The 67709-nt window shown below is 33.4% G+C and overlaps 2 protein-coding genes and 1 long non-coding RNA gene across 3 annotated transcripts; 2 read left to right on the top strand and 1 right to left on the bottom strand.

Moving 5' to 3' along the window:
- Nucleotides 1–2877: 2877 nt before the first annotated feature.
- On the bottom strand, nt 2878–7653 carry LOC133180613 (macrophage mannose receptor 1-like). The gene is made up of 5 exons (XM_061315085.1): nt 7584–7653; nt 5213–5420; nt 4196–4496; nt 3988–4084; nt 2878–3092 (listed from the first exon to the last, which is right to left on the bottom strand). Exons 1-5 carry the CDS (start codon nt 7651–7653, stop codon nt 2878–2880), a joined length of 891 nt encoding a protein of 296 aa, XP_061171069.1.
- A 34844-nt stretch (nt 7654–42497) lies between these two features.
- Nucleotides 42498–44460, top strand: LOC133180836 (uncharacterized). Its single transcript, XR_009720396.1, has 3 exons — nt 42498–42574; nt 43130–43352; nt 44353–44460. It is a non-coding gene; the product is annotated as an uncharacterized LOC133180836 (long non-coding RNA).
- Nucleotides 44461–48124: 3664 nt separating this feature from the next.
- Nucleotides 48125–67283, top strand: LOC133180612 (macrophage mannose receptor 1-like). The gene is made up of 8 exons (XM_061315084.1): nt 48125–48866; nt 51298–51441; nt 59003–59106; nt 59434–59533; nt 61645–61867; nt 65859–66144; nt 66872–66968; nt 67069–67283. Exons 1-8 carry the CDS (start codon nt 48125–48127, stop codon nt 67281–67283), a joined length of 1911 nt encoding a protein of 636 aa, XP_061171068.1.
- The last annotated feature ends 426 nt before the right edge of the window (nt 67284–67709 follow it).

Here is a 67709-nt window from a genome sequence, read left to right as displayed (position 1 = left end):
TGTTCAATAACTAGTCAGAAATTCTTTTTCGTTTCTGAGATATTTGCAAAAGAAGTATTTAGGGGCCGGCCCTTCAACTCCTTAATGGGGACGTTTAGCAAAAAATGAAAGGTTGCATCTTGTTAAGAACATTATTTTGGACATCTTTTGTTCAATATTGCTGATCAAAATATTTCCCACTTTTGAGATATAAAGCGTCAAAGATTTAGCATTCTGGCCCCTTATGGCCCCTAATTATGTAATATATGATGAGAATATCATAATATATAGTTGTAAATTGTTGAAATAAACAATTTTGCTTCAGTAATGCATTACAAAATATTGATTGTTAAAGAGTTATTTTTCAAAGACTTTCGGCCCCTTTCAACCCCTATTATGAGGGGCCAGCCCCTTTTTCTTCATATCACTTTAAAGCTCTCATGATTTTAAACACTTTTTGTTCAACAACTAGTCAGAAATTCTTTTTCGTTTCTGAGATATTTTCAAAAGAAATATTTAGGGGCCGGCCCTTCAACTCCTTAATGGGGACGTTTAGCAAAAAATGAAAGGTTGCATATTGTTTAGAACATTATTTTGAACATCTTTTGTTCAATATTGCTGATCAAAATATTTCCCACTTTTGAGATATAAAGCGTCAAAGATTTAGCATTCTGGCCCCTTATGGCATATGATGTGAATATTGTAATATATAGTTGTAAATTGTTGAAATAAACATTTTTGCTGCAGTAATGCATTACAAAATATTGATCGTTAAAGAGTTATTGATTTAATACTTTTGGCCCCTCTTGGCCCCTTATATGACAAGTCAGCCCCTTTTTCTTGATATCATGATAAAGATCTTGTCATTCTGCACAAATATTATTCAGTATGTTTTAACAAAATAATTATACTTTAAAAGATATGATACAAAATGTCTCAAAAATTCATTCATGATTCGTGTCCTAAATTTCGACCCCTACCGAGCTTCCATACTAGGCACTTCCGGAAAATATCTAAACCCAGGTGCATAATGGCAACATGTCCTCTATCATCACTGAAAATTTCAGCGCTCTAGCTTAAGCCGTCTTTGAGTTCCATCACAGACAAGGAGGTCCTCTGAATTTTAATAAAAGGGCGATAACTTCCGACCGGAAGTGATTTTTCAAATTTTGAAACGCCGGTACAAACTTCAGATGATAAGACATAAACTCTGAAAATTTGAAGTAAATCGATCAATTCATCTCCGAGAAATCTTCTGCACAAAATCGGTAAGGAGAAAAAAAAGAAGAATAATAATAAAAGTGAAAAAGAAACATAAGAATAATAGAAGGGTCTTCCGCTGAAGACGGAAGACCCTAATAATAATAAAGGTAAAAAAGAAACCGAAGAATAATAGAAGGGTCTTCCGCTGAAGACGGAAGACCCTAATAATAAAAGTGAAAAAGAAACAATAGAATAATAGAAGGGTCTTCCGTTGGAGACGGAAGACCCTAATAAAAGTGAAAAAGAAACAATAGAATAATAGAAGGGTCTTCCGTTGGAGACGGAAGACCCTAATAATAATAAAAGTGAAAAAGAAACAATAGAATAATAGAAGGGTCTTCCGTTGGAGACGGAAGACCCTAAAAAAAAGGAAGAATAATAATAAGAAAAGTGAAAAAGAAACAATAGAATAATAGAAGGGTCTTCCGCTGAAGACGGAAGACCCTAATAATAATAAAGGTAAAAAAGAAACCGAAGAATAATAGAAGGGTCTTCCGCTGAAGACGGAAGACCCTAATAAAAGTGAAAAAGAAACAATAGAATAATAGAAGGGTCTTCCGTTGGAGACGAAAGACCCTAATAATAAAAGTGAAAAAGAAACAATAGAATAATAGAAGGGTCTTCCGTTGGAGACGAAAGACCCTAATTATCCTTAGATGGCAACTCAAATAAGAAAGATGAAGTTCATCAAAATGTAGTTCTCACAATTATTTTCCTAACACTTGTAATCTTGGTTTTAAAATCCAAATGTATTTGTTCCAATTCCATGTTGCGCTTACTCTGTTTCTTAATTAAACTATTAGAAATTATTCAGGCATCCAATACGTTCAAACATTTTTATTTTTTTTTTTAAGAGAGGCACATTATATACAAATTTTCAGTGGAATGATTTTTCAGATTATCCGAAAATTTGACTCGGGTTTGAACCATTCCTGAAAATAAAAAAAAATGCACAAGGAAAAGTAAAAAAATTATAAAAACTTTTCAAAAAATATTCTCAGTGTGTCTTCAAAAATTTTTCAAATTAGTTATAAACTGCACACTAAATAGTTCTACTTCTATGAAAATAAAATAATACAGTTACAGAGATCTGTACTCCATACTTTATAATCAATTTAGCATTTAGTCAGGATAAGAAAAAAATATTTGAAAACTTTTTTTAGTTCCTTCTCCCTATTTAAGAAAGCAACAGAAAGTCTTTAACTTCAGTTCTTTGTGGACTCAAATTTTCTTCGAGGTAAATGTTTGGTCTTTTTTTGACAATAAAATGTATAAATCCAAGCTCAGTACAACCATCTGAAAACTATTTTTTTTTTCAATGTAAAAAAATATTGATTTACAGAAGGTTCTTGACATAGAAAATGATTGTTATATGCCATATCAATCCTATCGGATGATATTGATACCAATTATGATTCATCTTAAAAAGATAAAGTTTAGATCACATTGATAAGAAGTACTTATCATAAATACTTAAATAAAAATTAGAGCGTGAATCACGAAGACTATATTTTATATGTTTTGGTATTGCTTTGAATGGAAGGTTGAAAATTTTAAACAGTTTTTTTTTTATATATAAAATAAAGTATGAATTTAAAAAAAAAACTTTTAAAAATCTAACATAGAAGATAAAACTTACGGCATTTCGCAGATAAAGTGGTTAACAACATGACAGTCTTGATCATTCCAGTGATACTGGTAATTATGAAGCAGTTCAAGACAGTTTACATTGTGATGAAAATCGCTAGGCTTTCCAGGATACCAATCCGAATACATCACTGGCTTTTGTGACGTAATCCATTTCCAATCGCCCTCTGTAACAATGTCTGTTCCACCAACCCAAAAGTCAACTAAGGTTAAAAAAACAAGCAGAATCAGAATACGCATTAGGTTTCTGTAAATATGAGTTCAAGTTTTCCCAGGAAATATTGAGATTTTTTAATGACATATTTATCTAAAATTGTGGATTAATAACATATAAATAATTTAACATAACTATTCTACTTAATAACAATATCTCCTACTTTCTAATAATACATTCTGTTTTTATGAATAACCTCCCATTTAATTTATTTACTTCCTTGTCTGCTGATGTTCAAAATTGCTGCTATTGAAAATACCCCCCCCCCCCTTATTTTAGCTATGTATAAGGTTGTTAAATCTGGTATTAATTTTCAAAAATCAAGTATTTCCCTATCAACTGGTACTGTGTGGTGCAAAATGTAAAAAAAAAATGGAATTCAGTTAAGAGAGGGGATTTATAGACCTAGTTAAGAAACATCACATATCAAAGAAGGCTTGGATATTTGCTAGTGAAAGTAACACTAAATGTAGAAAAATAGGGTTTCATTCCTAGCCCTACCAGTTCTTTCCCTTTGCCGAATTCCTAAATTTCCAATATTTTGTCCCACGTGAATCAGAAGTAGATAGTGGAATACTCAGTGTTTCAGAAGTATCGCAGTTTTTTTTTATAATAGATATATACCATAGGCTTTATTTTTTCCAAAGGCACTTTTTTTTACATAAGCAATTGACCAGAAGTCTACAAAGAAAATGGTAAATTATTCATGAAAACTGGATAGAAAATAAGAAAGTAGCAAATTTTGTTATTTGAAAAACAAAACTTTTTTTCAAAGTGTAAATACTTTACTCAATTTTCACGAAAAAATGCTCAATAATTTCCGGGACCAATATACGTATTGCAGAAAGATAACTTTTGTAGTCTTTAAAGCCTTTATCACTTACCAGGTCTTCCAATGTTAAGCAAATGTTGTCTTATAAAATTATTTTCCATTTCCGTTTCTATAGATGCCAAAGATGCGCCAAAGAGTGAACAAAAGTGCTGAAAATCGATGTTATTTGAGAGAATTAAAAGACATACAATAATCTTGGGCCATATTGGTTGCAAAACAACGACTCTTTGAATGAGTAATTCCTGGAAAAAAATATTTACCCCCGATTCAACCCAGTCGTATGTGATGTCTTTTGCGAAAAGATAGCAGCTGGTATCGAACCTTATCCAATCGCTTTGACAACTCGTATGCTGAGAGTTTTGTGGGCTGTGTGGCAGTGTGACCATCTGTAGGTGTTTTGTGGTTGGTGGGACGGGCGTGGTCGTGGTGGTAGTAGAAGTTGTGGTGCTTGTGGTTGTTGCAGTAGTTGGTGGTACATAAGGCTTATCAGTAACGATCTGCCAGGTGAACCATAATTTTGTTGTGGTCGGTACTACTGGTACATAAGGCCCGTGAATGTATCTGAAATCAAGCATTACCAACACATTATCCATCAAATTTATCTTTAATTTTATACCCACGGGGATTCCCTTGTTCTTGTTACTAGATAAATGACCAATTCGGTATAAAAATAAGGAACTTTCTATTTTAATTAAAAGTAAGTCAACATTCGACCTACGGACAGATTGTATTTGCCAACACGGTTATTGATACATGATTGCGCTCTGGTTTGTGAAATTCTACAGTTTACAATTCCTATGAGACTGAATCGTTTTCAAAGACAAACAAAATAAAAGGTATTCTGAAATGAAAACCGAAGATAAAAATATTGCTTAGATTGAATCATAGAATTCGAGGAATGTTCAATGGTTAAAATTTCCTTTTCCAATTGGGCTCTGTTACTCTGTAATGAGTCTTGAAAAAAAGTCAAAACTTAAGAATGTCAGTTACAAAATCAAGGAACCATCAATAAATGCAGCTCAAATATATATAAATAAAACATCACATTTATAAGTGAATTTTTTATTGATTGCTTTTGAAAATACTTCTCTGCTAACAAGCGAATATCATAATTTGTCGATATTTTAAGTTACTATTTTTTGACAATTGTTTCTAGGTTAACGTAAAAACAATAATACAGGAATATCCAATAGAAAAAAGTATTTATAACCAATAATTTATTTTCGACCGTTTCATACAGGGAGAATAAAAAATGGACATTGATATGTTACACCTACGGTTGCTCACAGATGAAATAGTTATGTTCGTAGCACGCTTCGTCATTCCATTGGTAATTGTCATGGTGATACATTTCAATACAACTTTCTTCACTGTATCTGTCGTTCGGCTCCCCACTTCCCCAGTTAGTATAGTATTGTAGAGAGGTATGTGAAGAATCCCACATCCAAGTACCCCTTAATTTCCTGCCGCCAATCCAGAAATCTCCTGTAAGCGCAATGTTTTAACATTTATTTTTTCCAAGACACTGAATAAAATTATAAAGCAATTCATTTGTACTCAAAGATGGAAAATTTGATAAGAATAGCAGATCTATTTAAAAGTATGTATTTGAATTTAAAAAATCATATTCTGAAAAAGGATGTCATGTTGACTACTCTGCGTTGATTATTCTTTTTTTTTTTTTAACTCTTAGGCCAGTGACTCAATAAAATAAATGCTGCATGACAATATGCTGTTTTAAGTGTCAAATATTTTTGAACTCACTATGGTAAATCATATACGGTACCAATTTTATTGCACCAGATGTGCATTTCAACAAATCATGTCTCTTCAGTGATGCTAATGCCGAAACTTCGAAATCCGAAAAATTTGAATGAAAAAACTTTGAAAAGCTAATAAATGGGGTGCCAAAGACTAGAGCCAAATACGTTGAAGGATCAGAGATAATCCTTAATTGTGAAATAAATTTCTCAATTTTACCACAGCAATAACATATATATCCGCATTTTCAAGCTAGTACCGAAGTAGGTAGCCACTGGGCTGAAAAGACCCTCGGGGACTAACAGTCCACCAGCAGAGGCCTCGACTCAGGGGTCATAATGTAAATCTTACATATTCAGTACCAATTTTGATGCACAAGATACGCATTTCAGCAAATTATATCTCTTCAGTAATGCTAATGCCGAAACCTCTGAATTCCGAAAAAAATAAATAATATAAAATTTAAAGAGCTAAAAAAAAAATGGGGAGCCAAATATGTCAAAGGATCAGAGCTATCTACGAGGGATATAATCCTTAATTTTAAAATAAATTTCAAGCTAGTACCGATTTTTTTTTAAACATTATTATTATAATATCAATATAGAATATTTTCATAAACAACATGTAAGTCCTCAATATTTAATGATAATAAAGTAAAAAAATATGACGATATTTAGCAGTTATCGATCTAATAAATCGAGTAAAAAATACAAATTGTAAGAAGAACAAATAATACCCCTTAAAATGCTGACGCTGAGACGAGGTTCATCATTTCAAATACATGTACATAATAATTTCTTATAATAAATTATTTTACGATAATTGCAAATTTGAGGATCTAGAGCTACCCACAACTTAAACGAGTACATTTTAATCACAGTGCTATACATTAAATACATTCATGTATCTTACTATCGTGTCCATAGTAATGAACATGTTGATTCAAAAAACGGTCTTCTGCTGCGTTGCCAATCTCTGTTAGTGCGGAATTGTGGGAGAGGCAGTATTGCTGCAACAGGTAAATTTTATTTTGTTAAATCTGAATTATTTGGAAGCATCTTATAAATTAAGGACAACTGCTCATAAACTTTTTTTAGAATTAAGAAACTCAGAATTAAAAAAAAATAGATTAAGTTCTCTTCAGAATTGTTCCTTTAATAATATTAATTTCTTGATGTCAGCTAACATGGAGAGTACACGACGGTTGGACGTAAAATGTTTTAAATAATTGCAAAAGTGAAAAAAAAAAATCAATGTTGCTATGCCTTGTGAAAAACACAGGTACCGGTAAAGTTATTTCATAAATATGTAATCCTTAGCCGATCAGGCGCTAAGAATCTGGCAACACATAAGTTTTCCCTACAAATTTCCTGAAAATAATTGCACCATCAGTTTCAACAATGATATAGAGCGTGTACTTCTATGTATTTTTTGATCGGAAGGTCGTGAGTTCGAATCTCGGCAGCGACTGACCTAAGTCGAATAAAAATAGATAGCAACTCTTCCTTCGCCATGCGCTCGGCACTTTTAAGTTGCGGGTCCTTCGGAAGAGACCTTAAAAACCGAGGTCCCTTGTCACGGCAGGCGTTGACACGATAATGATCCCTCACTGCTCAATGGCCTTAAGTGCCGAGTAAAGGTCTAAATTTGAAGCCTTTAACCGGTATATGGTGACGTCTCGATATGATTGAAAAATTCTCAAATGGGACGAAAAACAATATACAATCAATCAATCGGTCTCTGTAATTTTTAAATCATCTGATTTCCAAAAAAAAGTTTTTATTGCACTGTTTATGAGTATGAAATATTTCCAATCATTTCTCCTTTCCTGATTGGTGTCAATTTTTAATCTCTAAAATGCCTAATTAAAACTAACTAACTACTTACTCTTGCCCCGCTCCAATCGGACCTTGTATGTGTAACAAACAGGTAACAACTGAATCCGTAGCTTAGCCATCCTCCCGGGCAGGTTAATACACCTATATTTACAGGTGAATACAACCGTAAAACGCTTACCTTGATAAGCTGACGAGCGGTAGCAACGAACAAGGGACAATATACTTAAAGGAAAATGATCAAAGTCAATATCTTCACTTAATTTTAATTACAATTTCTGCATGAGAAAAATAAAAGAAATTAGATGCTGTCATGAGACAGTAATACCCGCACTAAGGTGTTTGCCTCTAAATGCACACTCCTTCATATTGGGCTTACCAAGGAAAAAGTCCAAACAATTCTATAATTTACACAGTACATGTATTCGTCAAATCGAGCATAAAATGCTCAGGTGACCATGTGACCCATGAACCTCTTATACGCATTTCATATACTTAATTCATTACCAGTCTGAAATAACAGAATTTAATTAATGATGTAAATTAGGTTTTGATAAAGGGGGGGGGGAGATATAAATTTTTGGCCCATAATTGGAACTTTTCAAATTTATTTTCTCAACAACAAATAATATTATTTTAGTACAAAGCGTTTTTGATGAATTTATCAAAATGTGCAAACTTTTTTTAGTATTTGATTAGGCAAAAACCTCCTTGAAAAGCCATACCCAATCAATTTTTCACCCCCCCCCCCCCCAACACACACACAATTTGCCTGTTTTTGGAAATAGGCCTAGATGGCAAAGTTATGTTAAAACATCGTTTGTTATGATAATTTAAAATTTGTTCTTGTACTGTACATGTATGTGAACACCTTTTTCAAAATTTCTACATCACATTGGGCTTGCGTCACCCTACCAGTACTATTACTAGTTTTACCATTATCATTTTTGATTGCACATGCCATGTGACATGGTGTGGTGCAGTGTTACATGTATATCAGTGGAAATTAATTCATTTTGTGTTTTAATTGGATTATATTTCATGAAGTTGACAGGACCTATGACAGTCGGTAAGTACAAGTTTAAGTATAGATGGGGGTAAAATAAACCGAAATGCAAATGGTTAGGTTAAAGTTTAAAAAGGATCAAAAATCATCGGCAATCTCCTATGCAGAGTTGTCGTTCGTTTCTCTCTCAGACACTGAATGTATGAGCCGATGGTAGAGAGTGGATCATCGGATGCCACAATAGACGAATTTCACATTCTGAAGAGTTATCTCCCGTTCTCGACATTACATTCAGTTACAGGCACAGATCCGGGAATTTTTTTCCGGGGGGAGGGGGGGGGGATGTCCACACCTCAGTCAAAAAAAATTCCAGCCCAGAATTTCCTGAGGAGCAAAAAAAAAACAAAAAACAAACGAACAAACAAAATAAAAACAATGATGGTGCCAGGTGGGGTCCATGTTTTTAAAGGGGGAGGGCATTTAAAGTCATTTTTTATTTGCTTCTGTAAATCAGTATATAGTCCTATTTAAATAACTCTGCAAATTCCAGGGGGGGGGGGGGGTCCAATCTCCCTAGCCGCTCCCTGTCCCTGAAATGACAAATGATCATGTGACTCCTAAATAGTAGAAAACTTTTCCGTTTGACTATACATAATTTTGTTTCTTGTGTTATTATGTTATGTACATCTAATGGTTTAAGGTTATGAACCCCTGGAGGTCATCCCCACTCTCTTAATGAACTGGAAATGTTCATAATATGACTACATCAAATTAAATAAAAGTGCATCAATGATAAGATTACTTGACATTTCATTCATGAATTTGGGTCAACCCATGTACCCTCCTAGAATTAGGAATGAAAATCATTCAAAGAGATGGACCATTAAACTATTTGTATATATTCACATTTATTTTTATGTCAAACCAAAGTATTAGACTAATTTGCATACATGAACAAAGAGGGGTCGGGGGAAGGGGAAGGGGCAAGGGGAAGGAGTTATCTCTTTACATCTTAATTGTTGAAAACTCCTAAAATGAATGTTAACTTCAAATCCGACTTGTACGTCTTCATTATTTTTAAGTGGTGGTGTCTCCGTATGAGTGAAAAATTCCCAAGAGGGACATTTAACAACAAACAAACATTAATGACTTAAAAAACACAATATACATGTACATGTTTATTAGTCAACAGATATACTTCTGATCATATCTCTAGTTCTCCCTTGAATCAGAAATGATGATATAAATATTTTAAAAATGATTAAGAGTTGAAAAGGTTGTGCATTTTAAAATTCACTAAGCTCTGTGGTTGAATTAGCTACACCAGTTTAGCTTATTTTGCTACTCAAAGCACCTTGATTAACTATTTTTAATCATACTGTTTTCTGAAATGTGAAGTTTTTTCAACATGGGTACAAGTCATACCTTTTCAGATTCTGAAAACAATGCATGAAAAAAAAAACTGCTTTTCAAATACTGTAACTCTTTCCAAGTACTTGTGATCATCAGTTTTTAGCTCACTTGAGTTTTTCTGGTTTTCTGATCACATTTTGTTTGTCATCCATCTGTCCGCCTGTAAACTTTTCACATTTTTGTCTTCTTCACTAGAACCGCTGGGCCAATTTCGTTCAACCCTGCCACAAAGCATCTTCGGGTAAAGGGGATTCAAGTTTGTTCAAGTGAAGGGTCACACCCTCTTTCAAGGGGGGATAATCAAGAATTAGTGAAAATTTGGTGGTATCATTTTAAAAAAGTCTTATCAAGAACCACTGACTGAGCCCAAAAAGTTGAACCTTTCTTTACATAGACTTAGTGTAGATTCAAATTTGTTAAAATTATGACCCACTGGGGTAGGGTGGGGCCACATATGGGGATCCAATGATTTACATAGAAAAATGCAGGGGATTTTTTCCATCATAAATCTTCTTCTCATGAACAGCAAGGGCATTATTGTCGTCCGTTTTCGCAAAAGGGACCTAGGGGACATTAAATCTCATTTGTCTGTCAGTCTGTCCATTTGTCAGTCTGTCCGTCTGTCACAATAAATTTAACCTTGGTCATAACTTCTGAATAATAAGAGATAGGGCTTTCATATTTCACATGTACATTACTTACAAGAACTTTCTAAACATACCATGATTTTTTAACCCATGACCTTGACCTTGAAGTTTGACCTACTTTTCAAAAAATTTAACATTATTTTAAATGATCATTTTGAAAGAGAAAAGATAGGGCGTTCATATTATGCATGTATATTACCTGTGATAAGACCTTTCTAAATATATCATGACTTTTGACATTGACCTTGAAGTTTAACCTACTTTTCAAAAATGTTATATTTCCTTATAACTTTTGACTGAGAAGAGATAGGACTTTTATATTTGACAGGTACATTACCTGTAACAAGATGTTTCCAAGCATGCTATGATTTTTTTACCCCTTGACCTTGATGTTTTACCTAATTTTCAAAAATTTTAACTTTGGTGATTACTTTGAATGACATATGATAGGGCGTGCATATTTGAAACAATATGTCATAAGTAATGGCATCCCATCCACTAGGACACGGAAAGCAGGGGACCAAAATTCTTTGAATTTGCTTGTTAGTCATTTTGATATGGAAACATCCTCATATAGTGTAGATTCAAGTTTTTTTATGCCCTGCCATGAATATGGCCGAGGCATATAGTGTTTGTCATGTCCGACTTCAATAAAACGTAATATGCTGATACATACTGATGTAAGCTTTTCAACTGCATCAAAATTTTTGACCTTGAATTTTCCTTTAACCTTGACCTTTCTTTTCTTAAATTAGTGTCTAAATCAGTTTTGAATAAACAATTCAAGATATATTTATCAAACTTTATATGCTGATATATACTGCTGAGAGATATCAATTGCATCAACTTTTTTGACCTTGACTTTTCCTTTGACCTTGACCTCACTTTTTTAAATTAGTGTTTATCTACATTTTAAATAAACCATTTCTGATATTTTTGTTGAACTTCTATGCTAATAGTAAATACATACTGATATAAGTGTTTCAACTGCATCAACATTTTGACCTCAACCTTTCTGTTGACCTTGACCTCTCTTTTCTCAAAAAAGCTCAGTTTTAAATAAATCATTCAAGATATTTTTATCAAACCTAATATGCTGATATGTATTAGTGAGAGCTCTTCCACTGCATCAAAAACTTTTCACCTTGCACTTTCCTGTGACCTTGACCTCCTTTCTCTTTAATTTGTATTTTGCTTAGTTTTAAAGAAACAATCTAAGATATTTTTATGTAAGCATGCACTTATAGATAATTTGGTGAGAATTTATCATCTATATCCATTTTTTTAAGATTTTAGTTTCAATTTTAAAGAAACTGTTCAAGATATTCTCATCAAACTTCATACACTCATACAAATTTTCATGTTGCATTAGTAATATACATTCGGCGGGGCATTTATGTCCTATGGACATATTTCTAGTTTTCAAATCATGACCTCCGAGGATAAGGTCAGGCCACAATAAGGGATCAAAGTTTTATAGAGATTTAAAAGGAAAAAATATCTTCAAAATTCTTCTTTTTAAGAACAACAAAAGCATGATTAATATGGAAACATTCCCAAGAAGTGTAGATTCAAGTTTGTACAAATCATGACCCCATGGGTTAGGGAGGGGCCATTTTTTTCCTGCCCCTATTTGCTATCCACATGGAAATGCAAATTTTAAAACCATTTTACACATCCACAGGACAAAATCAATCATCTTCCAAATGATCATGATTTAAGGCTAGTGCATAAAATATAAGGGAAGTTCTGGGAACCAGGATGTTTAAACATGTTAAATATTTTTTAAAAAAAAAATGACCCCCATTTGACCCCCAGGGGGAAAATAAGAATTCCGAAACCTTACTGCACATCTATAGGACACCACCAACCATCTCCCAAAAGATGATTAGGCTACTGTGTAAAATGTAAGAGGAGTTCAGGGAACCAGGCGCTTTTTGCATAAAAAACGTTATTTTTCAACCCCTATTTGACCCCATCGTGAAAATGAAAATTCCGAAACCTTACTGCACATCTACATGACACCACCAACCATCTCTCAAAAGACAATTAGGCTACTGTGTAAAATGTAAGAGGAGTTCAGGGAACCAGGCGCTTTTTGCATAAAAACATCATTTTTCGACCCCCATTTGACCCCCAGGGTGAAAATGAAAATTCCCAAACCTTACTGCACATCAACATGACACCACCAACCATCTCCAAAAAGACGATTAGGCTACTGTGTAAAATGTAAGAGGAGTTCAGGGAACCAGGGGCTTTTTGCATAAAAAACGTCATTTTCGACCCTCATTTGACCCCCATGGTGAAAATGAAAATTCCGAAACCTTACTGCACATCTATAGGACACCACCAACCATCTCCCAAAAGATGATTAGGCTACTGTGTAAAATGTAAGAGGAGTTCTGGGAACCAGGGGCTTTTTGCATAAAAAACGTTATTTTTCAACCCCTATTTGACCCCATCGTGAAAATGAAAATTCCAAAACCTTACTGCACATCTACAGGACACCACCAACCACCTCCCAAAAGATGATTAGGCTACTGTGTAAAATGTAAGAGGAGTTCAGGGAACCAGGGGCTTTTTGCATAAAAAACGTCATTTTTCGACCCCCATTTGACCCCCAGGGTGAACATGAAAATTCCGAAACTTTACTGCACATCTACATGACACCACCAAACACCTCCCAAAAGATGATTAGGCTACTGTGTAAAATGTAAGAGGAGTTTGAGAAATAAGAGTGTGACAGACGGACGGACGGACAGACATGAGTAACAACAATATACCCGAACTTTCTTTAGAAAGTGCGGGTATAATAAACGTAATAAACATATTTGGATGAATACTTTGCCTTAAACAAAGGGAAGAGTACGTACATGAGCCTTACTTGATGTAGGATTCCATACATAGAAAACGGATTTATTAAACAATTTATAAAGAATCAACAAAAAATGGATACATATTTGGACATATTTTGGTTGCAAATGATGTAAATAAAATATTTCTAAAATATAAAGAAATTGTAAATTTTCTATGACCTTCAAAGTTCCACCCTTCTACAACCATTCATAAACCTTGAGAGTTTGATTTTATTCATTTTTACCTGTATAAACATGGCTTTAGATATTATTTTCAAAAAATTTTATGAAAGTACATGTATGTATATATCCTTAATAAATGCACATTTTAAAAGAAAATATATCGCTACCAAACAAAAGGGCAGTCAAAATATATGATGAATTTTGAAACTTTATTTTCATTTTACTTTCACGAATAAAATTTCATGTTCAAATAAGTTATTTCTCATTTTTAAAACATGAGTAATGCCATTAAATGTTAATTTACATATGCAGCACTGTTAAGGCTGCATAAAGGAGGCGTGGCCTAATTCATACGGGAAATCCTTACTGTAACATTTGCAAAAATATCAAATCTTCATAATATCATAAAATGAAATAATTTGCGATTTTAAACTCTATAATAGTACTAAGCGTACCACTACATTTATTTTCGATAAGTCATTGATCGCAATGCATTGTCGAAATAACGTCATCATGATAAGATTTGACTCATTTTATGTGCATTGCCTGGCGGATCAAATGATTTTTCACAGTCAAGAAATACATTTTATAATTTAACAGAATATTGTTTACAGACGTTTATTAGACGATTAGTTCCTATGTATAACATTAATTAAACGCTTTAATTAAGTCTTTATTGAGAACGAGAATTGGATTTATTATCCCGTGTTTTGTGTGAAGGAATGACACTTCTATTACTGAAGTGCCTTGATAAATCGCCCTAGCGCAAGGGTGTACACTCAATAGATCTTGATAATTTTTTTAAAGATAGATAGAAGAAGTGTTCCTTAACTTGAAAAGTGCTGCTGTTTTCGTGAAATCGAGAACGTTACTTGATAAACACGTAAAACACTTGTTAGATGTAAAGGTAACGTATTTTTCAGGTGGACCCAATTACTTGAAATTTAAAATACTAAAATGCGAACTCTAGTAAAAGCAGCAGCACTTTACATAAAACAAAAGCAGTATAGAAGCAATTCATGAATTCAAATTTTACTTTGAATAAGGATATGCACTTGCGATACTGAATTTGTTTATGACCTCCAAGCTGTACACATTATATGCATATACCACGTGACTGTCAAATAAGGTGACCAAGCTAAATTCACTACAAAGTGGGGTTAGCTATGTTATTTCAATTAATAATACTGTCTAGTTATACAATAATAGCAATACAGAAACAAAGTTAGTTTAAAAGGCTATCTATTTGTGCATTCCTCTACGCTGTTGATTTCTTCATAGTATGTACTATTTGTGAAATAAGTACCATTACCATTCAAATATCTTTCATATGACATCTGCTGTCAAATAAAAGAGACTTGGTATTATTGACAACCTGCGCATAACTTTTGAATAGTAAAAAAAATGGAAAGAAATCCAGTAAAAAGGTACATGTAGTTCAATTGCAAAAAAGGGTTCCTGTGAAAGCTTTATTTCTAACATAAATAAATAAATGAGAGCTGTTATTCGGTCACAGAGAGGAGCATCTAAGAACATGAAAGTAAGTTTTCAATAATAAAAAAAAAAATACTGTATGTGTACTTTTAAAGCGGGCTTCATATTTTAGCGGTTTTTGCGCGGACAACGATTGGCTTATTCATGATTACCGCTAAAAAATTGGACCTGTGTCCAGCTAATACATGATTTCGCCAACAATTCCATACCCTGTGATTACGCAAAATTTTGAATACACCAGTGTATGTGCAGTATCAAAACGTAGATAGAATTGCAAAATTACGCATATCTTATGTTTGTATGTTTAGTAGCAATACATTCATTTAAAAAACGTGCATTCAATTAGTAAACAAAAGCTATCAATATGTTTAGCTGTGTAGAAGTTTAACATATTCAGAATGTAAAAAGTCTTGAATTTATTATATATATATATATATATATATATATATATATATATATATATATATATATATATATATATATATATATATATATAAAGCACTAAAAACCAACAACACTGTATATCCGAAGTGTCGGATCTACTAAGTAGATACAAGGTCACGGATGGAAATTTATATAAAGCACTAAAAATGACCAACGACACGAACAATAATAATTGTCAAATTTTCGGGACAACCTGTCCCTTCCTCAGGACAAAGAAAAAAGTTAAGAAGTCATAAAAACAAAGGAAATAGAGAAGCAAAAACAACTAGCACTACTACTAAACTACCAAACACTAAATATTTACAAGGTTACATGTTTAATTTGGAGTTTATAAACAGTTGTGAAGAAAGAAATCCGGAGCGCTATGAATTGCGTCCGGTCTATCGGGTGTACTCGGTGAAGTGTGATTTACATAATTGAACGAATTAATTATCGCTAATTAATTACGGCCAACAGTAAATCGTACATTGTCTTATTCTCTCAAAATAGCGTAACTCTACATGATAAAAAGAAATTAAAGAAAGATAATATGGAAGGACAATTTTGAAATATGAATTTGGATATATTATAAATTTGGAAATCGGAAAAAAGAAATAAACAAAAATGTGAGCTGTAAATATTTGGGTAGGTTGTTCCAGGATTATTAATACGAATTAACGGTAAAGTTTACGCTATATAGAGAGAATGAACTTGTTTGTTACAATTCGGGATTGGGTCTAGTTCACGTTCATCCTGGTGAAGTCATTAAGTTTGTTAATACCATTAGGGCGGAATGACTTCAGCCTGTGCATCCAGAACTTTTCTTTGCCTTTTCTCTGCGCGTCTGTCCATCTTGGATTATGGTCAATAACCACTACTGTCATGTCCTCCCATTTGTGACCTTCAAGGTTGAAATGTTCCCCAACGGGTTCATTGAGTTTTTTGGTCCTAATGGTAGAACGGTGATTATTGACTCTCCTGCGGAGATCTCCTGTTTCACCAACATACTGTTTGGAGCAAACTTTGCAGCTGATGAGATAAATGCAGTTGTCTGTTTGACAGGACAAATTCCCTAGTATTTTGTAGCTGCGGCCTGTAACGGGGCTGTTAAAACTGTCTGTGTCAGAGCTGTACTTACAGAGAAGACATCTTCTGTCAGAGCAAGTTTTAAAGCCCCCGTTAGGTAATGGATTGTCCAATCTGGTTCTTACTACCATGTCCTTCAGGTTCCTCGGGCGCCTGTATGCAGCCAATGGGGGCTCCTTAAAGACCTCTGCCATTCGTTTATTTGAGTGGAGAATTGGCAGATTCTTTTGAAGGATACCGCTGAGGTTCTTAAGGACGGGATGGTATGTGGTTACCAGAGGGACCCTGCCGCTATTGTCTTTTTCCTTGTAGCGTAATAGGTTTTGCCTGTCATGTCCCGCCATCTCATCAATAGCAGTTTGTACGGTGCGGGCATTGTAGCCTCTCTTGCATAAGTGGGACTTAAGGAGACCGCTTTGTTCTTGATATAAGGCAGGGGATGAACAGATGCGCCGAATTCTGGTGGCTAGACCCTTAGGCACACCCTTAAATGTGTGTGGGGGATGACAGCTAGTTGGCATAAGATACAGATGGGAATCTGTGGGTTTCGTGTGGAGACTGAACTCGATTTCACCATTAGTCAGGGTAGATGTAGTATCTAGGAATATGTTTTTCGAATTAGATACGTCTACTGTAAATTTGATAGACTGATGAAAGGTGTTGGCGAACGAAATGAATGCCTCGAGGCTCTCGCGACATTCCACCCACTTCATCTCTATATCGTCAATGAAACGCAACCAGCTAAGGGGCCTAAATGGTGCTTGAAAGAGCAAGTTGCGTTCCAGTCTGCCCATGAAAATATTGGCATAAGATGGTGCCATTTTCGTACCCATAGCAGTGCCATTAACCTGCAGGTAATGTTCTCCATTAAACATGAAGTTGTTATACTTGAGAACATGTTCAAGGAGCTTGGCAAGGGACTCGGTAGAAGGAATTTGTATGGATCTACTATCCCAGACTTCTCTACAGGCTTCGATACCCTCATCGTGCGGAATATTGGTGTACAAAGATGTGACGTCCATAGTCACGAGAAGGGTATGATCTGGAAGGCCAGTAGAGGGCGTCTTGTTGATGTAGTCCGTGGTGTCCTTGAGATAGGATGGCAAATTCTCTACGTGTGGACGGAGATGTAAATCGATGTATTCAGAAATTTTCTCCGTGGGGTGTCCAATAGCGCTAACTATAGGGCGACCTGGCATACCTTCTTTGTGTATCTTAGGAAGCAGATAAAATTGTCCTGGTCTACAGTCAATAGGATTGAGTGTCTCATAGACGTTGATACCAATCTCGTTTTTCTCAAACATTTCGTCAAGAGTTTTGGTGATGGCGCCATCACCAAAACTCTTGACGAAATGTTTGAGAAAAACGAGATTGGTATCAACGTCTATGAGACACTCAATCCTATTGACTGTAGACCAGGACAATTTTATCTGCTTCCTAAGATACACAAAGAAGGTATGCCAGGTCGCCCTATAGTTAGCGCTATTGGACACCCCACGGAGAAAATTTCTGAATACATCGATTTACATCTCCGTCCACACGTAGAGAATTTGCCATCCTATCTCAAGGACACCACGGACTACATCAACAAGACGCCCTCTACTGGCCTTCCAGATCATACCCTTCTCGTGACTATGGACGTCACATCTTTGTACACCAATATTCCGCACGATGAGGGTATCGAAGCCTGTAGAGAAGTCTGGGATAGTAGATCCATACAAATTCCTTCTACCGAGTCCCTTGCCAAGCTCCTTGAACATGTTCTCAAGTATAACAACTTCATGTTTAATGGAGAACATTACCTGCAGGTTAATGGCACTGCTATGGGTACGAAAATGGCACCATCTTATGCCAATATTTTCATGGGCAGACTGGAACGCAACTTGCTCTTTCAAGCACCATTTAGGCCCCTTAGCTGGTTGCGTTTCATTGACGATATAGAGATGAAGTGGGTGGAATGTCGCGAGAGCCTCGAGGCATTCATTTCGTTCGCCAACACCTTTCATCAGTCTATCAAATTTACAGTAGACGTATCTAATTCGAAAAACATATTCCTAGATACTACATCTACCCTGACTGATGGTGAAATCGAGTTCAGTCTCCACACGAAACCCACAGATTCCCATCTGTATCTTATGCCAACTAGCTGTCATCCCCCACACACATTTAAGGGTGTGCCTAAGGGTCTAGCCACCAGAATTCGGCGCATCTGTTCATCCCCTGCCTTATATCAAGAACAAAGCGGTCTCCTTAAGTCCCACTTATGCAAGAGAGGCTACAATGCCCGCACCGTACAAACTGCTATTGATGAGATGGCGGGACATGACAGGCAAAACCTATTACGCTACAAGGAAAAAGACAATAGCGGCAGGGTCCCTCTGGTAACCACATACCATCCCGTCCTTAAGAACCTCAGCGGTATCCTTCAAAAGAATCTGCCAATTCTCCACTCAAATAAACGAATGGCAGAGGTCTTTAAGGAGCCCCCATTGGCTGCATACAGGCGCCCGAGGAACCTGAAGGACATGGTAGTAAGAACCAGATTGGACAATCCATTACCTAACGGGGGCTTTAAAACTTGCTCTGACAGAAGATGTCTTCTCTGTAAGTACAGCTCTGACACAGACAGTTTTAACAGCCCCGTTACAGGCCGCAGCTACAAAATACTAGGGAATTTGTCCTGTCAAACAGACAACTGCATTTATCTCATCAGCTGCAAAGTTTGCTCCAAACAGTATGTTGGTGAAACAGGAGATCTCCGCAGGAGAGTCAATAATCACCGTTCTACCATTAGGACCAAAAAACTCAATGAACCCGTTGGGGAACATTTCAACCTTGAAGGTCACAAATGGGAGGACATGACAGTAGTGGTTATTGACCATAATCCAAGATGGACAGACGCGCAGAGAAAAGGCAAAGAAAAGTTCTGGATGCACAGGCTGAAGTCATTCCGCCCTAATGGTATTAACAAACTTAATGACTTCACCAGGATGAACGTGAACTAGACCCAATCCCGAATTGTAACAAACAAGTTCATTCTCTCTATATAGCGTAAACTTTACCGTTAATTCGTATTAATAATCCTGGAACAACCTACCCAAATATTTACAGCTCACATTTTTGTTTATTTCTTTTTTCCGATTTCCAAATTTATAATATATCCAAATTCATATTTCAAAATTGTCCTTCCATATTATCTTTCTTTAATTTCTTTTTATCATGTAGAGTTACGCTATTTTGAGAGAATAAGACAATGTACGATTTACTGTTGGCCGTAATTAATTAGCGATAATTAATTCGTTCAATTATGTAAATCACACTTCACCGAGTACACCCGATAGACCGGACGCAATTCATAGCGCTCCGGATTTCTTTCTTCACAACTGTTTATAAACTCCAAATTAAACATGTAACCTTGTAAATATTTAGTGTTTGGTAGTTTAGTAGTAGTGCTAGTTGTTTTTGCTTCTCTATTTCCTTTGTTTTTATGACTTCTTAACTTTTTTCTTTGTCCTGAGGAAGGGACAGGTTGTCCCGAAAATTTGACAATTATTATTGTTCGTGTCGTTGGTCATTTTTAGTGCTTTATATATATATATATATATATATATATATATATATATATATATATATATATATATATATATATATATATATATATATATATATATATATATATATATATATATATATATATATATATATATATATATATATATATATATATATTGTATGATAAATCAATGAGATAAATGATCAAACTGAGTCTGATATTTAAAAAGAGAGAGAGAGAAGGAGAAAAGAAAGTGTAAAAAAGATTATAATTCCCCCATAACTTACCTTGTACAGTAGCAACAAACAGTAAGAGAGTATGGATACAAACTGACATAGTGATCACAAAGGTCATGTACCTTAGGTCTGAGTTAGATCAATTATCCGAATCATAGGTCAAATAATCACATTTACCATAGCGATTTGTCTCCGTGTTTATCTAAGCAATTGAGATAAGAACACTCAACCTTATTTGTTGACGCTGTTCATGGAGTTTTCTCTTAACTGGTTTCTACAATCTATAGCATTAAATTAGATTATCCAAAAAATTATCATTTTATCGGGATGTTTTCTTAGAGACTTCTTTAATCTAAATTTATCAATTACACACCATTAAAATGATTTGGCATCAAGTACATTAATATGTAATGCATTATGTACACAGTGTTGTCATCCCAAAGTCTAAGTGGCACAATGTATTGGAATCGGCATCTTGATTTTTATATTCTTGTTTAAAGTTTAAAAAAACAGATTTAAATATTGTAATAGTTTTCAATTTCTTTTTAATTTTTTTTACAATGTGAGGAAAAAATATATCTCAAGTTTTGAGAAATTTTATAGCTGTTATTATTTTGGTAGTGTGTTCTAACTTTGTTTTTCCCCGAAAGTTTGGAATTTAATATTGAAGTAGATTATTAGAAAAAAGTGTAACATTGGACATTTGTTGTCGGAATTTTAAAATTTATAATTTAAAAATTATAAAGCAAAAAGCAATGACGATTTATAGTTAATAACGCTTAAAAACGGAATCTGAATCTGATGCCATGAAAATATAAGTAAACAAAAGAACAATGGAATTAACTATATTAGTATCACTTTTTAATTTTTATAAAATTATCGAATAAATTAAATGACATTTGAAAATTCGTGCAATAGTAAGATCCTCGTCGATGAGGATCATAAAGAAAATTTTATAGATTTCAAAATAAGACTCTTTATTTTGTATCTTTTCTGCAGTTTCATATGTAAAATCGTTCATGTACTCATTATGAACGTTTGCATGCTCAATTAATCATTTTTAGGTCCTCGCCTTCATTTTAATAATGTGTCATGATTTAGCATATTTGGATGGTCAACGTCGCTTTTTCTTTCAAGTTTTGTAACATATACGTTTTTCCCTCAACATTTTCACTATCTGTTCGATAATTGATATTGAATCAGTCATTTAAATGGTGTGTAGTTGATAAATTTAGAGAAAAAAATCTCTCTTAGAAAACATTCTGATAAATGATATTTATTCGGATAATTTAATATATAAATTTAGATAGTAGAGACCAGTTAAGCATAAAAAAAAACCGAGATTGATATTAAATTTATCAAAAAATGACGAGAATCAATTGATTTGAGACACATTTAATTTTATTAAAGTTTTGGCTTCCTAAATGAAAAAAAAAAAAATCTTAAGCCGACCACCTTATTTTAAAGTTTATGACATTTTTAGCCTGGGCCGTGAGCACTATCTGCGACCTTTAATGACTGTGATTTTTACAAAAAAAATATAAAGCAACCGAAAACCAAGATATTATGACTTGGGTTTTCACTACAAATATTTTGATATACAGAAAGTATATCTAGGACTTTTCAGTTTGACAAAAACGTCAGTGTCCAGGAGAATCCCCTGAAAAGGACGTAAAACAGCAAATAATGAATTAATCAAAGATGATTTATCAATCATGACGTCATCATTTAATTCCATGAACTTTTTAGGAGAAATTCTTGCTGACCATTCCATTCCAAATATAAACAATATCTAAACGACGTAACTCGGAACACTTCAATATAGAAACTTACTATCCTTAGAAAAAGGTTGCAACTTAACTCAGATATATAATCGTTATCAAGTTACACATGTATTTGTTCAGTGTTTTCAACAAAAATGTTATGGTAACATTTGTAATCTTGATTTCAAAATCGAAACCTGTCAGAACATATTGTACGTTACACTAACCGTTTTTTTCTAACCCCAAATATTGATATAAAATTTTTCTTGCATTCAATCTGTTCATAATGTATTAATTTTCTCTTTTTTTTTTTAATCTAAAGCACATGAAATCAGATTTTTGTTTTATCCGAAAATCTGACGAGGGTTGGAACCATTCCTGAAAATTAAAAAAAAAAAATGTACGTGCACAAGATAAATGTTAAAAATAAATTTTTTTTCAAATAGGTATTTTAGTACATCTTATATCTAATTTTTTTTCAGATTTAACTACACAATAGAGAGTGATATTTTTATAGAATTATTATGTAAAACATAATTAGCGTTATCTTCTTTGGATCTGAAATAAATATAAATTGAAATCTACAATGCATTACTTAATTTATAATAAAAAAAATATTCTTTACATTTAACTAGGTCTAGATAAATAAATTAAATATTTTTTGATTCATTTTTCAATTAAAGAAATCAGCAATGCTTTCTGTTCACTGTTTTTTTTAAATTCTTTATCCCACAGGTAAATTGCTGGTACTTATTTTGAAAATAAAATAGATAAACTTAGTAGTATCATTTGTTTCCGAAAAAAAAATCTAAATATCAAAAAAAGTATATTGAAAATAATACAAAACGAGGTAAGTTATTGACAAACACGTCGATGAAACAAGAATATCGGCAGTCTCGTTTTAAGTCATCATTTCGTAACTTCTATGGTCGATATAATGACCATGTCAGGAAATACATGCCATCATTAAGTCATATGCTGACTGTCGTTTTGAAACTAATTGTTAGACCATTATTTACACTGAATTGTCGACGGATTTTTCCGTTATTTCCCAATCATGACAAGGACCACACGGCGGGTGTGACCGGTCGGTAGGGGATGCTCACTCCTCCATGGCACCTGATCCCAGTCTGATGTTTTAGAGGTCCGTGTTTGCTCTGCTCCAACATTTGTATTGTTTAATGGACTTCTGAGCTTGAATACTGTTCGTTATCGCCATATATCCATCCTTAATAAAGACCGTTTTTCCCAATTTTCAAATTATTTCTATCTGGACGATATAAATACCAGAAATGATACTCCTCAACAATTTAAAGTAAAGTTTTCATTGATAACGGGATTAGAAGGAATATATTAGTCTACAATCTGTATCATCAAGATTATATGTCAGATTAAACCAAATCCTAGTATTACATGGGCCGAAAGGCTTAACTTTTTGAACAAATTTCTGTATAAAATAGCATGCATTTTTAAAGAAACAGAAATATAAATACAAAACACTTACGCCATTTGCGTATGCTGAGGGTTTTGTGGGTTACGTGGCAGTGTTACGAATTGTAGGCGCTTGGTGGTAGGTGGAACTGCGGTATTTGTGGTAGTTTGTGGGACTGGTGTGGTTGTGGTGGTAGTTGAAGTGGTTTTAGTGCCTGTGGTGGTTGTAGTGATTGGCGGTGCATAAGGCTTACTAGTATAAATTTGCAAAGTGAGCCAGAATTTTGTTGTGTCCGGTGCATGTGGTACATTAGGCTTGTGAGTATTAAATTGCCAAGTATTTCTGAAATCAAGAATTAGCAAAACAATATCAACTTACCTTTCATTTCTTATTTGAATTTCTTAGAAACCACATAATAAATATTTTTATCAAACGAAAATTAGTGACCCCTCTCCCCAATCTTATAATAAACAAAACAATTCTGTTAATGGGAGAATTAAAGACGAATCTTAGAGCTGAGGTCAGTTAAGTATGAGGAGTAAGAATCCCATTTGCATTTAAAAAGTCACGCCTACAGTGAGCCCTTTGTTTTAATTGTGTAAAAAGAGATATCCGTAGAAAATTCAGTATAAAAATGCTAGTAATGGTATTAGAGTTTGTATGAACGTCAGTTCATCAACATTCTACATTACGACAAATTGTATTTTCAAATAAGGTCATTGGTACACTTATTGCACACTGTCCTTGGCTATTCCACGGTTAGCAAACAGCATGATTTTTTTTTCTCAAAGACAAATAAAAGTTCTGGAGGAATTCCATACAAATTTTTTTCATGATCTTTACGACATATCTTATAAAATTTGGACTGAATATAATTTTTCTTTGTATATTCAGACGAGATGTAATTTTATTAATTTGCAATAGGGTACAAATCAAATTGAAGTCAAAATAAGGAGATGGTATTCAATGTTTTTTTTTTATTCTTGAACTCTTTTAATGATCGTTCAAATTAATGTCAATTACCAAATTAAGCAACAAAAATAAACATGTATAAACGCGGTATTTTAAAGAAAATCTCTCTTATATTTTTTTTTTTTACCAAATACTTCTATACTAATGCAAGTATTCCATAATTTTTATTAAATTTAAGATTTTTGGCTTTAGTTTCCAGGTTAATATTAACAAAACAAAATAAAACAGATAAATCTGATTGACAAGAATATGTATGATTAATATTTTTATAGGCTATTTACGACAAGAAGAATCGATTGACTGATTGATTGTTTTTTGTCTTACGTCTCTTGCCGGAATTTTTCACACCTATGACACGTCCTCATATACAGGTGAAGGGCTTCAAATTTAGAGCTTATTTCGGCAAGAGTGGTGTTTGAGCAATGAGCATTCTTTATCGTGCCAATACCCACTGTGATATGGGACCTTGAGATTTTCTCTTCTAGTGCTTAGCAAAGGGACAATCACTAACTATCTTTACGGCTTAGGTTTGACGCAACACCGAAATCGAGATTCGAATCCGTTATATCTCCCGATCACCAAGCGAGCGCCCTATCACTAGGCAAACGTGACCGGTAAAAGGAACATTTATTTAAAAGGTAACACTTACGGCTGCTCACAGATGAAATAGTTATGTTCAGTGCATCTTTCGTCATTCCATTGGTAGTTTTTCATACGATTAAGTTCAATACAACTTTCTTCATTAAGTTTGTTATTCGGTTCCCCTACGCCCCAGCTAGTATAATGGCGTATAGATGTATGTGATGAGGTCCATATCCAAGTATTCATAGACCTTATACCACCAATCCAGTAGTCTCCTGTTAACATAATATGTGAAAAGACATTTACCCATTATTTTTTTTGAGACTCACCTATTGAATTTTTTTATTGTTTTAATTGTTGACAAACAAGGACAAAGTGATAAAAAAAACCCTCGTTATATAGTATCTTACTATGATGGACATTGAAATGTATAAATTGAGATAAAAAACGGTCTTCTGCAGGGCTGCCAATCTCTGTTAGTACTGAACTTTTGGTGACGCAATATTGCTGCAAAAAACAAACGTTATTATTGTTCAATCTGAATTCTTTGGAAGCATCTTAAAACTATTTACTTTACTACTTTCATAGAAATTATTAGTTTCACAAAATTAAAAAACTTATTCAAACAAAATATTTTCATAAGAATCGTTACCTTGAATGTACTATCTTACGTAGAGACTACACGACGGTGAGCCCAGCAGGTATGAATACATTTAATACACTTCACTCAAGTACAGGTAATGATTGATAATTGTGTCAATTTTGTAAATCTTCTTATGAACACTTCAACCAAACATTGTGATATAAACAAGTAAATGTGTAAGCTTTCTCTAAGAAATATCTCGAAAATATTTGTATCTCCAATGTCAGAAATGATATAATTCTCAACCCTCTGCTTTTCTAAGAAGTGTTTATTAAATGTTTTTGAACATAGATATTTTTTTAAAAATTCAATTTTTTACCATATGATGTCAGTTTCTTCACATATTTGCATTGTTTATAGATTGTTTTTTAGATCGATCACTGTTCCTTATTTTCACCCTTTGCTTTGTACATCTAATAGGTCCAAATTAATAATTTATTACATTTAACTACTTATAATTTACTAACTGCTTACTCTTGCACTGTTCCAGTTGGACGTTGTATTTGTAACAAATAGGTAACATCTGGAATTGTAGCTCACCCAACCACTCGGACACGTTAATGCACCTATATTTACAGAAAAAAAAAACAATTATCAAATGTTTACCTGGATATACTAACGAAAGGAGGACATTATATTTCGAATGCTGTCTTTTTATTTTCCGTTTGAGGAAAATAAAATAAAATATAAAAAGTGCAGAGAAACTCGGAATTAAACTATTTGGCTAAGATAAGTGTAAAGTACTGGCATATGCCTTGCTGTGCCTGTTATTTGTTTTACTGTAGGACACTATTTAGAAACCAGAACAAAGTGCTTAAATATGTCTGCAAATAAAGGAGTGCACAAAGGGCCCATGGGTACAAATTGTTGAAAACTTGTTCTCATAAAACTACTTAGATATTTTCAATCAAAATTTGAGCATCTTTTCAACATCAGATTCGGAATACTTTTTTGTACTTTCATGTACAACAAAATTGTTTAACAAACTAATTTTGAAATGACCAATAACAAGGTAAATAAATTTACAAGTTCGATGTTCAACTTTAAATGTTAAGTGATATAATTTTTGTAGAATATAAGAAACCATTTTTAAAAAAAAAAAATTTAAAACTTGTATTAAAAAGAACTAGAAAAAATACTCTGATCTGATGATCTGCGCCGATCAACGAGACGCCATACGGCTCTTCGGATCAAGTTACTGTTATAATGATAAATTTATAATTTACCCCTCTATAATTTACAAAAGATAATATTGGAAAACTTTTTTGAATCAATTATACAACTTTTATCCATTTAATAAAACAATTTTTTAAGGAACTTTTGACACGCAAGAAAAAAACGTCATGTTTACTGTGTACTGCGTAATCAGATATGGATTCAGAAAACCACAGTGTGGTGATCCGGAAAGTCGGAACACAAAGTCACGTGATTTCATTAATTCAACAGTAAAATTGAGTGACACAGTTGGGCATATAATAAAGAGGGTAATTCCTCCCCGTAACTTACCCTGTAGAATACCAAAAAACAGTAAGAGAATATTGATGAAAAATGGCATTGTAATCACATAGGTCATCTGTTTTAGGACTGCGTTATTCATAGGTCAAATTATCACATTTTTGATACGGTATTTATCTCTACGTTAGACTAAGTAATTGAGATAAGAACACTGTCTTCAGATTTCAGTCTTATTTATTGGCTTGTTCACGGGGTTTTGTTTTAATGTTTTACTGTTTCAGCTATCCTTTATAGCTACCAAATACAATATCCAAATTAATATGTTTTTATTAGAATTTTGTCTTCAAGAATGTTTTCTATTTAAATTTATCAATCACACATGATTACGATATTAAATGATATGGTATCAAGTAAATAGAATGTTTTGTGTGCAAAAGTTTTCTAAAATTATAAAATGGAACATTTTATAATGCAATCCTAAGTTTTTGCTATTCTGTTTTCCAAAATCTACTTTTTAAGTTGTTTTTTTTTTTTTCAAATCTACTGAAAAAAAGTTTGAAATGATAAAACTTGTTTTTAAAATCGTTAGTATTTGAAAATGCAGGAAATATTGGAATAATAAAAAAGCTGTCAAGATTACTGTAGAGATATTGCTACACGAAATTTGAGTCGTTCTATATAGATTATACTCTATAAACTATTCACGAAGTGAATAATTTCTGGTATTTTTACACATAAAGCCATAGAAAAATGATTAATAGAGAGAGAGAGAGAGAGAGAGAGAGAGAATACATACTCTTTAATTCACAATGGATTTTACATAATTATACACAATTCTGCTCAGGCTACATTACAGTTGCGGGCCTAAGTTAATAGGGAAATGTTTACTATGACAACATGCAACAATAGCAATACCTCATGATATATGCCGATGACATAAAAACAAGTCTAAGTAAGGGTTATTTATCAAATTCTGAACCTTTATTGATACAAATTTTAAAAGATTGCAATTATCGTATTAAATGAATTTGTGCACTATTTAAGACATCTGAAAATGTCAAACAAGACATATAGACGGCATATATCGACTTCAAGGAGAGCACCCTTACTTTTTACAAATATCATATGAAATAAATGACAGTTGCATATTAATCAGTAAAGACTGAGCGCAGATTTCTTCCGAATTGAATTCAAAATATAATGTGTATATCATAAGTATAAAGACTCAGTGAAAAAATAAAATATATTTTAACACTTTAAAAAAAAAAGGTTGATGCAATTTTCAAATTAATGTATAGAAAAAAGTAAGGCACAAAATTACATTTTGGTCCTAGCCGAACGTTCGTTTATATAATGGTACTAAAATCCTGAAAAGATGGAACTGCAGATACATACACGTTAAACAGAATTATGATACAATTGCGGCCCGTTATTAGCAGACCTATTTTTGTATTTATATAATTAGAATTACTTCAAAAATTATGCATAAGAAGACGAAATCACTTGTTGTGGCCCTTAACTCGACACTTAAATATATCGACGACGTACTATTAATTAACAATATTTACTTTCATTCATACGTTGACGCGATATATCCCAGTGAACTTGAAATAAAAGACAACCACAAAGTCTTACACAAGTGTTTCATATTTGAGTATTTAACTAGATAAAGGCGTTAAAGGTAACCTAACAACAAAACGTTATGATAAACGTGATAACTTTAATATGTCTCTCGTCAACTTCCTTTTCTTATGCAGCAATATTACCTTATCATCTTCGTATGTGGTTTATGTCTTCCGCATGATTCGTTACGCAAGAGTATATTCTACGTCCGTATAATATCTTAAATGAGGCAGCCATTGAAAAAAATTGATGAAACAAGAATATCAACAGTCTCGTTTATAGTTATCATTTCGAAAGTTTTATGGTCGATACAATGGCCTTTTCAGCAAATATAATTTATCATTAAGTCCAATGCTGACCGTCATTTTTCATACTATTTGTTAGATCATTATTTACATACTGAATTGCCTTCGGATTTTTCCGTTTTCCGATCATGACAAGGAGCACACTGCGGGTCTGACCGGTCGACAGAGGATGCTTACTCATCCATGGAACCTCATCCCCCTCTAATATTTCAGAGATTCGTGTTTCCTCTGCTTCCGATTTGTATTGTTTCAATGAACTTTTGAGCTTGATTGCAGTTCGTTATCTCTATGTATTATGCAGTGGATTTTTTTTTTTGTTTGTTTGTTTGTTTGTTTGTTTGTTTTTTTGTATTTTCAAGTAAATTATGCACATGAGTAATTAGAAGATTGATGCATTGTACATTTTTACTTTAAAAAATCTAATTGTGAGTAAGGAAGAGGGGAAAGTGGAAAGCAAATCTGTGCTATAAATTAAATGAAACGTTCTCTTGGAAAATTTCAAGATTGATGCCCAATAATACTTTCTGGTAGCAAAAGTCATACTATAATCCATTCATCGAAATATATATATATATATATATATATATATATATATATATATATATATATATATATATATATATATATATATATTTATTTATATTTATATTAATAATAATAATAGAGATTGTTCTATCTGACGTATCCGTATACGTATCCGTATACGTATCGAGGTATGAGAGGCATCTCGATCCCGATGATTTAACCGTTGGGTAACATTTCCATCGTTTCTCGTTTGATTTCTTGTTTGATTTTAACCTCATTTATTTCAAAACAAGATATATAGTAATATTTCTAATAAAACGTATCAAGTTGCTGTTCACACCTATCATTTTATGGAAGGATTTAAAAAAAAATAAAATTAGTAAAAAATGTAGGAATATTTTTATTAAATTGTTTAAAAATAAAAAAAGTTAAAAAGGGACCCCCCTCTCTCTCTTTCACACACACACACAATATCAGGATATATTATTGTTTCATTCTCGAAGAAACCTTTACCAACACAAGACATATTCCCCATAATGCATGCAGTCAGCGCTCGTTATCTGAGACTTGATTGGACCAATTAAAATTTCGATATATCCAAGAATTTGAGTTAACAATGTTTAACTGTACGAGGTGTCAGAGATCACACATTCTAGATGAGTATAAGTTTGTCTACATCAAGCAGACACTTAAAATTGATTAACAAAGTGGAGAAGGGGGAAGCTGGGCCGAGGCAGGGAGAAACCAAAAAATGACAAGTCACCTTAGCAAAACTTTGACAATAAAAAAGTGTAGAAATTAATCAAAATCTTTAAAAAAAAAAAACCTATCACGGGGTATGTGTGTGTGTGTGGGGGGGGGGGGGTATGGATATTAAGTTTTGAGTTCCTCTTTTTCACAAAAATAATTACGGATACATTAACTGTGACAGATTAATTTGACCATACTGCATACTCTGTGTGTATGTGTGTGTGTGTTGGGGGGGGGGGGTCACTGAAAATTTCCATCATCATTTTCTTTTTTATCATTATCAACATTCTGTATATCATTTGATTATATTTGATGGACATAGTTCTCCAGAAAAGCTTTGGAAAGCTGGCAATTCTGGGGTGGTTTGAAGACTCTGAACTCTCTAAATTGTTAGGTGATAGCCGTATCCGAAATTCCAGAGAGCTTGAGAAAGGATTACCATTTCCGAAAGTGATACAATTACACGCAGTTTTTGTCGGGGATGAATAACAATAGTCGACAAAAGGAGATAAACGGAGAACAATGTTTATGTCTTATACATTACTTTATATACATGTTGACTAAAGCTTACTTAATGATTTATTTATTGAAATTAAGATGACTGTCATTCTTTGTGTACAAGCGGGATCAAAACTCTGGAAAAAAAATGTTGATATTTTATCAATTAAATGTTTTGTATAAATTTTATCCTTTATTCTGTTTTTTTATTTCTCTGCTACGTTGAAGCAGTCTCTTCTCTTCAGTTCTATAAACTGCGTGTTGAATTGACTCATACTTGTCCCGATCTGGGCCAAAATGCATAAATAAATAACTAAAAATAAAATAAATAAATAAAAATCAGCTGGATGGACAAGGTAGCATAGAAGAAATAGATATGTCTATTGTTTTGGCATTTTTTAGCCTAATGTTCTTTTCTTTCTTATAAAAAGAGAGTTAAGATAATGAATACCCTATTCTGAAACAGTTTCTATATCAAACCATGAATTATAATACGCATGTACGACAACAAGAGCACTAAAAGGAGAAATCAAATTTAACAATTGCATTTTCATTTCATTACCTATTTTTTGTCGCCATGAAGTCTTTTCAAGTTAATGCTGCTGAAAGTACAAAATATAAAGCAAAATCAAGCTGTATGAGAATAGGCACGAAAGTAGCAATTTCAACTGGAGAGGGGAATGGGAGACATACAGGTATTTGTCAAAAAAAAAAAAAGAATGAAGAAAGTCAACCGACGCTATGACAGTTTGTGTGTGTTCCCGGGGGGGGGGGGGCATTTTTTTTAGCATATACTCGTAAGGGTCTAGAAGCGGCTACACAGTTTTATTGATTGTGTGGATATCAACGTCTTTTGCATTTTAGTGTGTGTGTGTGTGAGTGCGGGGGGGGGGGTAAGTTTATGTCATCTAATGTAAATTACAGAATCAATCAATAAAATATCCTATTAGAAAAAAATACCATATGCTATTCTTAAACGAATGGGGCTGCTTTAAAACCAAACAAATAACGATGGAAATTATAGTAAAAAGTTTAGACATCGGGATCGAGATGCCTTTTTCACCTCGATACGTATACGGATACGGATACTTATACGGATACGTCAAAAAGAACAATCTCTAATAATAATAATGACGATGACGAAATTATTGTTATTGTAATAATATATTTTTCCTGGACAGAGTGATAGATTTTTAATATTAAGATGGACCCTAAATATAAGAAAAGAAAAAAAGTCAAATGGACTTAACTAAACTTTCTTTTTTCGAGCATCATGCGAGTTGCTTTCTCAATGAAAGTGAATGAATTTTAAAAGGAAGAAAAAAATGAAGAGTTATTGTTCATTACACGGATAATCAAAGAAGCAGACGAAATGATAAAAAGCCATTGACTGGTGTATAAAGGTGGTTAGGAAGGAGCAATAGAGCTACATGTAACTATATCACTAAAAATGATTCAGAAAATTGTTTCAGGAAAATTGTCAAACAATATATAATTACTTATGTGCTTAAAAGTCCTATTTTGATTAATAATGGTTTTCACCTTCAACACAACAAGCCGCTGTAAAATTTTAAAATCCTAATATTTTTGTGTGATTTTGGTTAACTTTCTTTATTCCATAAATGAAACGGTTTGATACAGAATCTTCTATGAGAACACTTGATGTTTGAGAGATAAAATTTTAAGGTAATGTCAAAATCTATTAAGGCATAAAAAATATCTCTTTTTATTGTCTGCCTCTCAACAAAAATAGGAGCATTAGTACATATGATTAGCCCAAGAGAATAATTTTCAACTGACAAAAAATGAAATATAAGGTAACTTTTTCCCAAATATTTTGATATGTCAGGGTAGGATTGCAAGACTGTATGTTTGAATCTCCATTCGCCTGATTTATTCATGGAATACCGTAAACAATCGAGAAGTTGCAACATGCCTATATATTTACATGTAAGTGCAGTGTAAAAATACGAAAATAATCTTTTTTAGGTATTACTTAACTTTAATTCAATCACAACAGCCAATGAATTTTGAATGTTTATAAATATCACACTAATAATGAATCGTGATATAATCACTTTGGAAACCAATGAAAATAGTCCTTGCAAAGGTTATCGAAATTAAGTCGAATATTACCCACAATGCAATTATTGCATATACATCACAAGATTATAGAACATACATCACAAGATTTTGAATATACATCACAAGATATACATAACAAGATATAGCACAAAAATCTCAAGATTATAGAGCATACATCAAAATTTATACATTTTTAGTGTCTCGTGTGTCTGTGAGGCTGGATTCTAATATTTTATATGTTATTGTAAAAGTGCTTTTTATATTTGTAATATTTTCCCACAATTTTAAAGTAGTTCTAGGTTACATCAACCACAAGACTACATTCAAGATATCTTCATGTTTCCTTCTTTTGTATTTTAAAATTAATATAATGACTAACCAAAGTCTGTATATCAATGTTGTTTATTAAAAAACATAATTTCATTAAAATTATAAACGTTTGCTTCTAAGATGTTGGCATATGTTTATTGATCACAGCAACATATTTAACATAATTGCTAGTACATTACCTATTTTATATAAACAATACGTTCTTAATATGTTGCCATTCGGTTTATTATAATCACTAACACCTTTTCATACTACTCTTTTTCATCTTATTCCAATTATAATTGAACACTAGATGCTGTCATGAGACAGTAATACCCACACTAAGGTGTTTGCCTTTAAATGCACACTCCTTCATATCGGGCTTACCAAGGAAAAAGTCAAAATAATTCTATAATTTACACAGTACATGTATTCGTCAAATCGAGCATAAAATGCTCAGGTGACCATGTGACCCATGAACCTCTTATACGCATTTCATATACTTAATTTATCACCAGTCTGAAATAACAGAATTTAATTAATTATGTAAATTAGGATTTGATAAAAAGGGGGGGGATATAAATTTTTGGCCCATAATTGGAACTTTTTAAATTTATTTTCTCAACAACAAATAATATTATTTTAGTACAATGCGTTTTTAATGAATTTATCAAAATGTGCAAACTTTTTTTTAGTGTTTGATTAGGCAAAAACCACCTTAAAAAGCCAAACCTTATCAATTTTGTCACCCCCCTCCTCCAACAATCACACACAATTTGCCTGTTTTTGGAAATAGGCCTAGATGGCAAAGTTATGTTAAAACATCGTTTGTTATGATGATTTAAATATTTTTCTTGTACTGTACATGTATGTGAACACCTTTTTGAAAATTTCTACATCACACTGGGCTTGCGTCACCCTACCAGTACTAGTACTAGTTTTACCATTATCATTTTTAGATTGCACGTGGTGCAGTGTTACATATATATATATCAGTGGAAATTAATTCATTTTGTGTTTTAATTAGATTATATTTCATGAAGTTGACAGGACCTATGACAGTCGGTAAGTACAAGTTTAAGTATAAATTGGGGTAAAATAAACCTAAATGCAAATGGTAAGGTTAAAGTTTAAAAAGGATCAAAGATCATCGGCAATCTCCTATGCAGAGTTGTCGTTCGTTTCTCTCTCAGACACTGAATGTAGTGAGTGGATCATCGGATGCCACAACAGACGAATTTCACATTCTGAAGAGTTATCGTCCGTTGTCGACATTACATTTAGTTACAGGCACAGATCCAGGACTTTTTTCCGGGGGGGGGGGGGGGGATCCACACCTCAGTCAAAAAAAATCCCAGCCCAGAATTTCCTGAGGAGCAAAGAACAAACAAACAAACAAACAAAATAAAAACAATGATGGTGGGGTCCATGTTTTTAAAGGGGGAGGGCATCCAAAGTCATTTTCTATTTGCTTCTGTAAATCAGTATATAGTCCTATTTAAATAACTCTGCAAATTCCAGGGGGGGGGGGTCCAATCTCCCTAGCCGCTCCCTGTCCCTGAAATGACAAATGATCATGTGACTCCTAAATAGTAGAAAACTTTTCCGTTTGACTATACATAATTTTGTTTCTTGTGTTATTATGTTATGTACATCTAATGATTTAAGGTTATGAACCCCTGGAGGTCATCCCCACTCTCCTAATGAACTGGAAATGATCAAAATATGACTACATCAAATTAAATAAAAGTGCATCAATGATAAGATTACTTGTAATTTCATTCATGGATTTGGGTCAACCCATGTACCCTCCTAGAATTAGGAATGAAAATCATTCAAAGAGATGGACCATTAAACTATTTGTATATATTCACATTTTTTTTATGTCAAAACAAAGTATTAGTTTGCACACATGAACAAACAGGGGTCTGGGAAGGGGAAGGGACAAGGAGAGTTATCTCTTTACGTCTTAATTGTTGAAAACTCCTAAAATGAATTATAACCTCAAATCCGACTTGTACATCTTCATTATTTTTAAGTGTTGGTGTCTCCATATGAGTGAAAAATTCCCAAGAGGGACATTTAACAACAAACAAACATTAATGACTTAAAAAACACAATATACATGTACATGTTTATTAGTCAACCGATATACTTCTGGTCATATCTCTAGTTCTCCCATGAATCAGAAATGATGATATAAATATTTTAAGAATGATTAAGAGTTGAAAAGGTTGTACATTTTAAAATTGACTAAGCTCTGTGGTTGAATTAGCTATACCAGTTTAGCTTATTTTGCTACTCAAAGCACCTTGATTAACTATTTTTAATCATACTGTTTTCTGAATTGTGAAGTTTTTTCAACATGGATACAAGTCATACCTTTTCAGCTTCTGAAAACAATGCATGAAAAAAACTCCTTTTCAAATACTGTAACTCTTTCCAAGTACTTGTGATCATAAGTTTTTAGCTCACTTGAGTTTTTCTGGTTTTCTGATCACATTTTGTTTGTCATCCATCTCTCCGCCTGTAAATTTTTCACATTTTTGTCTTCTTCACTGTAACCGCTGGACCAATTTCAACCAACCCTGCCACAAAGCATCTTCTGGTAAAGGGGATTCAAGTTTGTTCAAGTGAAGGGTCACACCCTCTTTCAAGGGGGATAATCAAGAATTAGTGAAAATTTGGTGGTATCATTTAAAAAAAGTCTTATCAAGAACCACTAACTGGACCCAAAAAGTTGAAACTTTCTTTACATAGACTTAGTGTAGATTCAAATTTGTTAAAATTATGACCCACTGGGGTAGGGTGGGGCCACATATGGGGATCCAATGATTTACATAGAAAAATGCAGGGGATTTTTTCCATCATAAATCTTCTTCTCATGAACAGCAATGGCATTATTGTCATCCGTTTTCGCGAAAGGGACCTACGGGACATTAAATCTCATTTGTCTGTCAGTCTGTCCATTTGTCAGTCTGTCCGTCTGTCACAATAAATTTAACCTTGGTCATAACTTTTGAATAATAAGAGATAGGGCTTTCATATTTCACATGTACATTACCTATAAGAACTTTCTAAACATACTATGATTTTTTAACCCATGACCTTGACCTTGAAGTTTGACCTACGTACTTTTCAAAAAATTTAACATTATTTTAAATTGATCATTTTGAAAGAGAAAAGATAGGGCATTCGTATTACACATGTATATTACCTGTGACAAGACCTTTCTAAATATATCATGACTTTTGACTCTGTGACATTGACCTTGAACTTTAACCTACTTTTTAAAAAATTTATATTTCCTTATTACTTTTGATTGAGAAGCGATAGGACTTTCATATTTGACATGTACATTACCTGTAACAAGATGTTTCCGAGCATGCTATGATTTTTTTACCCCTTGACCTTGATGTTTTACCTAATTTTCACAAATTTTAACTTTGGTGATTACTTTTGAATGACATATGATAGGGCGTGCATGTTTCAAACAATATGTCATAAATAATGGCATCCCATCCACTAGGACAAGGAAAGCAGGGGACCACAATTCTTTGAATTTGCTTGTTAGTCATTTTGATATGGAAACATCCTCATATAGTGTAGATTCAAGTTTTTTATGCCCTGCCATGAATATGGCCGAGGCATATAGTGTTTGTCATGTCCGACTTCAATCAAACATGATATGCTGATACATACTGATATAAGCTTTTCAACTGCATCAACCTTTTTGACCTTTCCTTTGACCTTGACCTTACTTTTCTTAAATTAGTGTCTAGATCAGTTTTGAATAAACAATTCAAGATATATTTATCAAACTTCATATGCTGATATATACTGCTGAAAGCTATCAATTGCATCAACTTTTTTGACCTTGACTTTTCCTTGAACCTTGACCTCACTTTTTTAAATAAGTGTTTATTTACGTTTTAAATAAACCATTTATAATATTTTTATCGAACTTCATATGCTAATAGTTAATACATACTGATGTAAGCTTTTCAACTGCATCAACATTTTGACCTCAACCTTTCTGTTGACCTTGACCTCTCTTTTCTCAAAAAAGCTCAGTTTTAAATAAATCATTCAAGATATTTTTATCAAACCTAATATGCTGATATGTATTAGTGAGAGCTATTCAACTGCATCAAAAACTTTTCACCTTGCACTTCCCTGTGACCTTGACCTCCCTTCTCTTTAATTTGTATTTTGCTTAGTTTTAAAGAAACAATCTAAGATATTTTTATGCAAGCATGCACTTATACATAATTTGGTGAGAATTTATCATCTATATCCATTTTTTTTTAGATTTCAGTTTCAATTTTGAAGAAACTGTTCAAGATATTCTCATCAAACTTCATACACTCATACGAATTTTCATTTTGCATTAGTAATATGCATTCGGCGGGGCATTTATGTCCTATGGACATATTTCTAGTTTTCAAATCATGACCCCCAAGGATAGGGTCAGGCCACAATAAGGGATCAAAGTTTTATAGAGATTTAAAAGGAAAAAATATCTTCAAAATTCTTCTTTTTAAGAACAATAAAAGCATGATTAATATGGAAAAATTCCCAAGAAGTGTAGATTCAAGTTTGTACAAATCATGACCCCATGGGTTATGGAGAGACCCTTTTTTTCTGCCCCTATTTTCTATCCACATAGAAATGCAAATTTTAAAACCATTTTACACATTCACAGGACAAAATCAATCATCTTCCAAATGATCATGATTAAAGGCTAGTGCATAAAATATAAGGGAAGTTCTGGGAACCAGGATGTTTAAACATGTTAAATATTTTTTTTTTTAAATTTGACCCCCATTTGACCCCCAGGGACACCACCAACCATCTCCCAAAAGTTGATTAGGCTACATGTACTGTGTAAAATGTAAGAGGAGTTTTGGGAACCAGGGTCTTTTGCATAAAAAACGTTATTTTTCGACCCCTGTTTGACCCCAGGGTGAAAATAAAAATTCGGAAACCTTACTGCACATCTACAGGAACACGACCATCCATCTCCCAAAAGATGATAAGCCTACTGTGTAAAATGTAAGATGAGTTCTAGGAACCAGGGGCTTTTTTGCATAAAAAACGTCATTTTTTTTTTTACCCCAATTGGACCCCCCGGGTGAAAATGAAAATTCCGAAACCTTCTAGCACATTTCCATGACACCATCAACCATCTCCCAAAAGACGATTAGGTTACTGTGTAAAATGTCAGAGGAGTTCTGGGAACCAGGGGCTTTTTGCATAAAAAACGTCATTTTTCGACCCCCATTTGACCCTCCGGGTGAAAATGAAAATTCCGAAACCTTACTGCACATCTACAGGACACCACCAATCACCTCCCAAAAGATGATTAGGCTACTGTGTAAAATGTAAGAGGAGTTTGAGAAAGAAGAGTGTGACAGACGGACGGACGGACAGACATGAGTAACAACAATATACCCGAACTTTCTTTAGAAAGTGCGGGTATAATTATAGAATAATAGTATTTGTAAATGGGTACTTATCAGGAAAAATATCTTGAATATTTTACAAACGTGTTTTCATTCTATCTGCAATATATCTCATAATATTTGAATTTTTCCTCATTGGAGGTATGTATAATATGTTCCTGGAAAGAGAACCAACATATTTTTATTTCAAAAACGGTTATGTGCATGAGTTTTCTCATCATGCATATACATTTCTGTAGATATATCTATACTTCAGTGGAAAGCATTGAGTATATATATTGAAATGATCAATGACCTGATTTCATTCCACTTAAAAATGGAGAAGAACTTATGTATGGAACACCCTGATTCAATTTTAATTTCTCATCTTCTCTTTAAAGTTTGTTCCGGATTTATGATTTGTTTTGCATAGGTTCATGTTCACAATATGATCATTAAAGTCATGAACATTTATGACCTTAAGATTATCCATTTCATTGTTTATCGTCATATATTAAAGTAATATGAAATCACCTTTTGATAATAAAAATGATAAAAAGTTATCTTTAACCTTTTTCATTCATTATTTACATCTCTCAAAATAAAATTATTCTTGTATGTTTAAAGACGAAAATTTAGACCATCTGCAATACTACACTTAGAAAATATCTATGTCGTAAGTTAGGGTTAACCCACTTTTGTATATCTATATTAGTTAATATGTTATGTTAGGAAGGTCCTCATTATTACTTCCTCCTTTTCTTATCAATAACCCATTCCTTTTATATTTGTACCCTGTGCTACAGAATCCAAGAATATAATTAACCCTGTTTATACGAGGCTTGTCCCAAAAAGTCGTAGTCAATGTTTATAACTTTGTTAACATTCAACCAATACATACCAAATTTGCATAGCCATAATTTGTTAAATGTTCCTTACAATAGTGAATTCTTCAGTATATATCTTTCATAGTCATAATATTTTGACGAATTATAGGAGGGCTGATTTATTCTTTCGGGGCACAAACAAAATCTGGAAAAATTCACAAATGTAACTAATCCAATCGTATGTGTTTTTCTGGTAATATGTAGAGTATAGAACTCAAGTTTATATTAGTAAAATCAAAAGCAAAATCTTAGTAATTTATCCATTTTTTCACAAAATGGCGTCAGAGACAGAGGATTCGTGTCGTAATTTTTGTTGTTGGAATTGAACGTGCTTCAAATGACGTTGTCTAACGTACTAGAGGCGCACGGGGGGGGGGGGGGGGGGAGGTAAAAAAAATGTTTTAAATGTGGATTGTTAACTTCAGAGACGGAAATTTTTTTAGAAATGACATTACACACTTGAACAGTAGCAGAGTTGTTGATAAATGGCATTAGAAATTCAAGGACATTTTTCACCTCTCTATCGAATTAAGTTAGGCCTATAAGAAGTAGACTACTGTTTGTTAAATACAGACGGTGAGGAATGTTATGGGACACCATCGACATCAAACTTGTGTATTTTTTGCTTTCCACAAAAAACTACCCTTCGAAGACTGAATTGAATGGTGAATATGAGTCCCTCAGTCAAAAGCGGTTTGCCATTTTAAGAAATAAGCACATACAGGGCAATACTTTTAAAATGATCATGCCGTTATAAGAGACGTCAATTACGCTTGATTTCATGCGAATATGTACCATTATATGCTGTCTTCATTTGACATTGTTTTCACAAATGAGTCGTTATCACGAAACTTTAAATTCATGAAAATAAAATATTGGTTTTTGCTATGACAAGAAAAGAATTTCAATTTAGCAAAGAGGAACTAAATTGTTTTCCCTATCTACGACTTTTTCAGACAACCCTCATACTTTTTATGATAATGCAATAAATACATGTATGTTTGTTTAAGCAGGGTTCATAGTGCTAGAATTGTTGGTGAAATCATTACTAAACAATTTTGTACAGTTTTGCAAAGAACTGTGTGTCATACTTAAAATTAACGTAATCGTTATCGATCGAAAGTTTTGATGTAATTAGACTTAAAGTGTCATTAAGGACTATAATTGAATCTGGTTAAAGATATATGTATTATAATTGAACATCAATTTTATAAACACAAAAAAAACTAAAATAAAAACACAAAACAAAACAAAACAAAACTTCTAATTATTAAAAAAGATAATTACATAAAAAATGACATTGTGATAGAATGGCTGAGATTTCAGACGATATGTACAGGTGGTGATGATGGAAGACGTGCCTCTAAAGAACTAATCCTTAATTCAAGATATGGTCTCCAAAACTAAACACTTATCTTTTTAGAGCATATATGTCACATGTAAATTTACTGTACATTAAAACTTTCGACATTATGAACCTGACGTCTACTTATATCTTTAAACCGCTACAATATCAGGACACTTGGACTGTCGCTAAAGAAAAAGCAATACGAATGATAAACCGACTATCACTCATATCTCTTGCTGTCGCCACATTTTCAGGTAAATTAAATTGCAATAATTTAACTGTGTAACCAGTGTAAGTAATTAAATGTTTCAGTTTCAATGTTTTATTTTCTAATTATTTCTGTTGTGTGTGTTTACGTTTGTGTTGTCATGTGTGAATGTCCACGTGTGAGTATTTATGTTTACTAGGTGTGACGTATTTGACCATTTCCGGTTTGACCAGTTCTATTTCTATTAATAACTTTTTACTAACTTTCCTGCGACTAAATGTTTTCCATGCACACTCGGCGCTACACCCTTTACGGGGATAGACGTTATATTGTATTAGAGCTGATTAACAAGTGGTGCTTGGTAAATATATTTATTTTATATACATATTTCTTATTATCTTTGTAATTAAAAGTAAAGTCATCAAGTATTTGTAAATGTTTATTAATTATTATGACTTTATTTCAGGTTTTTCTTATATATATATTACAATAATTAAAATCTTGGTCAAACCTTACTACTGACTTGTGTCTTACTGAAGAACCTGGAATCTACCGACATGGTCTACAACTGTATTAAAAAAATAATCAGTATGTATTTTTGAAAGACGTTCCCTATATTTCAGAATTTAGATGAATGCAAATATGTTGAAGAGCTGACAATAGTAGTGTGATGAATTGTTTGTGTTTCCAAGAAATTCTTTCGTTTTCTTTTCAAAATTAACTTTAAACATGGTTAATCACACTTTGTTCTTTTTGGGGGATTGGATATGTGGCGGCCGACTGTCCAGACAACTGGAGAGGGTTTTCGGGAAATTGTTATCTTTTCCTCACCCACCTTCCCATGGATTGGCAAAGTGCGTGGGAAAGTTTCCCTCCGTTTTCTTTAATCATGAGTTTATTTTCAAAATATAGAAATCTTTAAAAAGTGATCTTCGAAAATGCTGTAATGTTTTATTACCGATTTAGTTATTCAATTTACTAATGCATGTGTATTATTTCATCACTTACTGCAATAAAAGAATAATTTGAACACTTTACTGCACTCAGGTTACTCTGAAGAATTATTTGATATCTATTTTTTGTCATGCTCTAACTTTTGTTAAACACACCTCTGCAGCTTTTTTAAATCCCCATTTGTCATGATTATCATTAATGCATATAAATGCATATAAAGCAATGCATGTGCGTACCTAATCATTGATATGCCTTTGCTTAAAACAGGACTACTGTGAGCACAGAGGTGCAAATTTAGTAGAAATTGAAACTTTCTCTGAGGACAATTTTATCAAACAAAACGCAAAGGATTTTCATTTTCATGGTAAGTGTTTATTAATAATTAAAATAAGTTTCAGAACAGGCTTTATGATGTTTATAAAACGTTTCCATGGGAAGCAAATGACTGCATTGTTAATTATCTTAAATAAACGTAATACATCTGTTCCAAATATTTCCCTAAATACCGCTAGAAAGTCTGGATAGTTGATTAAGTGTTTGAAAGAAAACACCTTCAAATAACAATCTGCGTGAAAAAAAATTCATTCAAACTCAGACTTTGGCTTAGATTTTTGCAGGCCATTGCTTCACAAACGTCTGATTTGTTAAGGAAGCAAGATGTGATGAATCCTGGTTGCAACTTTGGATAACTATAAACTTTATGAAATCTGAATATTTCGTAATTCTAAAAGACGATCGTGACATACCTTTTAGAAAATTTTGTAGGTATCTATCGGGTATGTCAAAAAATATTTAGATTATATATCATTTTGATGGCTTGAGATTTTGAATTGAACTTTTTAAAGAATGTATTTAAGCTTAAAGACATTAAAAATAATATATGGGATACAATGTAGCATCTTTTATGTTTTTTCCATAGACTGCTTTTGGTTGGGTGGATCTTATGCAGAGCTCCCAGGAGTTTGGATGTGGGCCACATCAGGAACAATGTTTACGTATACCAACTGGGGACCAGGAGAGCCAAATCACTATCATTCCGATAATGAGCACTGTTTGGATCTTTATTACTATACCGGATATAAAACGTACTTCTGGAATGATAAATTATGTGAAGAACATTGCCATCCTATCTGTGAACAACCGTATGGAAATAACTTCTTTTCCCCATATTTATTAGGTCTTTCCACCTTTCTGTGGAAAGACCGATTGGAATTTTTATGTTTATTATTGTTATTTTTCCGCCAAATATTTTTTTGATTTTCAAGATTTATAGTCCATGAAAATGTACTACGTAAAAGATTTTGCAGTTGACAATGCGTATATGAACTTTGACCCCTCGAGTAGTTATAACCCCTTTAGCAATAAAACCTTTTTTCCCCTACTCCTTCGAAACCGTAAACCGTAGAGAAATGAAACTTTCACTAATGTCTTCGACTAATTTAGAAGACTCTTCAATCTCTATTCACCGTTCACGGTAGCCGAATCGGTAGCGCGCTCGCTTCGTGATCGGGAGGTCATAAGTTCGAATGGGTAGCAACTGTTCCTTCGCCATGCGCTCGGCACTTTGAAGTGAAAGTTGCAAGTCCTTCGGATGAGACCTTAAAAACCGAGACCCCGTGTCACGGCAGGCGTTGGCACGATAAAGATCCATCACTGCTTAATGGCCATGAGTGCCGAGTCAAGGTCAAAATTTGAAGCCCTTCACCGGTATATGGTGACATCAACTAGATATACATGTACCATTTTGGAAAAGATTGATTTGTTGTCTTAACGTATTTTTGGTTTGTTTGTTTGTTGTTTAACGTCCCTCCCCAGAATATTCAAATACTCAAATATAGACGCCGCCACTTGCCAGTGGAGGGCTATACTCGGCACTTAAGGCCATTGAGCAGGGAGGGATCTTTTCGTGCCATCATTTACTGCGACATGGGATGTTGGTTTATACGGTCTCATCCGAAGGACCGGTCTCCACGTCCCACAGTGGGATTCGAACTCGCGACGAAGGATCAACTCCTTACTCGGCAACTGTAGAGCAGATGCTCTAACACTGCAACACGCGGTGGACTCTTGAAATGTAATTATTTCTTTGTTTTCATCAAAAATGCTTTTCTTTTGAAAATATGTTTTAATTTTCTTCTGTAGGAGTAGCTCAGGGGGTTCAATATTTGGACGAAGATAGAGGATGCGTATGATACTTTACCAAAAGTTAGATATTTAACCAGTTTTGATAAATAAAATCATCAAACTTAACCAGTTACTCTATTTTCTCCAAGCGATACAATGTAAAAAATGATTTAGCATGCTCAGTTTGATAAACTTTCATTTCTCTTTATTATAATTACTGTTTTGCTAAGTATGGCATGAATGTAATGTGGAATCTAATATTACTATCTCGGAACAGGGAATCACTTCATTAAATTGTTTCAAATCCCACAGGACTGTCAATTATTTTGACAGAAATCGACCTACGTGTTTCTTGGTAACTATTTTATTGTGTTGATGATAAATTACGAACTCCAAAGTTGATTTCATGAGAGACGAGGCATGTTTGTGAAACACTAAAGATCCCTTATCTCACCTTTTCGCAAAGATAAATATTTTTTTTAAAAACAAGCTTAAACTCCAAGGTCATGGTGCCAAAGTAAAAAAAGAGTTTGTACTCAAAAAAGGACTTGTCACAAGGAAAACATAAGGAAAATACGAAAAGCCCTAGCACTTACGGTTCAAAAGTTATAACTAATGTTAAAGTTTAATTTGATTGAACTCCTAGGTTGACGTCATGAGGTCAAAAAACTCTTGAAGAAACATACATGTAAAGTATGAAACCTTAAGCCTTAATTAAAACCGTTCAAAATTTATAACATTGTTTAAGTTTTTGTTGACAAAAAGACGGAAAGCCAAAAAACTATAGGCTCTGGAATTTCCTACAAGAGTACCATAAAACAAATAATTAAATTTGAATTTTTGTTTATCTTCGTCATTCTATCCCATATCTTTCAATGTTAATTTAACAACTTCATCGGCACGTGTTTACTTCCATTACCATTAAGAAAAAAAATACACAAATTAAAAATCATAATTAATTTAATGTTTTAGACCGTTATATACCGTATAAGTACGTCATGAATATTGATGCCCTAGTGATCAAAGATTCGGGGGTAGATAGTTTTTTGCCCTGTCCGTCCGCCTGTCTAGCTGTCTATTCGTCTAGCTGTCTGTTTGTCCGCAAAAACTTTAACCTTGCCCATAACTTTTGAGTGGTTGGGGCTATAGCTTTCATATAACAGGTGTATTTCTTGTGAAAACACCTTTCTTTGGGTATCAATATATTTGACCTCCTGACCTTAACCTTGGGGTTTGACTAACTTTTGCAAAAATTAATAAACTTTAACCTTGTTAATAATTTTGGAACAGTTGATGCTAGGTCTTTCATACTTCGCATGTGTATTTATTGTGACAAAAACTTTCAATGGCTATAAATATTGTGACCTTGATCTTAAAGTTTGATCTTATTTTGAAAAACTTTAACCTTGACCATAACCTTCGAACAGTTGGTGCTAAGACTTTTATATTTCACATGTATATTTCTGATAACAGGGCCTTCTCCTCATTGTCACTATTTCTCACACTTTTGCCGTGACCTTGGAGTTTGACACTTTTATAAAAAGTCCTTTAAAAAGTCCTGTATATAAATTTTGAATGGCTAGTGCCTGGGCTTTCATTTTTTACAGATATATTAATGACACAGGTCCTTTGTTTAGGTAGCAACATTCTTTATCTCTTGACCTTAGAATTTTACTTGAATTGGAGAAAAATTAACCCTCGCCATAAGCTGCCATACGGGGACATCAGTGTTTCACAAACTCATCTTGTTTCCTGCTGTGATTACAGTCAATCATGCCTGTTTGAACCAAAATGGACATTTTATTAATGATTTTTTATCTGAAAAAAAAATCATATAAGACAAATTAAAGTGTGTAAAATATTGTATATTTCATTCGTAATCATAACTTTCATAGAAGAGCTATACCACAGTTGATCCTTTAATGATTCTTTCTAAATCTGTTTTTGTGATGGCTAAGTATAGAAGTGGAAGATGTTTTTTAATAGATCAGGCGCATATTTTTCTGCCAAAAAATAAAGGAAAAAATAATCATTACTTGAAAATCTATTTTACGAACAGTAATCGTTAGTTACTCCTTTCTTGTGATCAATTCATGTTGCAGGTGTATCTGTGTACGTTTTGATATAAATAAAACCTATAATTAATATTAAAACCGAAATTTCCTTATCAAATGAGTCTTATCTTTCATTCTCCCCAAATCCTCATTTTTTTTTTCTCTACTGAAATCAATTTTTTTTTAAAACCATGAAAAAAGAAATCCCCTTTAAATGAATATAAATGTACTTTAGTATTACCATTAACAAATTCATTCGAATGTAAAAAAAAATCTAAATGAAAGAGGCTAGGATAAAAACCCTAATTGCCATTACAATTATCGTATGATCTTACACAACAACGTATATTGACATATAGATTGTATATAGCCGGATGTTTTGTCTGTTGCATGCTGGAGATGGTCCTTTGATGTGAGAAGTTTAGGTCTAATTTTTTTTTTCAAATAAAATTTTTCAAACCCATAAACACATTTTGCATTGTTGCAAATGTATATAAAATAGGTGATGTATAAACATATTAAGTAATCAAAAGGCCAAATTTAAAAGATAAAGAAGCCCTTTTTCTTCCAATTGTCATTTCAGACAAATTTTATGACATCATCTGTAGGGATGCCCTACCATTAATACTTTTATCACCAAGTTATACTTATGTCTCTTATATCCTAGAGTTACAAAATCTTAACAGAGACCAAACAATTGTTATCAAAAGCGCCGATAAAATAAAAATTATGTATATATTTTATGTTTATAGAAGTTATTTTGTCTTCTTGTTTCATTCATATTGTATCAAATTTATTTTGTCACAGCCAGATAATTTCCCCCTTAAAGCCCCTTTACACTCGTTATGTTACATAACTCAGACTCACTTTAGCATCCTTTTGTGACGTCATTGCTTATATCGAATTCATTGCTGGTGCGTGCTTCCAAATATCTATTGTTTATATTTTGATTTTATCCTTCCGATACCGTTTTTCTTGCCTCATCATGTAGATACTTTTTACTACTGGATGTGAATGCTATTTACGTATATATTGTGTGGATCTGTGTTCGTTATATGACAAAAATTGTGTTTTATGTTACTGGAAAATTTCCATTTCTTCGAAATATGGCGTCAAGACGCAGGTCTAAGAACTCGATTGATTCTACTAATCCTGCAAACTGGACAAATGCTCAGTTAAAAACGACTTTAAAAGACTTGGGAATCAACATTTCTATTCCCCTGAATAATAATCAATTGAAGAAATTGTACGAAGACAATAAAGAGAGACAACCTGTGTTAGCAGAAAATAGTGCCAATGCCAGTAATCAAAGGGACAGTGAGAACTCCGCCAGTGTCGTAAATTCTTACGCTGTGATTAATGCAGGAATTGTGTCGCAAACAAGCTTTTCTAGTAATGAAAATCAGGAATCTATAACCGCCATGCCGCCAACGACCCAATCACTACTTCGTAGCTCGCGGAAAGATACATCGCTATCGCAGCCAACTTCCGCTCAGGGCAGTTCGCAGCCAACTTCCGTCCAGGGCAGTTTGGAAGTCCTTGGAAACCATGCTAAGTTAGAGAGCGCTCTTGTCAACACGCTGCAACTTTGTCAGCAAACTTTGCTACAAGTGACTCGAAAAAGCGAGCCTACTTCCAATTTCAGTCTACAGTCGGCCATGGCAGCATATCAGACGCAGGCTAGCGCGTTTCCCCCGAAGCCATACCCCGTACTTACCAGCACTGACACAATTTAGATGTCTAGACCATCTTTCGGTGTACCAGCGACATCGATCACCGACATCGATATTATTTCCCCAGAAGTACGCCAACAGATCGTAGCAGGTAAAGATGTAAATTTAAACACTTTACTTATTCCAAACTACGAAACACTTGTAAAAAAGAAAACACAAGAGAAAGATGAGAGGTTACAAAGAGTCCTCTCCTCAGATGAGTTTATAATGGCCTTTGGCAATTATAAAAGAATTATGTGTTCAGCATTTTCATCAAGGGCGGAAGAGCTAGATTTGTACCTTGCTCATGTTATCGAAACAGCTAATATTTGGCCACACAAATTTTATGAGTACCACAAAATGTTTTCGGCTAAATGTGCTACTATGCTTATCCAATACAACGTTAAAATTGACTGGTCTAAGGGCGATATTGAGTTGAGACAGAAAATTTGTGCAGGTTCCCGTGTTAATTCTTGTGCCAAGTGTTACTCGACTATGCATTCTACCAACATGTGTCCATCAAAATCTCAATTTCACACAGGCCCGGGTAAAGCTGATACCCTTGGACGTGAAATCGTATACCATAACGGCCAACAAGTTTATAATAACTTCAATTGGGTGCAAGGTTGTTCTAAGCCTTACTGCAAATATGTTCATGTCTGTAAACAATGCAAGTCTAAAAATCATGGCAGAAATCAGTGTCCAACTAAAAATAAGGAGTCATCCAATACTAAACCAAAGCAACAGAATCAAAAACCAGTTACTGGTACTGAAAATCAATCATGACTAGCCTCTACTTCAATAAACTATAATCAGCTGAGACTAGAATTAAAAAATCATCCTGATAAAGAATTTTCAACACTGCTTTTTAACAGTATTCAACATGGTTTTGATATGCTAGTTTCCGAGTTTGATCTTGTTTCATTTGATGTAAAAATGCATTATCTGCGAGGAGAGATCCAGAAACTGCTAGAAAGCTGATCAAAGATGAAATTGTCAAAGGCTTTGTAAATGGTCCGTTCGACGAACCTCCATTTCCTGTTTACAGAGTCAGTCCTACTGGTATTGCTACTCATAAATATTCAGCTAAAAGAGACTTATTCTTGAGCTCTCCTCCCCGCATAATCAAGACAAGCATCTCAGTGTAAACGATCTTATTGATAAAGATTTATGCTCTCCGCAGGTACGTTAAGGCTTCCCAGAGAATATTGCAGTGTACTCAGTGCCTTCAGTTCTCTGAACTACAAATATATGACGTCATACTTGAAAATGACGTCAAGTCACTGCAAACTTGAGCTGTTATGATGGGGAGAGTGTCATAAACTTTACACCTTATTTTAATCTGCATATAAAGTGTCAGAAAGCAAGTGTAAAATAAACATGTTTAAATCAATTTTTTTTAAATCTTATATATCCGAATACTTTAGATAACTTTGGTTTATTACTCTTGTTTAAAAGTCAGCGTGTTTAAAATATATACGAAAATATACGTTTGACATTAACCCTTTTCATACCCGTGGATAGAAGTAGAATTTATAATATGTGTATAAAACAGGCTGGCGCAGGTGATTAATGAGGATTTATTTGAGATCTTTTGTGGAAATCTGTAAGAGGAGTTTCCTCCCTAACTGAATCTTGCTTAGGAAATATGTGTGATGGCTTTGTTTTAATACAGATGACGATATTGAGTGGAAAATACCCTCAAATCTGTCGGTAATTTGAATTTATTGTGAAATATTTTGTACCAGAGTAATAGTATAACTTTTCCCAAGCACATTTCGGGTTCACAAGGATGTGATGAGTTTATTTTGTGACAAAAAATTACCAATTATTATGTTAATCAGCTGCGCCGAAGCGATTTATGTGAAACACGTCAAAAAAGTAGAAATGACCGTCACGTGATCAACGTGGTCATGTGATATCGTAACAAATACCTTTATGTATAGCCTAAGGAACTCTCTATATAAATTGGCCATACTAAAGTACATAACTTACAATTAAAACTCAGAATCTACCTTGCAATGTAGTGTTATGTTTTGAATGCATTTAAAGCTTCGGGAAGCCTTAACATTGCCGCGTCTGTCCTACATCAAATTAGACGATGCAATCCAAGTTATTCAAGAATATGGTCAGTACAGCATATGCTGTAAAGTAGACATCTCCGATGCTTTCAAGCAGTTGCCTGTTACTCCATCGCAATGGCATCTCTTTTGTTTCAAATGGGAAAACATATACTACAAATTATGTTCGATTACCGTTTGGCTGCCGTTCCAATCCCAAACTTTTTTACATGTTATCTCAAAGTATTTGTTGGATTGCAAAACACAGTTACAACATCAATGTAATTTTTCATTTGCTTGACGACTTTCTGACCATAGACAAACCAGGTTATTGTGGGGAAAGAACTATGTCTCAATTAACTTTAATATTAATAACAAGCTGAAAATACCTCTATCGTCTAAAAAAACAGTTGGCCCTACATGTGAATTGGAAGATCTTGGAGTGATATAAGACACAGTGAACATGCAAGCTCGTTTGCCAAAAGACAAAATAGTAAGAATTATCGACTTCATTAAAACAATGTTCAAAAAACCTCCTTGTACAAGAAAAGAGCTTGAACAACTTCTAGGACATTTGAACTTTGCAAGTCGTGTTATCTTACTTGTACAATTCAATGTCGACTGTAAAAGAAAGTTACCATCATGTTCACCTTAACAAAGAATGTAAAGCTGATCTGACAATGTGGTTGGAATTCCTTACTAACCGGAATGGAATTAACCTTTTTTATGACAACAAACTGACCTTAGCATCTCAAATTTCTTTGTTTACCGACGTTTCATCGTCTATTGGTTTTGGAGGTTTTTTCTCCAATAAATGGTTTTATGACAAATTGCCCCAAGAATTACCTGCAATTGAGGATTACTCAGCGTCTATGGCATTCCTCGAACTTTTTCCCATAGTTGTTGCAGCAGTTCTATGCATATGGGGAAATCAGTGGTCCGGTAAAAAGATCCTCTTTAAATGTAATAACATTGCTACAGTGTACATTATTTAAAAAGGTCGATCCAAAGAACCTTGTATCATGAAATTAATGAGACGCTTAACTATGTGTGCTGCCATAAACAATTTTGCTGTCTTTAGTGAACATGTTCCCGGTGTTTAAAAACTCTATATCCGATGCTTTATCTCGTTTTCAGATAAAGAAATTCCGACAACTGGCGCCGCATGCAGAGGAATTATTAACGCCATGTCCACCACTATCCGAGATTCTTTGGACTGCTCAATAGACAATCTCTGGACTCATGCTTTATCCCGGGCAACTTTAACTGCCTATGAATCAGGTATGGACTCCTACATAAAGTTTCTTCTACTTCATGGCACAACATGGGATGATGGAAGTCTTCCACCCATTACAGAAAGGCTACTTATGCGCTTTGCAGCTTTTTGTGATGAACATAAACAAATTAAACATTCTACAATCAAACTTTATTTGTGTGGAATCAGATTCTATTATTTAAAGCATGGTGGTTTCAACCCAATGTTCGTAGATGGAAAACCACTTCGCAGCTATGTTAAGGCTTCCCGAAGCTTTAAAATGCGCTCAAAACATAATATGTCATTGCGAGGTCGGTTTTGGTTTTAATTTATAAGTATTGAACTTTAGTACTTCCAATTTATATAAAGGGTTTCCTCGGCTATATATTAGCATATTTGTTATGATATCACATGACTTTGTTGATCACGTGACGGTCATTTATAATTTTTTGAAGTGTTTCATATAAATCGCTTCGGCGCAGCTGATTAACACAATAATTATTAACATTTTGTTATATAAATAAACTCATCGTATCCTTGTGTATCCAAAATGTGCTTGGGAAAAGTCGTAGTATTACTTGGGTACAAAATATTTCCTGAGAAATTCAACTTACCTACAAATTTGAGGGTATATTCCACACAGTATCGTAATCTGTATTAAAACAAAGCCAACAAACATTTTTCCCAAGCAAGATTCAGTTCGAGAACAACCTCTTCTTACAGATTTCCACAAAAATTCTCAGATTAATCCTCACTAATCACCTGCACCAGACTCTTTTATACACACAAAATAAATTCTACCTCCAACCACGGGTATAAAACAGAGTACATTTCAAAAGTATATTTTTCATAAGCATTTTGAACATGATGAATTTCAATCAAGGGTAGGTAAGCGGTGTATTTTTAAAATATTCGGACATATAAGACTTAAAAAACCTTTAACGACCCGTGAATTTTGCAATAGCTATCTAGCATTTTACATGCAGTTTGAAATAAAGTGTAAAGTTCATGACACTCTCCCCGTCATAACACCTCAAGTTTGCAGTGACCTGACGTCATTTTCCATTATGACGTCATATTTTGGTAGTTCAGAGATGTGAAGGCACAGAGTGCACTGTCATATTCTACGGGAAGCCTTAACCTACCTGCGTTGTGTGTTTAAAAACAATCTTAATGGGTATTAAAAAGAAACAAGGATCCACTAGTAAACGTGTTCGTTTACTTATAACCATGCCCATATTGTCACAGACGTGCAATTTATTAAAAATGTCAGTATTTGGTTATTTCAATAGCATCATGTTAGAAGCTGCTTGTGTTGCAGCTTTTTTGGTTTCCTTAGGTGTGGAGAATATTCAGTGTTTAATCAGTTTCTCTGATTGTCATCTATGCTTTAGTGATGTTCAAATCAGCACTGAATCTGTTTTTATTACACTTAAGAAGTCTAAAACTGACCTCTTTAGGCAAGATATAACAATTCCTTTTTATAAAACAGGTTTTTCTGTATGTCCAGTGCTTTCTATTTGTAGATATTATAATTTAAGGCAGTCTTTGATCTCAGTAAACACTGAAGCTTTTTTTGTAACCGAGGACAGAAAACCTTTATCTAGACAATTTTTTATAATGCACATCAAGATTCTTTTAGAGAAATTAGGTTTAACCAGTAATAGTTATAATGGTCACTCCTTCAGAATCGGAGCAGCAACAACTGCTCATGAAGCTCGACTTGAAGACTATCTGATTCAAACCTTAGGTCGATGGTCATCAGATTGTTATGTTAGGTACATACATACATCTCCCAACATTATCAAAGATGCTCAGATTCCACTTGCTCAGACAGACACAACACTTTTTCCAGCTTGATTAGATTTGTACTGGCAACAAAGGTTTTTATGGGAACCTGGGGGCTACATCTGCTCTGCATATGTATTTGGCCAATTCGTTACAAATTTTTGTAAAATTTTTGTACTCATCCCCCAAGTTTTTTAAGGTTTTGTATATATTATTTACGAAAGGGGGATAACTTTTAGAAAATGTTCTTTTGTTTTTCATCCCCCTAGTGAATTGTTACCAAAGGGGGATAACTTTTATTAAATGTACTCTGTTTCTCATTTATTAAATGTACTCTGTTTCTCCTCCCCCATGTTTCAAATTGTCTTTATAAGGGGGATAACTCATTTTAAATTCGTAATTGCAGAACAGTTGTAAGTTCCCAGTTTTCCAAATTGTATGTTTGTTAATTGTAGTGTGTAGATGTTTTATTTGCTTGTGTTGTATATAATAAATTAGTTTATTTAAGCAATATCTTGTTTTGTATCAGTCTCAGCAGTCAAGATCATTGCATATCAGACAGCTATGTTATGAACAATAACTAGTCTATAAAGGAGGGACTATAGTAATTATGGACAGAGAACACTATAAAGAAATGTCCCTATCTCAACTCCAGGATAGTCAGTTCTATGAAATTTGAAGTTAACGAACAGTATTCAATCTCGAAAGTCCTATGAAACGATACAAATTTGGAGCAGAGCAAATTTTACTGTTTTGAACGCCCGGTCAGCCTTTTATCTATAGTTCTAAACAACAAAAATGCCAAAGTTCAACAATATGCCGTATACTTTGAATCATACTTTTTATCCATATGAAGAACTTGTGTTCTAAAGCATTTGGAAAATGCTGGTAGAATCGTGTAGCTAACATAAATTAATAATCTATTCAACTATTAATACAAAATATAAAACGTTTGGGGGAGGTGGTGGGTATGCGAAAATGTGGAATGATTACTGCTGGGACAGTAGAGTAGGATATTATCAGAATTTTTATGGCCTAGAGATGTTTTTACATAATTATTTTCAAAGACAGAACTATGGTATCCCTAGGTAGTGTTCAATTCTTGATATTTTCATAAAGGCATATTTTTTCTATTTATAGATGTCATGTGATGACATCGTAATGGAGTGCTTCTCTAAGCCGTATACATATTGTCTTCAATACAATGGGTAAAAATAATGTGTTTTATCCACGTCTTTTCTGATTTATAAGTGCAATGTATACGATAGTGTAAATATACCGAATATTGATCTAGCTACTGCCTGAACGTACATTCCGTTTGCCTGAAACGCAAGGCGGGTGTGGTCAGTCAACAGGGCTGCTAACTCCTCCATGTAGCACCTGATATCATCTTTGACGTTTTTAGAGGTCTGTGTTTGCTCTGCTCCAACTCTGTATTGTTTTAATGGACTTTTGAAATTGATTACTGTTTGTAGTCTGCACATATCTTGTACGACTTAAAAAAATGAAATCTAAGAATTTGATATATGGAGTAAAAAATTCTTTAATTTACTTAAGTACAAAAAATTGATAAACTATGCAGATATGTTAAGGAACATTCAAAACATTTCTAGGGAAAGTTGAACTTTAAAAATGCATGTGTCCGATAATTTATTAAAACTGCTGATTAAACCTAAACTATTATTAATTACACGTACTGTATTTAGACTTCAGAGAATTTAAGACAGAGTGCACACCATGACGCCATCACGTGACAGATATTAATAGAAGACTTATAAATTCCTTAATAATAAAGTAAATAAAACAACATACTCCAGAATTTAATACTTTCTTGGGGCAAAAAACAGCTGAAAAACATCTCCGATGCCAAAAACGCCATTTGTTCCGTCAGAGACAAAAATATTCAACACCTTTATACCTTTTGAAACCTTACCAATTTTTGCACATATATACATGTAACCCGATATATATTTCTTCAATCCCTGTGTACCTCTGGGTTCTATTAGCAATGTCCAAGTATCTAGAACGTAATCATTCGATCTGTACAAATATTATGTTTTAAATTACATGCATTAGGCTTACTGTTGTTCTTTTGCATTATACAAGAATATCAGCAGTCTCCTTTAAAGTCGTAATTTCGTAAGTTCTATGGTCGATACAATGACCTTGTCAGCAAATACAATCTATCATTAAGTCAAAAGCGTTTTTCATACTAAGATTTAGGCCATTATTTACACACCGAAATGTCGACGAATTTTTCCATTATTTCCCGATCATGACAAGGAGCACACGGCGGATGTGACCGGTCGGCAGGGGATGCTCACTCCTACATGACACCTGAACCCATCTCTGATGTTTTTAGAGATCCGTGTTTGCTCTGCTCCAAAATTTGTATTGTTTAATGGAATTTTGAGCTTGAATACTGTTCGTTATCTCCATACATTTTATTGTCACGAATGGCAGAGGTTTCACTTATCTGTTTGCCGTTTTAACCAAATTCTCGTTACACCATCATGTTCAATGCTCAAGTATTTGTTGAACAGCTATGACGTCATTAATCGGAGTTTTGAACCTAAGTAACAAATAAAGCAGAAGAAATAAAACTTCATTTTTATTCAAAGATGCATGTTCCTATTCATTTTAGCAGTTTCATTACTTCTTGCCAAACCAACATTAGACATTTTTTAGTTCTAATGATATTGTGATGTTGCCTTTTGAGACTTCATTTTTAAATGATTTCGTCAAGTCAGAAAATTTGAGCGTTTCGTTAACACAGCTGCATAGTGTATAAAGTCAAAATTATCATTTATGGTAAACTAAAGTACACTGTAGTTTACTATTGATATTTTCCTTAGGGATTTCAAAAGTATGTGATCATCAAAAACCTTTTTTTTCACACATTCAGCGAGGTATCTAGTAATAAACAAAAACTGCAGTTAGTTATGATGATTTTGACAATTTCTACAATTGAATAATTAATAACCCTTGAATCCTTTGGCATGCATTTATTTACGCAATTAAAAAAAGAATTCCATTCTTTTAGAAAGCTTTAACAAAGGTAACGACAACTTTTGTTATCTAAAAGGCTAAGGTTAGTAAAGAGAATGTTCTTATGTGCAGGAAATTATCTACTTATATAGCTGCACCTGAACATATGCATTTCTAAGTGTGGACATGGACGTCGAAAGATTACTGATCCTTACAATATTGAATTTTTTTCTTACTACAGGTGAGGGAGTTTGCTAATTCTTAAAAAACATAATTTAAGATGAAATATTTGTGCAAAATTGCCTTTAAAAAATTAGTTCATTTTGAATGTCAGCGCCAGCGGTAGGACTGAAGGCCGCTATGGTAAATATCTAATGTTAAGACTCAAAAGTCAGACGGTAAAGAAAAAAATCAGAAGTTTTTTTTTTTTTTTTTTCAATTAAATTCCAATGGTCTTTGCAAAACCACTTGAATAATGTTTTACTTCCTGTATCCTGTCAATGAAATAAGTTTGACACAATATAAACCAGAGCTATGGAATGAAGTGAAAGTTTTGCAGAAATTATTTAAGAAATGTCAAAAACAGAAAAAAAAAACCCAGATAAACTTAACCCCCCCCCCATGTATTTATTGACAAAGATTGAAAGAGATCTTTAACCTTCTAGAGACTTATCAATCTCAATTATCTGATATTATATTTCAGCATTGAACAGTGAAAAATTACAGTGATAAATGTTGATGTACAGTTTCAAATACCCAATGTTTGCTTTAACTCTGTGTGGATCAAACCATAGTGGGTCATTATTCAATTGATATTCAATATGGCTACATATCTTCCGTTGAAACAGTAATTTCAGAGCTAAAGAGTAACAAATACAGTTATCTAATATATAAAAGTTCATCTATTAGGAGACTTATTTTTATATTCATATGCAGCAGAATTTATTCAAAATCTTATAAAGGAGAAGAATACAATACAAATATGTGTCATAAAACACGGACCCATTGACATTTCAGAGGTGGGATCAGATGCCTGGAGGAGTTGGCATCCCCCTACGAAAAGTTCCGTCTACCTGATCAATACATAGGGCTCATGGCAGGTGTGACCGGTCAACAGGGGATGCTCACTCCTCTTAGGCACCTGATCCCACCTCTGGAATTTCCAGTGGTCTGTGTTTTATGCCTCTTCACATATTTGTATTTTTTTATAGATTTTTTGAGGTTGATCGCTGTTCTTTATCTTCACCTTCTACATTACAAACCTTGTATTCTGCAGTTTAATGATGATCAATACTGTGCTCCAGCTACATTTTCCCTAGCTGGAGGCTAGATGACATCCATTGCTCATGTTCAATACCTTTTATTTGTAAAATGAGATCCATATCACTCTTTTCTATTTAAGTATGTAGTTAGAATTAGTAAAAAGAGGAAGTTACAAATTAAACCTGTGTAGCTGAATGACATAGGATTATTAAAGTTCGTGCATTTTGATAGTTCAAACATACGTTAAATGGTTTTTGATGTTAGAGCTTTTGATCTAGAGTGGCAGATTAAGGAGCTGAAGAGTTGTTCGAATACCACTGCTGGACGTGAAGATAGGTCCTTCGGATGAGACTGTATAAACAGAGGTCCATTAAAGGCTGGTACTAAAAAGATCCGCCACTTTAAAATAACCCTGAGTGCCAAGTATGGGTCCAAATTTGTAGCGGCAAGTGGTGGTGTCTTAACATGATTAAAAACTTCTCGAAGGGATGTTCAACATACAAACCCCCTTTACTTGATCAATTCAGAAGGCTCACAGTCCATGTGACAGGGCAAAGAGGATCGTCACTCCTCATGTGCACCTGATATCCCCCCTCTGTTTCCTGATGTCCTTTTCTTTTGTCTTGATCATAAATTGTATTCTTTACAGGGTTTAAGATCATTTTTCGTTCTTTTATCTTTATCAAATACAAAGATTGTTATAAAAAGTTCGCGGACACGTTGATTTAAGAAAAAAATATAATCTACTTTGAAGAATGACTTATGTTAACTAAAATTTTTATCAATTTTTAATAAGTATAAACAAAAATTAGGTTTATATTCTAAGGTTTCAAAAATATACAAAAGATTCACTAGTCAACCAGTTGAAGTTTCTTAACGTAAGATGGTGTGAGAACCTGATTCCAAAGTTTTTAATCATTTTCACAGAAATATTTCAGATTTACAGATGTTTACATCGTTTTTCATAAAAAAATAATTTCTATAACAAAACATGCGTCTTTTCCCCCTTAGAATTTTTTGGTGGCGTAATGTGTAGGCGATATATATAGATACTCAGATAAAAAAAAACAAAAATAGGATCGGATGACTGGAATTTTAGACGATCTGTAGAGCAGGAGGTGGATATGTCACAAAAGAACTAGTCCCTAGTTTATGATAAGGTCTACCTGTTCTTTAAAGAGCATACATTTGAATTCACTGTACATTAAAACCTTTGACATCATGAACCTGACGTCTACTTATCTCTGTAAATGGTTGCAATATTAGGACACTTGGTCTGTAAGCTAGAGAATAAGAAATAAAAATTTCTACCCAAATTTTACTCAAATATCTTGCTTTCGCAACATTTACAGGTAAAGTAAAATAATAACCACAAACTGTGATACTCATTTTTTATATATAAGATTTTTGTTTTAGAATTATCAGTGGTACAGGACATGAAAAAAATAAAAAATAGTCAACGATAAGTTGTTCTCAGATCTTTGATTTTGTTTTCAAAATTACCTTTTTTATCTCAGGTATTTAAAAACACTCTTTGTTTATTTTCAGGGATTGGATTCGTGGAAGCTGACTGTCATAACAACTGGAAAAGTTTTAATCGAAATTGTTACCTATTCCTTAACCACAATCCAATGAACTGGCAAAGCTCTCGGGTACGTTTTTATCCGTTTTTTTTTCCTAAACTTTTCCCAAATTGAACAGTTAACAGTTCAAAACTGTAAATCAAAAAAAGAAGTTTTATCGTCGATTAGTTTATCGTTAAATATTGAATGAAAGAATGTTTCTTTGCCCTACTGATAAAAGTGCATCGGCTGTAGATGTTAATTTACAAATGTATTTTCTCATGGGTAATTAAAGCACAATAACGGTAGATTTTTAAATCGAATTTTTTAAATTAGATTATACTTTAATTTTTTCTTTTTTATTGTATTCAAATGCGTGTAGAGAATCAATGTGATATGTATTTTTGCTTTATTTAGGACTACTGCGCACATGCAGGTGCAAAGTTGGTAGAAATTGATTCTTCTGATGAGGATACTTTTATCTTACAAAACGCGAAGGATTTACATCTAAGTGGTCGTAAGTTTAAAGTAGTTAGCCTATATCTTTATAACGTACTTAATGCTTTCTGGTATAACAAAAAAAAGTTTTCCATTGCAAGGAAAGGATGGAAACGATTGGAATTTGCACCACTCGTACACAAGATGATGACCGAAGTAGATATCATGCGTACGGTCATCGAAAAATGTCACATGACCTGATCTGTTAAAATTTTTTGCTCACGATTTCAAACATTTCTCAATTTATCTACGTTACCTACGATGATGTGTAAGTATATAGGAATGTAATCTCTATGTCAGTTGTTGTTTATGGATTAAGGAAAATAAAACGACGGATCGTCATCAAAGTTTTGCAATATGATGTCCGCAACATAAATGATTTATATTTAGACTCTAAATTATCAAATTGATGGCCGTATAATATGCATGAAATCATGCTTTTCGGCAATTTTTCTGATTAACATGCAATACAGTTATCAGAATATTTTATTTTTTTAATCATGACTGCATCCAGAAGTAAAGAAGTACGAACGAAGTCATATATTTTCTCTTGTTTGAAAAGTGAAAATAGGTTTACAGTGTGTACTATGACAGTTACTTTATATCGATAATATTTCTATCACAGAATTTGAATTATCTTTTGAGTACGCGTGAGTACGTGAGAATTATCTTTTGGGTACGCGTGAGTACGTGAGAATTATCTTTTGAGTATGCGTGAGTACGTGAGAATTATCTTTTGGGTACGCGTGAGTACGTGAGAATTATCTTAGTGAGTAAACAGAACGGGATTTGGAAGGCGCAGGGGAGGATCTCGCTCAACTCATTTTGTGACACATTCGCTTTTCCATTTTAAATCTTCTATGCTTATGACATTTTTGATGACCGTAATATATAGTATGTCATCAACTTGTACAGAGTCATATATAATAAAATCAGCAAAGCTCCTGAAACAATTGTAGAGATTTTGTGGAATAAGTGCGCGAACAGACAATTTAGAAATAGAAAATGTAAATGATTATGCACGATTCCATTCAAACTAAGATTTAAACTTTGATTTTGCTGGTCATTGCTTCAGCGATTTCATTCTGATTTGGTGAAGAAACAGGATGTTGTGATGACAACTGGTTGTAAACACAGAAAAAATGTTGTGATAAATTGTAAATTCCTCTTTTACGCTTAAACCAGCATTTTTAAAACTCTTTATTACCTTATGAAGCAATGATTGCGATAAAAAAAATCAATTCTCATTTCTAAAAGATGAGTGTGACATTCATGTTTAAAAAAGAGTGTGACGATATCTTTCGAATATAAATATTGTCTTCGCATGTGAGTTAAGGCTAGGTATAGGCGTTTCTATACAAATGAGCTAATAAAAACGCATCAGAGGTATATTTATTATTCAGAGAAAGTGTTGATTTATTTTCTTAAGCATACTTAGTACCCACGATAAGTTAAAGCCAGTACACATTATAACGTCACTGATCTTACGTCCTGGAGGTAATAAAACACATCAATAAAACAGCTTTGGCGCAAGGGATTACCCTATTTATTTTTACATAAAAATTGTATAATACTAAGAAGAATATTCTATAGATTAATAAAACTGCTTAACAAATACTAGACATTTTATCATTTGATCGGAATTCGAGGAAACTTATACCCGGACAGTACATTTTTACCCTTATTCGACTAAAAACTTTACAAATAGAAATTATACAACTGAGCTGTTGATATATATTTGTACAGCAATGTCAGCAAAGTTTGGACTATTTTGCTTTTAAATATACCTTGTTTCAGTTAAATAAAATAGATCATGCCGTTGCGCCGATGCATTTTTGTTGATATCCATTATAATCTTGTGTAATGGGTAACAAGTATATATTAGACAATGTTTTAACTTTCTCTGTATAATAGATATAGTCCTTAGGAATTTTAATTAAATTATTTGCATAGAAATGCATATACCTATCCTTTACTCACCTGCGTTAATAAAAACTCTTTTATATGACTCGTATTCACGTTGTAGATACAATATTTTAAATTCGAACATTCAAAGAATATTTTGAATTTTAAATAACATTAAAATGAAATAGTCGATTGAGTTTTTGAACAAAATTTTCATTTTTGTAGACTGTTTTTGGTTGGGTGGCTCCGATGCCAGGCTCCCAGGAGTTTGGATGTGGTCAACATCACGAAAAATGTTAATGTATACCAACTGGGCACCAGGAGAGCCCAATCACTATCACTCTCATCAGGAGCACTGTCTGAATCTTCATTACTATACTCGCTCTAACGTGTACCTCTGGAATGACGAGTCGTGTGCAGAACCTTGCTATCCTATCTGTGAACAACCGTATGAAAAAGTTTTTAAATATTTAATCCAGTATATTATCTTTGATTACACAGAAGATCTTGAGTGCAATACTTTTAAATGAAAAGAAGAAATCCCCTGCTCTGTCCTTCAAGTCTGACTTGGATTTTATTAAAAATATTTTGATATGCAATAAGACCATTCAGTTTGACATAACGTTATTGCCAATAAACATTATGGACAACTGTCGAATGTACTGATCTCTAGAATAATAAGAAAGAAAGGTTGTGAGCAAAAGTTCGACTTATCTGAGACCTCACTTACTTTTATGTTAAAGCATAAGACATTCTTATGTAGGACTTAATGTACGTCCTTAGAAACCTACTAAGTCACACTAATAGCCTAACTTTATTTTTAAAAAAAAACTTAGCAGGCTTCATGTTATGAACCTTTAATTTTGAAACACCTAGGTAGCCATTATTGATGACGTCCACGTTCACTGTAAGTAATGTACTACAGTCCCTGAAACGTTCTACTTTCCCATTTTTCCGTTCGCTCACCGTTCGTTCACCGTTCGTTCAGCGTGCGTTCACCGTTCGTTCACCGTGCGTTCACCGTTCGCTCTCCGTTCACAGTTTTGCGTTCAGCGTTCACCGTGCGCTCGCGTTCACCGTTCACAAAGCGTTCAGCGTTCGCTCTTCGTTCGTTCACTTTGCGTTCACCTTGCGTTCAGCGTTCACTTATCGTTCAGTCTTTATTGTCATTCGGAACTCCGAAGTGAATGGACTTATCTTTTTTTAAGTAAGGATTTACAAATTTAATAATTAATATATCGTGATCAAAGAAAAATTATCTACAATATTTATTTTTATTATTCTAACTTAGCTGTTAGGTTATTTATTAAATTTATCTGGAAAATAAATGGTTTTATAAGTACATGTATGTACCTATGTTGAACGGTGCTGAAAAATTAAGTTTAAATACGGGCAATATACAGATGCTTCAAGCACTGCAACATTTTGTTGTTATGCTAAAGACGCCAAATCGTTAGTGGATAGATAATAAGCGAAGTCAATTAATTTACCAACTTCAACAGAAATACGAAAATATTTATTTCTAACACATTTTTTTTCTTCAAATAATACAGAAATACATGTTAGAACTAATTCTGAGGATCATAAACAGTACTGGAGCTATCCAGTTAATTAAATATCTTTAGAGGGAATTAAATTCATAGTGTGGTTTGAAAAAAAATTGTTTAAAATGTAATATATTATAGAATTTTTTTTCTACTTTACAAATATAAAGTCTTTAATTAGAGAGAGAGAGATGCCTTTATAACATGATTATCATTAATATAACCAAAGTGATTCTCCAGTAATGATATTTTTCACCGTAACTTTGTTTGCCATTAGATATAATTAAGAGCCCCCCCCCCCTTTCCCGTAAATCTGTTACTTAGTTAGTATTTCCAGTATATTTTAATTAACATTTAAATAGAAGTTAATGTGTTTTGTAGCACAAAAATTTCAGTCTCAAAACAAACATGCATCTAAACAAAGTCATTAAACAATAGTCAAAATATACATATACCGGCGGTGATATTTTAAAATGGCAGGGAGTAGGTTTCAAATTCAAGCGGCTTAATCATTCCAAGTGTTTATTCCCAATGTATTTTATTCATTTATTATTATTATTTTTTTTAGAAATGTTGGAATCAGATCTAAAAATGATAAGAAAAAATGTTAAAACTTCTTGGAAATACTTAACAGTTTGCCTTCGGTGTGACGAGACTTTCACACCTGCACAGTGTCCAATGATTTTGATTGACAGGTCAAGCACGTGGACTTCGTGTGAACTTGAAGCAGGAAAATAAAAACCGATTATGACTGTAACACAAATAGGTTTGGTAATAAAAATAGTTTTTTCATTGCCTGGTATATTAGAAAATAATGAAGAAATTTTATTTGATATAGGTACAAACATTTGAGAAAGGGGGGGTAAAACCGAATCTCTCTCTCTCTCTCTCTCTCTCTCTCTCATTTGTCTGTTTTATAAAAACTATGACAGCATATTACTTAAATATGAAGTTGTGAAAATTTAATATATAACAAATAATATGAATGCCTCTTTGTGTCATCTTGTCCGAGTATAATCACGGCCGGGAAACATGTAGAAGTCTGCTCAATAAATCATCATAAAAAATAAAACTGACTGATAAATATATTATTGCATTGAAATTTTAAAATACGGGTGTATTTATGCAATACGTCCTCATACCTTTGTAAAATATTTTTTTTTCTCATTATTTTACACGGAATCGTCTTGGCACGGAAATAAATGTATGGTTGTTACAACCGTTGTAATTCATTCTATAAGTCCGTAGTTTGCTTTTTAAATTCCACATTATTTGTAATGATTTTATATATCAAATAAGAATAAACATATTTATTTTACAACTAGATTAATTTTATCTTTTATACTACAGCGTTCGGTAACAATTACAATGTTTTACAGATATAAAAATCGTGTTATTAAAAAGTTGAATTTAAACGTCGTACATATGCGCAGAAAATATTGTTAGAAACTTAAATTAATAATTTTACTCAATGTGCATGTATCGTATTTCTTAGGATACTTTTCATTGATTTGTTTATTTATTTATTATTCATTTATTTTTTGGCACCAGGCATACATACAATAGAATAGTTTCAATGTAAGGAAAAGATCAGAGGCATTCCGAACAAATCGTTCATTTTGCGTTCACCGTTCGTTCACCGTTCACTTTGCGTTCGCGTTTGCGCTCCGTTCGCGTTCTGCGTTCGCTCACCGTTCACCGTTCACACATCGTTCACCAAGTTGCGTTCAGCGTTCACACTTCGTTCACTCACCGTTCGCTCTGCGTTCGTTCAGCGTTCGTTCACCGTTCGTTCAGCGTTCGCTCACCGTTCATGTGGGAAAGTAGAACGTTTCAGGGACTGTAGCGTGGACCTATTTAAAGTTTTAGATCAAAACAACCAAAGCTCGAACTACTTACTGCATTTGAGACCCAAAATGAGTTCATCGTATTGCCATGGCATATATATATATTTAAAAATTATCAGTAAAATATAAGACAAAACATCCATGCAATGACCATGTAGCATTTCTTTTCACCAAATAAGTAAAATATTTAAATATGGTTGCTATACATGTGTTTTATATATGTTTTAAGACATTTGATGTACAGTGTGCGTGCTAAAGACCAACAATTAATTACCTTTAAAAAAATTCAAATAAAATTAAATAGATTCAAAGAGAAACGGAAATTGATTTAAAGCTATATGAAGTCCCCATTCAAAAAGGTATTGCATGACGATTTTTGAAAGAATGCATATGCTACTAATATTATACAATTATGGACTCTTTCGGTGGTGAATATGGTTTGTTATTCACCAGAAAAATATCAATATTGACCGAGCTTCGCCTCGGTCAATATTGATATTTTTCTGGTGAATAACAAACCATATTCACCACCGAAAAAGTCCATAATTGTTTAATTATATAGTCCGGATTTGAAATAAATAAGACATGGAAGGCTGCATGACGATACCTTTTTTAACTGTTGTAGAAAAATTAAAAAAAAAAAACGTACAGATTATACAACTTATAACTTCCGTGATTTCATTTCGCTGTTTGTAAAACATCGAAATGTTTGGAACATAATCCTGCGATAGACTTGCCTAACATTTTTCCTGCTCAGATACACAGCTGGCTCCGGCCGTTGTAACCATATTATTTTTAACGTTGTGGTACTGATTGTGACGTCACAATGCCGCTGCACGCTCACTGACCCTCCAGTGAATACGACTTCAAATCCAGTGAATATGTAGTGTTATGAACCGTTTGCGTTTGTATAGATTATATAGGGGCTATTTATAGACTATATGATAAACGCATATATTTATTGGCATCAATAAGAATTTTAAGTTCTAATACTGTTTTTGTTTGTTATAGATTGTGGACATTGTTTTATTTTTTTTTTTAATTTCAGAAACCCTTGGATAAGATATACTGATAAACCTTCTGTTCCTACCACCACTACAACTTCTAGTACTACAACAACCACTGCAGCCCCAACTACCACAACAACCACTCCCCTCCCAACAACTACCACAACCACTCCCCTCCCACCAACCACCAAGCACTTACAAATGGTAACACTACCACAGAACCCACAGACTACTGATCATACAAGCTGTCAAAGCGGATGGATCAGATTTGGCTCAAGCTGCTACCTTTTCGCCACCGACATCTCATACGACTGGGTTGAATCAGGGGTAAAGAATAATATAGTTATGTAATAATTGAGGAATAATCAGCAGAGTTAGCATTATATAAGTATTCCAAATGAGCTTGAAAAACAAAGACCTATGTATACTACGTAATGGCTCCCCGGCATTGCATCATTGCCGATAAAAGTATAATTGTTATTCAGGTCAGTTGTAAATATTTCTTAAACGAGGAAAGTTATTGACAAACAAGTTGATGAAACAAGAATTTTAGCAGTCTTGTTTAAAGGCATCATTTCGTAAGTTATATGGTCGATACAATGACCTTGTCATCAAATACAATCTATCATTAAGTCATATGCTGACTGACGTTTTTAATACTAATTGTTAGACCATTATTTACATACTGAATTGTCGACGGTTTTTTCCGTTATTTACCGATCTTGACAAGGAGCACACGGCGGGTGTGACCAGTCGGCAGGGGATGCTCACTCCTCCATGGCACCTGATCCCACCTCTGATGTTTTTGGAGGTCCGTGTTTACTCTGCTCCAAAATTTGTATTGTTTTAATGGACTTTGAACTTGAATACTGTTCGTTATCTCCATATTTCATTGGTTATTTTTTCTCCTTCTTTAGCTAGTTTATCTTACTTGTCAGAAACTGTATGAATACAGTCTGAATATTTTGCTAACCTTTATATACATTATTATAGACGTTAATACAGCAACTACTTAATATTCTGTGTTAATGAATGTTTTTAATTTAAATTTCAGCACTTCTGCACACTGTTTGGTGCATCTTTGGCATCCATAGAAACTGACATTGAAAATAATTTTATAAGACAGCAGTTGCTTAGCATCGCAAAATCTGGTAAGTTAAAAAGTTTTTTAAAGAATAAAACAAATATTTTTGACTCATCATGAACTCCATAATTATATATTACTTATTCTGGATATTGTTACAAATTTAGTTGACTTTTGGGTTGGTGGTACAGACATTTTGACAGAAGGTGACTGGAAATGGATGACGTCACAAAAGCCAATAACGTATTTTGATTGGTATCCAGGAAGGCCTAACGATTTTCATCACAACGTTAACTGTCTTGAACTGCATCATAATTACAAATATCAATGGAATGATCAAGACTGTCGTGTGCTCAATCATTTTATTTGTGAAATGCCATAAGTTTTTATATATTTTACTTTCGAGCTTTTTGATAAAAATATGTTTTCAACTTCTGTTCAGCACAATTTTGTGATAAGATTCAATCCAACATCAGGTCTTTGTGCTTTCAGTCTTATTTATTATTATCTTTATTTTAATGATCTTGACTTTCAGATGATTTAGAATTTTCTTTTTCAGAAATACTTTCAACTCTCGTCCAATATTTGGATAAAAAGCAGAAGATACACCAATCTTAAGAATCTGTACAAAAAAGTATTATGTATGAACTAAGTGCATGAATAAATTTGTTTTATATATCAAGTTTTACAACAATAAGTGCTGATATATTGTTTCGTTTTTGAAATCAAATTATCACGTGAATAAGTGGATGATAGGCATTGCTTGTACGTTGAGTTGTGTACTGATTTTTTCCCGTTTTCCCGATCA

Source organism: Saccostrea echinata, unplaced genomic scaffold (genome assembly GCF_033153115.1).
Source record: "Saccostrea echinata isolate AGI-Se365-2 ecotype Australia unplaced genomic scaffold, CSIRO_AGI_Sech_v1 ptg000007l, whole genome shotgun sequence".
Lineage (NCBI taxonomy): Eukaryota > Metazoa > Mollusca > Bivalvia > Ostreida > Ostreidae > Saccostrea > Saccostrea echinata.
This window is presented reverse-complemented; position numbering and strand designations above follow the sequence as displayed.

What these genes read in the sequence shown, in the direction of transcription:
- LOC133180613 (XM_061315085.1), bottom strand. Translation starts at nt 7,653, where the DNA reads ATGGCTAAGCTACGGATTCAGTTGTTACCTGTTTGTTACACATACAAG. An exon ending in CCGATTGGAGCGGGGCAAGA is followed by an intron (nt 5,421 to 7,583) that starts GTAAGTAGTTAG and finishes TTGCGCTTACAG; the next exon opens with GAGATTTCTGGATTGGCGGC. An exon ending in ACGACTGGGTTGAATCGGGG is followed by an intron (nt 4,085 to 4,195) that starts GTAAATATTTTT and finishes ATCGATTTTCAG; the next exon opens with CACTTTTGTTCACTCTTTGG.
- LOC133180612 (XM_061315084.1), top strand. Translation starts at nt 48,125, where the DNA reads ATGTCTAGACCATCTTTCGGTGTACCAGCGACATCGATCACCGACATC. An exon ending in TTTAACTGCCTATGAATCAG is followed by an intron (nt 51,442 to 59,002) that starts GTATGGACTCCT and finishes GTTTATTTTCAG; the next exon opens with GGATTGGATTCGTGGAAGCT. An exon ending in GCTTAGCATCGCAAAATCTG is followed by an intron (nt 66,969 to 67,068) that starts GTAAGTTAAAAA and finishes TTACAAATTTAG; the next exon opens with TTGACTTTTGGGTTGGTGGT.